The sequence below is a fragment of the Emys orbicularis genome, chromosome 15 (genome assembly GCF_028017835.1).
Source record: "Emys orbicularis isolate rEmyOrb1 chromosome 15, rEmyOrb1.hap1, whole genome shotgun sequence".
Classification (NCBI taxonomy): domain Eukaryota; kingdom Metazoa; phylum Chordata; order Testudines; family Emydidae; genus Emys; species Emys orbicularis.
In genome coordinates, this window is record NC_088697.1 from 2,634,756 (window position 1) to 2,705,319 (window position 70,564).

General features: G+C 53.7%; 2 protein-coding genes across 2 annotated transcripts; one reads left to right on the plus strand and one right to left on the minus strand.

Annotated features, from left to right (window-relative positions):
* Window positions 1-3,095: 3,095 nt before the first annotated feature.
* Window positions 3,096-23,470, plus strand: GUCY2D (guanylate cyclase 2D, retinal). Its single transcript, XM_065417374.1, has 19 exons — window positions 3,096-3,804; window positions 5,131-5,432; window positions 6,015-6,369; window positions 11,068-11,152; window positions 11,697-11,793; window positions 12,293-12,397; window positions 13,564-13,647; window positions 16,835-16,915; window positions 17,081-17,257; window positions 18,987-19,143; window positions 19,292-19,441; window positions 19,758-19,906; window positions 20,431-20,594; window positions 20,932-21,124; window positions 21,639-21,813; window positions 22,397-22,495; window positions 22,684-22,778; window positions 22,991-23,076; window positions 23,389-23,470. The coding sequence occupies exons 1-19, from the start codon at window positions 3,096-3,098 to the stop codon at window positions 23,468-23,470; spliced, it is 3,345 nt and encodes a 1,114-aa protein (XP_065273446.1).
* Window positions 23,471-29,212: 5,742 nt separating this feature from the next.
* LOC135889252 (arachidonate 12-lipoxygenase, 12R-type-like) lies at window positions 29,213-55,555 on the minus strand. Its single transcript, XM_065417077.1, has 14 exons — window positions 55,409-55,555; window positions 47,716-47,920; window positions 46,357-46,441; window positions 38,541-38,663; window positions 38,178-38,281; window positions 37,579-37,751; window positions 36,853-36,996; window positions 36,136-36,339; window positions 35,703-35,789; window positions 33,871-34,040; window positions 31,537-31,658; window positions 30,761-30,861; window positions 30,073-30,243; window positions 29,213-29,392 (listed from the first exon to the last, which is right to left on the minus strand). Exons 1-14 carry the CDS (start codon window positions 55,553-55,555, stop codon window positions 29,213-29,215), a joined length of 2,016 nt encoding a protein of 671 aa, XP_065273149.1.
* Window positions 55,556-70,564: the final 15,009 nt, after the last annotated feature.

Consider the following 70,564-nt stretch of genomic DNA (forward strand, 5'->3'; position numbering starts at 1 on the left):
GGGCACGTGGGGGCCTTTCCTAGGGTAATGGCACCAGAACGAATGGGGCTAAACAGGCCAGGGATTAGTGGAGGCCAGAGAGCAGAAGGTTTCTACCCACCGGAGACGGGAGGGCCTGGACCAGCCTCCCATGAGGTGCTGTGGGGGCCAAATGGCTTAATTCATTTTGCAAAAGAGCTGGACAAATATCTGAGGGGGGTTGAATGAGGGGGTTGCTGGTGAAGATCGGGGGCAGGGCTCGCCAACCTCTGGGACCCCCATTCTCCTCCTGGTTTAGGTCTCATGTTCCTAATGCTCATGCTTCAGGGCCTCAGCCGGTCACCTACAAGGGTCAAGAAGGGTACTCACCCTGGTGTCTCCTGGCGCTGTTCATGCATCTGTATGCTTGCTTCCTCTGAGGCAGCAGCACTTGGACACAGCCCAGATGGGACACGGGGCATGGTTCAGAGAATCCTCATGCCAGCAGCCTGGCTGGTGGGTCTTGCTCATGGGTTCAGGATCCAGCCAATCACCTGATTTGGGCTGGGAAGGAATTTCCCCCCCTGGGTCAGAGTGGCAGGGACCATGTGGGTGTGTGGTTACACCTGCCTCTGTAGCATAGGGCGCTGATCCCCCGTGGGGCTCATCTGGGCATGTCTCACATAGTCAGTTCCCTGCTGTGGCAGGGCCTCGGGCACGGAGGACACCTTGGTCTCACCTGTTCTCGGCCAGTTGAGTCACCTGAGGGCTGGGATACCGCGGTTTAATGTCGGAGGTTGGGTGCGTTAGTTAGTTAGTGCTATGCAGGAGGTTACCCTAGACAATCATATGGTTTCCTCCAGCCTCATACTCACAGTGCCAGGGGAGTGCGCCCCCTGCTGAGCCCTCCACCCTGCTCCCTGCAGCCCAGCACTCCCTAGTGCTGCCCTGGGGCCAGCCCTGTCTGCCAGGGGAGAGTGCCCCACTCCCTGCAGCCCAGCACCTTCTACTGCCCCCGCCCCGCTCCCTGCAACCCAGCACCCCCTGCTGAGCCCCCTGCCCCGCTCCCTGCAGCACAGCACCCCCTAGTGCTGCCCTGGGGCCAGCACTGCCTGCCAGGGGAGAGCACCCCCTGCTGAGCCCCTGCCCTGCTCCCTGGCTCTCTTCCCTGCTTCGCCCAAGAGCTGACTGAGGACCAAGGTCACCACTGACCTCCCCCGGTGACCCATCCATTCCCTCCATCCTTCCCCACCTTGCCCGTGGCTTCTTCCCCCCCCTCAGCCCATCCACGTGGGGCAGGCAACATGCAGGCTGGGGCTGCCAGAGATGAGCTCACACGTGGCTGCCTGGGCCATTGGGCTGCTTCGCACCTAATGTGACCGGGCAGCTGGGGTGAAAGGGTTAATCCCAGTTTAGTTCATCTGGGGGATTAGGATTGGGGGGAGGGGAGTGGGCAGGTTTATGGAAGTGCCGGGCGGCACGTGTCGCCGTCATTTGGCTAATACCAGCCGAGGCTGATGAGATCAGGTGGATTTAGGCCAGGACAGCTGTCCTCGCCCGCCGTGACCCTTCGCCTTGGCCTGCCGTGGAAACGTGCCATGCAAGGCCCCATGCATGTGGGGCGGGAGGGATGGGGGGTATGGGGTTGCCTGCTGTCAAGGCAAGGGATGCCTCTTTGAAGGTCACGGTGGGCTGGTACGGGCTGTGGGACCTGCGCGCTGGAAAGATGGTTGCCATTGTTAGCATTATGGCCACCTCTGGTGGCCATATTGCCGGCAGGTCGGGAATATAGCTGCTGTTATTCACAAATATGGCCGCCGTTGTTAACAGTATGTCTACAGTTCACAATATCGCCGCTGTTGTTAGCAACATGGCCACTGTTAGTGACAATATGGCTAGCATATTGGCAATATGGCCATTGTTAACAATATGTCTACTGTTCACAATCTGGCCGCAGTTCTTAACCATATGGCCACTGCTGTTCGCAATATGGCCACCGTTGTTCGCAATATGGCTGCCATTTGCAATATGGCCACTGTTGTTAACAAAATGGAGGCCGTTGTTGGTGACAGGGTCGTCATTAGCGACCATACTGCTGGCATGGTGACAATATGGCAGTGGTTCTCAAACTTTTGTACTGGTGACCCCTTTCACATAGCAAGCCTCTGAGTGCGACCCCCCTTATAAATTCAAAACACATTTTTATATATTTAACACCATTAGAAATGCTGGAGGAAAAGTGGGTTTTGGGGTGGAGACTGGCAGCTGGCAACCCCCCATGTAATAATCTCATGACCCCCTGAGGAGTCCCGACCCCCAGTTTGAGAACCCCTGAAATATGGCCATCACTGGGGGGAGCAGGGCTGGCCATAAATGACGCAACATGCTTTTCTGGTGATTTTCAAGAGCCACCCACCCCTTGTAATGCTTTGCGATGCTGAAACAAACCCGCAAAAGTCAGGGTTTAGTGCCCACCCACTAAATGTTGTGTCATTTATTCACAGTCCCTTGGGAATTGGCCACCAAAGTTAAGAATATGGCCACCATTGTTAGCAATATGGCTGCCATTCGTGACAATATGGCTGGTGGCCACCGTCGTTAATAATATGGCTGCCGTTGTTGGCAATACAGCTGCTGTGGTCACCGTTGACATCAAGATGGTCTCCATCAGCCGTAAGATGGATGGTCCTAGCTGCAAGAAGTCCACCACTGGAAGTAGGGTGGTTGCCACTGACAACAAGAGGACTGCCCCTGACAGTAAGATGGGTAGCAAGACAGTACAGTACACCTCACTCCCCTCCCAGAGCCAGGGAGAGAACCCAGGCATCCTGGCTCCCAGCCCCACCCCCCTGCTCTAACCACTAGCCCCCACTCCCTTCCCAGAGCTGGGGAAAGAACCCAGGAGTCCTGGCTCCCAGCTCCCCCACTTTCTGTCTCTCATTCTGACACCTGTCTCCTCTCTCTTCCAGGTGCACTGTTCCCCGTAGCTCCGGCGGCAGCGACCTCTCCTCCCGGTGATGTCGGGCGCAGTGGCAGGACCCTTTTCCACCCGAGCCTCCAGGGCCTGGCCCCCAAGGGGCTAAAGAGCCCGGCGCCCTCTCCCCACACTGTGGCCGCCCCCCCGGCTCCCTTGAGCCATGCCTCCCGCCTGGTTTGGCTTCCACAGGTTCCTGCTGCGCCTCTCCAACCACCCCAGGTGGGGACGGTGGCGGCCCCAGGCTCCCCTGCTCTGGCTCCTGCTCCTGGGCTGGCCCGCCTGGGTCCAGCCGGCCACCTTCAAGGTGGGGGTGATGGGGCCCTGGACCTGTGACCCCATCTTCGCTCAGGCCTTGCCCGAGGTGGCTGCCCAGCTGGCCGTTGGGCGGCTCAACAGAGACCCCACCATGAACCAGGGCTACTGGTTTGACTACGTGCTGCTGAACGAGGAGTGCCAGACCAGCCAGGTGTTGGTGGCCTTGGTCAACGCCGAGCGTTACGCCTCGGGCTTCGTGGGGCCACTCAACCCGGGGGCCTGCGGGGCGGCCGGGCCGCTGGGCCGGGCCTGGAACAAGCCTGTCTTCTCCTGGGCCTGCCTGAACGGGGACGCTGAGGTGGAGCGGTGGGGCACCTTTGCCCGGCCCCTGCCCCGGGCCTCGTCCGTCCTCTACGCTGTCCTCAAGTTCTTCCGCTGGGCCCACGTGGCCGTGGTCACCTCCCGGCAGGACCTGTGGGTGGAGGTGGGGCAGGGCCTGGCCAGCTCCCTGCGTGAGTTTGGCTTGCCCGTGGGCGTGGTGACCACCATGGAGCCCGGGGCCGATGGGGCCCGGAATGCCCTGCGGAAGGTGCAGAGGGCCGACAATGTCAGAGGTACGCTGGCAGGGGAGGGGCAGGACTCCTGGGATCTCAACCTGGCTCTGGGAGGGGCGTGGGGTCTAGTGGTTAGAGCAGAGGAGCCAGGATTCCTGGGTCGGGAATGGCTGGGAGCTGAAACTGGACAAATTCAGACAAGAACTAAGGGGGCCACGTTGCCCTGGGAGGGGGATCAGCTGTTGGGAACGGGCCCCCAGGGAGGGAGCCTGCCCCATCACTGGGAGACTTTCAAGGCTATGGGGACACACTGGCTGAGCTGGAAGCTGTGGGTTCAACAGTGGGAGGGCTCAGTGAGGTCTCCTGGGCTCTGGCCAGTCCTGCTGGCCCTGCTGGCCTGGAGATGTGTAAATTTACCAGGGGCTGGGTGCCTAGATAGAGAGAGAAGATGGATGTGGGTGTAGGGGGATGGACGTACAGAGAGATGCAGGGGTGATGGATAGATAAATTCATAAGAACGTTTGTATGGGGATGGGTGGATAGAGAGGCATGGGGAGGGATGGATGGAGAATGGAGTGTGTGGAGATGGATGCACGGACAGACAGAGAGGTGTGTGGGGGGATGGATGGATGGATGGATGGACAGATGGAGAGGTGTGTGGGGTGGATGGATGGATAGATGGAGAGGTGGGGGCGAGGGGGATGGATGGATGGATGGATGGACAGACCGAGAGGCGTGTGTGGGAATGGTTGGATGGGCAGACGGAGAGGTGTGTGTGTTGGGTGGATGGATGGGGCCTGTGGGGGATGGATGGCTACATGGAGAGGTTTGTGGGGGGGGGGGTAGATGGATGGATGAACAGACGGAGAGGCATGTGGGGTGGATGGATGGATGGATGGGGCCTGTGGGGGATGGATGGACACATGGAGAGGTGTGGGGGGAATGTATGAATGGACAGACGGAGAGGTGTGTGGGGGATGGATGGATGGACAGACGGAGAGGCTTGTGGGGGTGGATGGATGGACACATGGAGAGGTGTGGGGGGTGGATGGATGGACAGATGGAGAGGTGTGTGGGGTGGATGGATGCATGGGGCCTGTGGGGCATGGATGGACACATGGAGAGGTGTGTGGGGATGGATGGAGAGACAGAGGCATGGGGGGAATAGAGGAGTGTGCGGGGATGAGTGGTCAGAGGACCCTGTGGGGTGATGGGTGGAACCCCGATGTCCTGGTGCAAGGGGAAGCCTGATCCCAAGCCGAGGAGGGCTGGGGGCCAGCCCCGCCCACCGCTCTCACTTGGGTGCTTTTCAGCCTTCCGTTGTGTCTTCCTCCCCTCCCCTTCTGCCTGATGTCCCCTTGCCCCCCATGCCCTCCTCCCCCACAGTGGTGGTGATGTGCATGCACTCGGTGCTGCTGGGTGGGGAGGAGCAGCGCCTCCTGTTGGAGAAGGCCGAAGACCTGCGCATGACGGACGGCACCTTCGTCTTCATTCCTTACGATGCGCTGATGTACAGCCTGCCCTACCGCCGGACTCCCTACCCTGTACTGGGTAACAACACCAAGCTGCGGCTGGCCTACGACGCCGTGCTCACCGTCACAATCGACTCCCCCGAGCGCGGCTTCCGCGAGGCTTTCCAGGACGCCCAGCAGGCGCACGAGCTGCCGGCTCACCTGGACCCCACGCAGGTGGGCACCAGACACAGAGGGCACAGGCCATAGGGTGCTGGGCGTGACCCTGGGATGGGCAGAGAGGTAGGGGGTGTTGGGACCATGGCCAATGTGGAGGCGGGAGGGTTGAGCCAATTGAGGCACGAGATGGATATGGCCTTGAGTCAATGAGAAGAGGGGAGGATAGGGATACAGTAGGTGCACAGCTGTGGCCAATGGCAAGACAGAAAGAGATGGCTGTGGCCAATGCAGAGTTGGAAGGTGCACACGGGTGGCCAATGGGGAGGTGGGATGGAGGTGCCCAGCCATGGCCATTGGGGAGGTGGGATGGAGGTGCACAGGGGTGGCCAATGGGGAGGTGGAATGGACGTGCACACATGTGACCAATGGGGAAACAGCAGGAAAATGAAAGCAGGAAAGTTGGCTGATGTGCAGCCGTGGCCAATAGGGAGGTAGACAGGAGTGGCGTGGCCAATGCGGAGTCAACTGGCGCCCAGCTGTGGCCAATGAGGATACAGCACTGTTGGGATGCTGGAGGGTGTGTGCCAAGACCCACAACCTGCCCTCGCTCCCCCGACCCCGCTCCCCCTCTGCCCCCAGGTGCACCCACTCTTCGGCACCATCTACAACTCCATCTACTACCTGGCCAAGGCAGTGGAACGCACTCGGCAGGCCAGCCGCTGGGTGATGGGCTCCAGCATCGCCGAGCATGCCCGAGACTTCCAACTGGATGGCTTCTGCCAGCCGCTGGCGGCCGACGAGGACGGCGACCCCATGGTGAGCTACATCATCCTTGACACAGATGGCAAAGGCAACCGCCTCTGGCCCACCTACAGCGTGGCCACGGGGCCCGAGGGGCTGCGCTACGTGGGGCACGCCATCCACTGGCCCCACAGCGCCAGCCCCAGCACCGACTCGAGCTGCTGGTTCGACCCAACGTCCATCTGTTCCGGGGGTGAGCGCTCGCTGTCTGGCCATCTATCTTCCGGCCTCCCGATGTGTCCCTCCCTGTACGCATCTGGTCTGTCTTTCTGTCTAGCCAGATATCCACCCCCGTGCATGCCCACCTATCTGTCTGTCTGTCCAGCCATCTGTCCACACGTGCACCCATCCATCTGTCTGTCCAGCCATCTGTCCTGACGCGCACCCATCCACCCCTCCGTCCATCCCTGCATGCACCTATCAGCCCATCCGTCCATCCCCATGCGCACCCATCCACCCATCCGTTTATCTGTCCATCCCCACGCGCAGCCATCCACCTGTCCATCCAGCCATCTGTCCCCATGTGCATCTATCCCCCGGTCCATCCAGTCATCCTTCCCTACATGCAGCCAGCCATCCATCCATCCATCCAGCAATCCTTCCCTACGTACACCCATCCATCCTTCTGTCCAGCCATCCGTCCCCACGAGCACACATCCGTCCATCCATCCATCCATCTGTCCCCATGCACACCCATCCGTCCATCCATCCCCACGTGCGCCTGTCCACCCGTCCATCCAGCCATCCATCCCCACACGCACCCATCCATCCGTCCATCCGTCCCCATGCACCCCAATTCAACCGTCCATCCAGCTATCCATGTGCACCCATGTGCCTTTTGTCCAGCCATCTGTCCCCACGCACAAGCATCTGCCCGTCCATCCAGCCATTCATCCACGTGCACCCCAATCCAACCGTCCTTCCAGCCATCCATCGCCATGTGCACCCATGCACCTTTCGTCCAGCCATCCGTCCCCATGCACAAGCATCTGCCCGTCCGTCCAGCCATCCATCCCCATGTGCACCCATCCACCCGTCTGTTTATCCATCCCCACCTGCGCCCATCTGCCCGTCCTTCCATCCATCCATCCCCACATGCACCCATCTGCCCGTCCGTCTATCCATCTATCTCTACGTGCACCCATCCGTCCGTCCATCCAGCCATCCATTCCCACGGGCCCCCATCCACCCGTCTGTCCATCCATCCCCATGCGCACCCATCTGCCCGTCCTTCCAGCCATTTGTCCCCACGTGCACCCATCCACCTGTCCGTCTATCCATCCGTCTCCACGTGCACTCGCCCGTCCGTGTATCTATCTGTTCCTACGCATGCCACCCCCTTGTCCATCCAGCCATTCATCACCTCATGCATCTATCTGCCTGTCCGTCCATCCATCCATCCCCACGAGCACCCCTCTGGTCATCCATACAACCATCCATCCCTACGCACCCATCCACCTGTCCGTCTTTCCATCTGTCCCCACACGCACCAGTCTGCCCATCTGCCCTGCCATCCATCCCCACTCGCACCCATCCACCCATCCGTCCAGCTATCTGTCCCCATGCAAACCCATACGCCCGTCCATCCAGCCATCTGTCCACATGTGCACCTGGCCACCCGTCGGTCCAGCCATCTGTCAACACACGCAACTGTCTGCCCGTCCGTCCAGCCATCCGTTCCCACGCGCACCAACTCACCTGTCTGTCCAGCCAATCTTCCCTACACGCACTCTTCCACCTGTGCATCCAGCCATCCGTCCCCATGCGCACCTGTCTGCCTGTCTATCCAGCCATCCGTTCTGAGGCACACCTGCCCGCCCGTCCAGCAATCCGTTCTGATGCACACCCGTCCATCTGTCCAGCCATCCATTCCCACGCGAATCCATCTGCCCGTCTGTCCATCCAGCCATTCATCCCCACGCATGCCCATTTGTCCAGCCATCCATCCCCACGCGCCCCCTTCCACCTGTCTGTCTATCTGTCCATCCCCATGTGCACTCATCTGCCCATCTGTTCAACTATCCATCCCCATGTGCACCCATCCACCTGTCCATCTATCCATCCGTCCCTGTTCGTCTATCTATCAGTTCTTACGTGCACTACCCCCTCATCCATTCAGCCATCCGTATCCACACGCACCAACCTACCTGTCCGTCCAGCCATCTGTCCCCACGCGCCCCCTTCCACCTGTTCGTCCAGCCATCTGTCCCCATGCACCCTGTAATGATGCTCGCTTTGGTGGGACCCAACTGAGAGTACCAATTCAGGACAAATCGCTTAAAGCAGGGCAGTTACAGTCCAAGCAATTCCCTTAGACACTCCAGTTTCCCAGTATCACCACCAGTGCCACTCGTTATGGGAATGAATGGTTATGAAAACCAATACCCCAGTAAAAGAAAAAGATTCTCCTGATCCCAAAGGACCAAGCCCCAGGTCAATATACAAGTCAGATCTTACCCACAAATCACACTGTTGCCAGTCCTTTAGAATCTAAAATCTAAAGGTTTATTCATAAAAGGAAAAAGATATAGATGAGAGCTAGAATTGGTTAAATGAAATCAATTACATACAGTAATGGCAAAGTTCTTGGTTCAGGCTTGTAGCAGTGATGGAATAAGCTGCAGGTTCAAATCAAGTCTCTGGAGTCCATCCACAGCTGGGATGGGTCATTCAGTCCTTTGTTCAGAGCTTCAGTTTGTAGCAAAGTCCCTCCAGAGGTAAGAAGCAGGATTGGAGAGAAGATGGAGGAGACACAGCAGCCTTTTATATCCTCTGTCCTGTGGACGATCACAGCAGCAAGATGGAGCCCGGAGTCACATGGGCAAGTCACATGTCCATGCATGACTCAGTTTGCAGGCTGACGCCATTGTTTACATGTTAGTTTGAATGTTCCCAGGAAAGCTCAGATGTGGATTGGCGTCTCCCAAAGTCCATTGTCAGTTAAGTGTTTCTTGATTGGGCACTTACTGAAAATAGTCCCTTCTCAAGAAGCTGACCAAATGTTTCACTGAGGCTACTTAGAATCAAAACACATTGATATACAAGTACATAGCCAATATTCATAACTTTAACTACAAAAATGCTACACACATACAGATAGCATAATCATAATCAGCAAATTATAACCTTTCCATAGACACCTTACACGACAACCTTTGTACAATATTTGCTGCAAATATATAACAGTGGTTGCAACAATGATCTATATGGTCACAGGTTATGTCAATAATGTCACATGCCCCCTTCTGCACGTTCATCCAACCGTCTGTCCCCACATGCACCCGTACACCCATCCATTCCCATGGGCACCCATGAGCCCGTCCGTCCAGCCATCTGTCACCATGCGCCCCCACCCACCTACACATCTGTCCAGCCATCTGTCCATCCCCATGCGCACCCATCTGTCCATCTTTCCAGCCATCTATCTCCAGCCATCTGTCTGTCTGTCCAGCCATCTGTCCCCACGTGCGCCCATCCCCCATCTGTCCAGCCATCTGTCTCCACGTGCACCTTCCCAACCACCTCTGCACCCACCTGTCCTTTTATCCATCCATTCTCAAGTGCATCCACCCATCCGTCTGTCCATCCATCCCTCTGCATGCACACCCATCCACTCATCCATCCGTCTATCTTCACACACATCCAACTGTCCATCCACCCATCCCCACACACAGCCACCCATCCATCCTCACGTATACCCACCCACCCATCTGTCCGTCCATCCACCTGTCTATCCATCTATCCCCATGTGCATTCACCCGACAACCTCCCATCCATCTCCCGTGCACCCACCCGTCCATCCACCTCCCTCCCCACATGCACTCTCCAGTCTGTTTGTCCATCCATCCCTCCATCCATCCCTCTGCATGCACACCCATCCATCCATGCATCCATCTGTCCATCCATCCATCCCCAGGCACCCCCCCATCTGTCTGTCCACCCATCCATCCATCCATCTGTCCCAAGCACATCTACCCATCTGTTCATCCATCCACCCATCCCCACATGCACCCACCTATCTGTCCATCCATTCACTCACTCACTCACCCATCCATCCATCCATCCATCCATCCATCTGTCTGTCCCGCCCTCCCCACACCCACCCATCTGTCTGTCCATCCACCCACCTCTCCGTCCAATCACACATCCCCACGCATTTCCACCCATTTCCATACACGCGTCAAACTGTCTGTCTCTGTCCAATTCCTGTTCATGGCGAAGGACTTTATTGGTGGCAATGTTGGATCCTGGCACTTCCCGCTGTGCACTAAGAATGCAATGGAATGGCTATTTTACTTTGAGCTGACCTTTATTGGCTGGGCACAGAGCCCCCTCCCCTGTGTGTCATAGAGCCTATACTGCTCCTATTCCTGGAGATTTCCTTTGGCTGGAGCCTGTGTTTTTGGAGCAGGTTACTCTGCACCAACCGGGAATTCCTCAGCTGGTCATGGATTTGCCCAGTTTGATTCTTGACAGTTGCCCTGGGACGTCCTTGCTTGGGTCTGGAGCTTTAATTATCCCATGACCACTTGAGCATGTGGCCAATAGTCAGAGAATCCCCTTCCCCTGCCCTCCTTCCATCCGTGGGGTGGTGGGGAGTGACGGGGTGTCCTTTTGGGACATAGGAGGGGAAAGAAGAGGAGTTCTGCTGAGGGGAAAGGGGGAAAGAGGGGGGGTCCTATGGGTGAGATTGAAGGAGACGAGGAGAATACTTTTGGGGGTATTGGAACTGGGAAAAAAAGAGGGCTGGGACACAGGAAACCCCTTGTAGGAGATTGCGGGGGGCAGGAGAAATGGGGGCATTCCTGTGTGGGTTTCAGGGGGAGAGGGAGGGCTGATCCTGAGCTGATCCTCCATTGCTAACCCCGCCCCTGCTCTCCCTCCCCTATAGGGGTGGACCCCAGCTTCATCCTGCTCCTGTTCATCCTGGTTTCCAGCTTGATCGTTGGGGGAACGATTCTTGCTTACTACATCAGGTGAGTGCCGGAGACCCCAAGGAGCAGCTCGCCCGGCAGAGCTGGAGTGGGCAACTTCCTGCTATGGACTAATAGTGTCATTGACGGCCATGTTGGACCCTGGCCCATCCCATTGTGGGATCATGGCTGTGCTGGTGGCCATGTTGGATCCAGCCCATCCTGCCATGGTCTGATGACTTAATTGGTAGCCATATTGGATCCTTGTTGCTTATCACTAACTATGGGCTAATGACCGTATTGACAGCTGTGCAGTCTCCTGGCTTTTCTTGGGACTGACAGGCAGAGGTTGCTCGGGGGGAGGCCCCACATTCATGCCTGCTGCCCTACTAGCTCCATAGACTCCCCCTTTTAATTAATCCTGGGGGGGGGGTCATCTGGTGTTTCCATGCCCCAGTGCCCTGCATGGGAGGTAGCCCAAGCGAGGTCCCCCCATTTCCCAAGGTGGGCTCCCCCCATCCTTTCCCAGCAGTCAGGGGGAAGGTGCAATGCCCCCCCCACACTTCAGGGCTTGCTCCCCATGTCTCTGTATTTCCACGCCCTGCAGGCGCCGGATCCTGCATGCCCAGCTGATGAAGGGGCCCAACAAGATCATTCTGACCATGGACGACTTGACCTTCATCCACACCCAGAGCAGCAACAAAGTAAGAGGCAGAGCAGGGGGGCAAAGGATGGCGGGGGGAGCCCCACTGGGGCCAAGGAGGCAGAGGCCATCCAGGGTGATGTGTGGGGCAGAGCTGGGGAAGTGGATCTTAGGAAGGGGTTCAGGATGGTGGGGTGAAGGAGGTTGACGAGGAGGGTTGGATGTCAGGTTGGACAGCCGTGGTGGGGTAGAGGGGCTGGGGGTATTAGACTTGCTTCCTGGGGTCACAGACATGCTTCAGGGGTCAGGGACATTGGACAGTGGTGCCCCCAGGGTCAGAGGGAGAGACTCCCTCAGGACTGGGGGCCTGGGGTCAGAGATGCCAACTGGGGGTCATGCTCCCTGGAGGGGTTCACAGGGGCACACGCTAGAGGTCAGGGGTCAGAGATGCCAATGGGAGTTCATTGGGCGGAAGGGATCTGGGGTCAGAGGTTGGGGGTCAGAGCCCCCCTCCACCCCTAGAGCCAGCCTAATGCTCTGCCCCCTTGTCCCGGCAGAAGATGGACGACAGCTGCACCAGCCTGGCGGGGAAGAGCGTCTCTGACATGAGGAGCTTCAAGAGCCTGGCAGCTGCCCCCGACAACAGCAACGTGGCTGTCGCTGAGGTAACCTTCCCCCAGACCCCCGGCACCCCCTCTCCAGTGCCCCCTCCCTCTGTGCTGGCTCTAGGGTACAGACCCCCCACCGGGCAAATACCCCCTGGGTGCTTCCCCCAGGGCACAGACCCCCCACTGGGTAAATACCCCCTGGGCACTGCCCCCAGGGCACAGATCCCCCACCAGGTAAATACCCCCTGGGCACTGCCCCCAGGGCACAGACCCCCTCCACTGGGTAAATACCCCCTGGGCACTGCCCCCAGGGCACAGACCCCCCCCACCGGGTAAATATCCCCTGGGCACTGCCCCCAGGGCACAGATCCCCCACTGGGTAAATGCCCCCTGGGCACTGCCCCCAGGGCACAGACCCCTCCACCGGGTAAATATCCCCTGGGCACTGCCCCCAGGGCACAGACCCCTCCACTGGGTAAATGCCCCCTGGGCACTGCCCCCAGGGCACAGACCCCTCCACCGGGTAAATATCCCCTGGGCACTGCCCCCAGGGCACAGACCCCTCCACTGGGTAAATACCCCCTGGGCACTGCCCCCAGGGCACAGACCCCTCCACCGGGTAAATATCCCCTGGGCACTGCCCCCAGGGCACAGACCCCCCCACCGGGTAAATATCCCCTGGGCACTGCCCCTGTGTGCCCCCACCAGGTCAATACTCCCTGAGCACTTCCCCCAGGTGTCCCCACCAGGTAAATAACCCTTGGGAACTGCCCCCTGGGTGCCCCTACCAGGTAAATACCCCCAGGCATTGTCCCCCACTGGGTAAATACCCCAGGACACCCAGGTAAATACCCCTTCCTGGGTAAATACCCCCTGGGTAAGTATCTGCCTGGGCTTCACTCCCTCCATGCCTCTTGGGGATGGCTCTGCCCACTGCCCCTGGCCATGCAAGCCCCTCTGGCACATCTGTGCTTCCCACCCCCCAGCTGCCATACTCTGAGCGCATCTCCACTGCCTCCCGGTGCCCTGCTGGCATGCGAACCCTCCTCCCCCGGTGCCAGCCACCCCCTCCTTTGCCTGGCCCAACGGGATCCCCCCTTGCTCCTCCACCTCCACCCCCTTCCCCTGCCCCACCAGCATTCGGGGCACCCCCTGCCCGTGCTTCTCTCTCCCCCACACCCTGCCAGGCCACGTGATTGACAGCTGCTTCCTGCCATCCCTAGGGAGATGAGAAGCAAAAATGCAACAGCCACGTCCCCTTCCTCCTCCTTTTGTTTAACAACCAAGGGCTAGTGGCAGCCGTGCAGGTAAGCGTCCAAAGGCTCCAGGTGCTGCCTTTGGGCTCCCGCGTCCTCCCCCTCGGCTTCTTCCCTTCCTCCCCCCCGGGTTTCGCTCCTCTCCCAAGGACAGGAGGGAAAGCAGCGGCTATGGCACCCGTTAGCCGCCCCCCATTTCCCACCGCCTGGAGTTGAGTTGGTAATGCCACCGCTGGGCCTGGGTCCAATTCCCTCATTGGCCGCATTGCCTGCCCATTGGATCCACCTGTCACAGGGGGGGGGACGACTCCCCCTTCCCAGGGGAGTGTATTTTGATTTTTTTTAATGGCGCAAAAAGTGAGAATTTCTCCCTGTGATGCACACAGCACGCAGTAGAGGACACCATGGGGAAGGGGGAGTGTTTCTTACTATTGGTGTTACGGGGACAGCTACTGCTCACCGGGGTCCTGTCGTGCTGGGCATTGCCCAGACCCCAGTTGAGGTCCGGGCCCTGTCGTGCCAGGTGCTGCCCGGACCCAGACCCAGATCCGGGCCCTGTCATGCCAGGCGCTGCCCGGATCCCAACCGAGATCTGGGCTGTGATCCTCCCATAATGATCTCCACTCCAGGAGCTCATGCCACCAACATTGCAACCCTCATGAGCCCACATTCAGCAGCTATTGACCCATCAGCCAGTGGGGTCTCCTCAATGCTGATTCAATTTCCTCTCGCCAGGCAGCAGCGTTTGGGCAGGGAGTGACAATGTGGAGTTTCTCCCCCCCCCCCCGCACCTCCAGGAGCTGAACTTTTAGCCTCCGGCAAATCTCTCAGAGATTTCCCAGCTCCGAGGTGGGAATAGTGGGATTCCCAGCCACAATTCCCCATGGGGGACTCTCTGAACACTGGGGGTGACTCCTTGCTTCCCACTAGTGGCCAGTCTGGTGATGGCAATGGGTGAATTTCTGACTGCCGCTGTCCAAATTGCCCTGCTCCTTCCATGCCAAGCGCCAGGTTTTTATATCTATTCTTTGACTGGAGGCCTCAAATCAACCCCATGTGGTATCCTTGGCAGAAAAACCCCGTGGGAAGAGGACACCCCATCCTGCTTTGCAGCTCCAGGAGAAAGTTCACAGGGTTGGAGGCTAGATGTGTTCGACTGCCTGCATGTGACACAATTTCTCCCTGTGCTGAGCCCAACGACCCGTTACTTAGCCATAAAGAATGGGAGGGTTTTGAAACCCTGCAATGACACCCCCCCCCCCCACTGGGGCCCATGATCCTTGAACCCTGGCTCTAACACTTTGGGCTTTCTTACCATTGGCATCGAAGTTTGGCACCATCAGCCATTTGAATTTTTTTATGTTTGAATAGGGGGTATGTTGCGTGCTTGTGCTTTGATACAGTTGTTTGTTTAGAGAAAAAGGTTGAAAGAATGGAGTGAGAGAACTTAAAGTTTAAAAAAAGAATCAACTTTTTTTTTCAAAATGGCCGACGGTGCCAAACTTCGACACAGGGGACAGAGAGCAGGATATAAGCCCTAAATGGGACATGGAAACATGTCAAAAATACATGGTGATGAATGCTATTGAGCTGTATACTACTGACTACCCTCCCCTCCCCCCGCCTCCGAAAGCAGCTCTGGTCTTTCAGGTCCTGAGGCCCCGATCCTATCAATGGATCTGCCCCACGCAGGATTGGTGTTTTCTGCTCCGATTCTGGCCACACATCCATCCGAGTGGGACTTTCAGAGTTGAGTCCATGCCAAAGTGCTCTGGTGAATTGGGGAGTTTTGAATCGAGCTGGTCAGAAATTGATTTTCTGTCTTGCAATTTTATTTTTTTGAGACTTTTTTTGGGGGGGGGAAATCCAACAAAATTTATTTTTGGGGAGGGGGGGACATTTTGAACCTTCAAAATTTCAGAATTTCAGGGTCTTTTTGTGCGAAACCCAATTCTTAAATAGATTTTGCTTCCGCTGGAAGTCTCTTATCCCAAGGAATTCCAACATTTTGTTCATCTCAATCTGAATTTTTCCATGGTTGGTTTGAATTCTCTTTGACTATCGAGTAATGAAAAGTCATTTTACAATGGAAAAAACCCACCCAAACGTTGCACTCCCAAATCGGACGTTTGTCACCCTTTTGGAACTCCCTCCCCCCCCACCCCTTCCCCAAATTTTTGAACGAAATTTTGTCAGAATTGATGCCAAAAATTTTGGTGTGGCCCAAACGGCGTCTGCCAATGGGAAACTTTTTTGCTGAGAATTTTCCTACCGCCTCTACCGGGGGGAGATCAACAAAGGCCTGTGAAATGAGCAGATGTGAGAGGGAAACCTTAGCCTGGTGCAAACCTTGGCCCCCCCCATGAATCATAGCCCCTGTAGCAACTGGTGGGACGGTGCCATAGCTGGCTGAGTGGCTGCCTGCTCACACCAGGTTTGTTCTCTTTCTGGCTGGGGTGGGCAATCATGGGCCTGGCTTTCCCCAGCCAAGGACGAAGGCATGAGGCCACAGCTGCAGGATACAGCAATTTTGATGGTGGGTCTTAGCCAGCTGGGAGGGGCAACTAGCAACTCAACCCGCTTCTGCCATCCCCATCTCCAGCCCAAGCCCCCCGGGCCAGGTGCCATCTCTGCTCGGGGGTGGGGGTGAAAAAGGAGGATGCATTTTTTAAAGTTTTGGCACTAAACAATGCGTAGCCTTGTGCCTGGTGGTTAGAAGGGGAATGGCTGGGAGTTATGACTCCTGGGTTCTCTCCCTGGCTCTGGGAGGGGAGTGAGGTCTGGTGGGTTAGAGTGGGGGAGGCTGGGAGCCAGGACTCCTGGATTCTCTCCCCGGCTGTGGGAGGGGAGTGGGGTCTGGTGGTTAGAGTGGGGGGCTGGACATCAGGGACTGACCCCAGAGCCTGATGCAGTGAGGGATAAAGAACCAAAGACCTGGTGCTGAAAATGTAGTGGGCAGCTCCCCTTCCCACCCCCATGCTTGCAGCATCTCTGCTGTCCTCTCCCCACCATTGGGAAGACCAGCTTTCCCTGCCCTCCTCACTGGATGCCCCCGGAGGCCATGCTGGTGCCAGCCGGGTGGCGTGAGATGGGGCGGGGTGTCGCTGGCTTCTAAACCTGCTATTGTTTGTCGCAAATCTGGCTGGTTCTGATCCTTGGCCTGGTGTGGCTGGCTGTGGGAATCCACCACTCACCTGGCTCTGGGGTTACCGGACTGCCCTTCTGTCTCATCCCCTAGGGTGACTGGGTTTGGCTGAAGAAGTTCCCAGGGGAAAAGCACACAGAGATCAAGCCGGCCACCAAAACCAGCTTCTGCAAGGTGAGTGAGAACAGCAGTGGGTGTGTCACTGTAATGGCTGCTCTGAGACACAGGGAGCATTCCCCTGCCTGGCCACTGGGTATCACTGCTGCTCTGGGGGGCTGCGATAGACCCTGTGCATTCCCCTCCCTGGCCATTGGCTTTCCCTGTCTCCCCCGCCTCCAGCTCCGGGACCTCAGGCATGAGAACGTGAACCTGTTCCTGGGGTTCTTCTATGACTGTGGGGTGTTCGCCATTGTCTCGGAGCACTGCTCCCGTGGCAGCCTGGAGGACCTCATCCGCAACGAGGACATGAAGCTCGACTGGATGTTCAAGTCCTCCCTGCTCATCGACCTCATCAAGGTACAGCCAGGAGGAAGGGGGCGGGACAGGGCTGGGATCCTGCCTTGGGGTCTGAGGCGGGAGGTGGGAATCAGGCCTGGTGGTGGAGGATACCGGGGGATCCACTGGTGAGTGAATTTAAGGACATGGAGTATCAGCTAGGAGAGATGCACAAGTGGGGGTGGGGGAAATAGATCCACTTTCAGAGATCACCACCCAGAGGGGATCCTGTTCAGATGACAGATCTGCAGAGAGGCCTGGGAGATCCACTTTCAGGGATCACCAAGCTGGCCAGGATCCACTGATACATGGCAGATCTGATGGGGTGGGCAGGGGAATCCAGCTTCATGAATTGATGGCCAGGATCTGCTGTTCATTGGGCATGGGGGGGATCCACTTGCAAGATGGCTTGCCAGTGGGGATCCTGTGATGCCAAGTATCTGCTGGGAGCTCAGGGTTCCACTGCCAGAGATCAGCTGCCAAAGTGGATCCCGTCACACAGGGAAGGTCTGCTGGTAGGGTGGGGTCCAGCTGTGTTTGGAGGGGATCTATTTTCAGGTGACGCTGGCTGGAAGGTTGCAGGGAGATCCATTTGAAGAGTGAGCCTGCTTCTGCTTCAGGAAGGGATCCCTCTCACACAGAGTGCTAAGCAGAGGGGATCTGCTAGGATCTTGCAGGATCCTGGAAGAGGGGATCCATTCACATTCAGCCCCGGCTTCAGGAAGGGCTCCCGATGCCCAAAGCGCCAGGTGGAGGAGATCTGCTGGAAGGTCCATGGGAATCCATTCACAGCAGGGGAAGGGGATCTACTACAGGGCTGGGAGGCTGGATAGGATTCACTCCCAGACTGTGCTAGTTGGTAGGGCTGGGGGATCCACTGGGCTAACCAACCACTGGCCAGAGAGGTCTACTCAGTGAGAGGATCAAAGGGATCCAGTGGATCGATCTTCTGGCTCGGGATCCACTGGTACAACACACTGACTGGGCAAGGATTCCAATGGATAGTTGAACTGATTGGAGTGGAGGAATCCACTGGATCAAAACAGGGTTAATCTGTGATCCACTGACATAACACACCGGGAAAGATGTTAACTGGATAGATCAATTGGCATGGCCAGAGTGATCCACTGAATCATTCATGCAGCTGATTAGGGAATCCATTGGGATCTATTGGTTAGACACACTCAGGGAACCCAGTCAGTAGATCTGGTGATGACAAGGATCTACTGGATCAGCCAGGTGCTGGTCAGGGACCCACTGGGCTACACTGGCCAAAAAAACTGGTCAGGGGATCCACTGGATAGATCAACTGGTTGGGGCAGATGGATTTATCGGACCAATCTGGGGGCAGATTGGGCATCCAGTTGACCTACTGGTTCAATGCATCGATCAGAGAGGAAACCCACTGGACTAATTAATCGATCGAGCTGGTGGATCCACTGGATCACTTAGGCACCAGAGCCCAGTCACCCACAAAGAACATAAGATCCATTCAATCCTGGGTCAGCCAGAGGGATCCACTCGCTTGACCTGTCATCAGGACCAGAGATTCCCTGGGACCTACTGATCCAAATAAACCAAGGAGGAAACTCCCTGGTTTGGTTGGAGGGATCCACTGGATCTCCCACATGGCCAATTGGGGCTGTCACACAATCAGAGCGGATCCCAGAGCTGTCGGCAGCCCTGGGGACCAGCCGGGGGTGGGGAAAGTTGTACTCATCCCCATCTCTCTCCCTCCTCCCCCCTGCAGGGGATGAAGTACCTCCATCACCGGGACGTGGTCCATGGACGGCTGAAATCACGGAACTGCGTGGTGGATGGGCGCTTTGTGCTGAAGGTGACGGACCACGGCTACAACGAGCTCCTGGAGGCCCAGAAGATCCCACATGACCCCCCCAGGCCTGAAGGTGACACCCTGGGGGAGCGTCTGGGCAGGGGAAGGGGGCAGAGCTGGGGCCCATGTAGGTGGAGGGGGGGCAGGCTGGAGGGGTCGTCATGTCCAGGGGAGGGGGGGCTATAGGTGACTGAGCCAGCCCTTCTTGTTGTTGTCCCCAGAGCGGTTCTGGACGGCGCCGGAGCTGCTGCGGGACCCAATGCTGGAGCGCAAGGGCACCTTCCGTGGGGATGTCTACAGCATTTCTATCATCATGCAGGAGGTGATCTGCCGCAGCACCCCCTACTGCATGCTGGACATGCCGGCCGATGGTACGGGGGGAGGGACTGTGCCCCCATCTCCTCCAGCTCCTGCCTCCCTGCTCTGCCAGTGCCCCTCACTCCCGACCTGCAGCCCCCTGCCAGCATAGCCCTGCAATCCCCAGCTCTGCCGGTGCCCCTCACTCCTGACCCGCAACCCCTGCTAGCCCAGCCCTGCCCCCCAGCTCTGCCGGTTCCCCTCATTCCCGACCTGCATCCCCCTGCTAGCCAAGCTCCGGGCTGCCCCCAAGCTCCAGCTGGGCAGTAGGTGGAGGCAGAGCAGGGCAGCAGGCGCCTGTGGTGACCATGGGTCTCCTCTCATGGGCAGAGATCATCCGGAAGGTGGAGAAGCCGCCCCCGCTGTGCCGTCCCTCGGTCTCGGTGGACCAGGCCCCGCTGGAGTGCATCCAGCTGATGAAGCAGTGCTGGAGCGAGCAGCCCGAGCGGCGGCCGACCATCGACCAGATCTTTGACCAGGTAGCGGGGTGGGTGGCCTGGCCCCATGGGGGATGGGGCACAGGGGATGAGCCAGTCCAGTAGGTTAGGGGCAGAAAGGAGGGTACCATAGTTGGCCTTGCCCACCAGGAGCAGAGCTGATTGGGGCAGGGGGGAGGGTAGATACTTGAGCCAACAGGGAGCTAGGACGCTGGAAACAGGTGACATTTGGGTGCCAGCAATGTTGGAGCCAGTGCCCATGGGGAGCAGGGATGCTGGAACCAGAGTTGATAGGGAATGGGGATGCCGGAGCAGGTGCCTGGAGAGGAAGCAGAGATGCCGGAGCCAATAGGGGGCGCCGGAGCCAGTGGTGATGGGGGAGCAGGGGCGCTGGAGCCGGTGGGGATGTTGGAGCCAGTGCCCATGAGGAGCAGGGATGTTGGAGCTAGAGTTGATAGGGAGCAGAGATGCTGGAGCCAATGGGGGGCGCCGGAGCCAGCAGTGATGGGGGAGCAGGGGCACTGGTGCCAGGTGGGAGCCGTCCCTCTCATGCCTCCCCCCCGCAGTTCAAGAACATCAACAAAGGCCGGAAGACCAACATCATCGACTCCATGCTGCGCATGCTGGAGCAGTACTCCAGCAACCTGGAGGACCTGATCCGGGAGCGGACGGAGGAACTGGAGATCGAGAAGCAGAAGACGGACAAGCTGCTCACCCAGATGCTGCCACCGTGAGTCCCAGCTCGGGGGGGAGGGAGCCTGGAGCCAGCCAGGCAGGGGGGTGGGGAACCCGGAGCCATACAGGACAGACTCACGAGGCCAGTGCAGCCATGCTTGGGGGGCCTGTACACCAGTCAGCCCCCCAAGTCCTCCCAGAGGCCGGCCCTCACCCAACTGGACACTCCCTGAATCCCCAGGCTGGCGGTACCCAGAGAAACAATGCGGGACGCGGCCACCGGGTTCTACCTGAGACTGGGGGCTGGGTGCGCAGGCTCTGGGGAGGTGGTGGGTGACCAGTGGGGGGGTCGGGGTCCATCCCAGCCCCGCTGATGCCCCCTGGTGATGCAGGTCGGTGGCACAGGCGCTGAAGATGGGGACTCCGGTGGAGCCTGAGTACTTCGAGGAGGTGACACTCTACTTCAGCGACATCGTGGGCTTCACCACCATCTCGGCCATGAGTGAGCCCATCGAGGTGGTGGACCTGCTCAATGACCTCTACACCCTCTTTGATGCCATCATCGGCTCCCACGATGTCTACAAGGTGCCCCCCCCTGGCCTGCGGGGCAGGGCCTGGCCTCGGGGGGAGGCAGGGAATTGACACAGGGGAAGATCTTGACATAGGGGAATGGGGGCCCCCAAGATGGGGGGCAGTGGTTGGGGGGGCAGGGGCCCTGACTTGGAGGTGGCCAAGATGGGGGGGCAGCCTGAGGGAGGTGGCGGTTGTGGGGGAGCAGGGATCCAGAGTCCAGTCATAGAAGGGGAGATCAGGAGGCCCCAGCATGGGGGTGGTAATTGGGGGCACCAGGGATTGGGGGCCCCCAAAATGGGGGGCAGTGGCTGGTAGCACAGGGGAGCAGGATCAGAGGGGCAAGGCTGGGGGGCCCAGCCAGGGGCAGGTGGGGGTTGGGGGTGGGTTTGGGGGAGCCCAACACTGGGGGGGGGTGGGAGCAGAGATTTGGGGGGCAGGGACTCCATGCGGGAGGTGGTGGTGCTCCAGGGTGGAGTGCCCCACAGGGTGAGGACAGGGCTCCCCCTCTGACCTCGCCCCCCGGCAGGTGGAGACCATCGGAGATGCCTACATGGTGGCCTCAGGGCTGCCCCATCGGAACGGGAACCGGCACGCGGGTGAAATTGCCAACATGTCGCTGGACATCCTGAGCGCCGTCGGCTCCTTCCGCATGCGCCACATGCCCGACGTGCCCGTCCGCATCCGCATCGGCCTGCACTCTGGTATGGCACGGGCAGGAGGGACACAGTGCCATGGCCATGCTCCCTCCCTGTGCCCCCTCCTCCATGGCCCTGCCCCCTCTGCGTGCCTCCTCCCCAAGCCATGGCCACGCCCCCTCTGGGTGCCTCCGCCACTTCATGATGGCTGTGCCCCTTATTCCTCTGCTCCCCCGTGCCCCGGCTTGCCCCCATCTGGAGTTGTAGCATAATGGGGTCCTTCATTCCCGCCCAGGAACCCCTCCCTTCCCCCACCCATGGAGAGGTTTTGGTGTTAGCAGTGGGATCCCAGTACTTCCTCCGGGGTTTACTTGACTGAGTGGTGGTGGGGAATCAGGGCTGCGGAGCTGCGGTGCCCCCCACAATCTCCCTGTTGGATTGGGACTGGCTGGGCCCCCCTAGAGCAATGGGGTTCAGAGATAACTCCCCACTGGAATGCAGGGGGCACCTCCCCTCATCAGAGCAATGGGTTCAGGCTCTCTGCAATCTCAGGCAGCATTGCTGGGTCAGTCACGCCCAGGCCAGCACCCTGTAGCCTGTCCATCCATCCATCCCACCATAACCCATCTCCCGGCCTGTCTCCCCACAGGGCCCTGCGTGGCTGGTGTGGTAGGGCTCACCATGCCCCGGTACTGCCTCTTTGGGGACACCGTCAACACCGCCTCCCGCATGGAGTCCACCGGCCTGCGTGAGTCCCCCCCTCGTCCTCCGGCAGGGCCCGGGGCAGTGCTAGGGAGGGCGGGAGACAATCTCCTGGGGTGGCATCCAGGGGTGTTTGTACGAGGGGGGCAGGGGATGTGTGGACAGAGCAGAGGGTGGGGATTTTGTTTGGGGATTAGGGATGCTCACCACACATGTCCCGGGTGCTTCCCCCAGCTTACCGGATCCACGTGAACATCCGCACGGTCACCATCCTGCATTCGCTGAAGGAGGGATTCAAACTGGACGTTCGGGGCAAGACGGAGCTCAAGGTAACGGTGCCCCTCACTCCTGATCCGCAGCCCCTGCTAGCCCAGCCCTGGGCTCCCCCCAGCTCTGCTGGTGCCCCTCACTCCTGACCTGCAGCCCCTGGCAGCCCAACCCTGTGCCCCCCAGCTCTGTCAGTGCCCCACACTCCGGACTCACAGCCCCCGCCACTCCAGCTCTGGGCTCACAGTCTCTCTCTCTCTTTGCTTTGCTGTAGGGCAAAGGCATAGAAGACACGTACTGGCTGGTGGGACGAGACGGATTCAACAAACCCATCCCCACGCCCCCCGACCTGCAGCCGGGGTAAGAGCCTCATGGGCCTGGAGCCCCCTCTGACCTCCACAGGGGGATGGGGGGAAAGGACAGGATGGGGTGGCTGGCCACCATCCATGCCCGGGCCCTGAGGCCACCCTGAGAGGGGACCTGAGGGTAGAGGAGTGGGGCAGCCAGGGCCTTGAGGGAGATGGGAGAGGATGGCTGGAAAGAAATGAAGTGAGAGGGGGCTGGGAGCCAGGACTCCTGGGTTCTCTCCCTGGCTCTGGGAGGGGAGTGGGGGCTGGTGGGTTAGAGCAGGGGGGGCTGGGAGCCAGGACTCACTGTGCCCCCCTCCTTCAGGGCGAGTAACCATGGTATCAGCCTGGATGAGATCCCCGCGGACCGGCGGAAGAAGCTGGAGAAAGCCCGGCAGAACAAGTAGCGAGGGAGGCCAGCGAATGGGAGGCCGGGCTGGGTGGAGGTAAGGCCAGGGCTGGGGGACAGGGGAGCTGCAATAAGGCTCTGAACTGCCCTGCCCATGGATAAAGTCACCCCCAGAAGCACCTCGGCAAGGCCAAGCCATGCTGGGAGCCAGAGGCACCTGCCATGTGCCTCCTGGCCCCACCTCCAGGAAGACTGGGCTACCCTGGGCTCCTCCCCCTTAGACACTCCATCTGTGGCAGCCGGCAGCTCTTAGCATCTCCTCTTTCCCCGGGAGCAAATCCCTAACCCCCGACCCCCATCTCAGCCAGGTCTGGAAACCACAGGCCTATGCAAATGAGCACGGCTCATGTAAATGACATATTGATTAATATTCAACAGATCATTTGCATAACGCCACCATATTGTTCCTCTTCACCCTCCCTCCAAATTTCCCCTCCAACAACCCCCCACCCCACCCTGATCACAGAGCCCCCACCGGGAGCCCGGTTCTGTCCCCCATCCCATGGACCATAGAGACGGGGCTAGAATGCCTGAGACGGTAGCACGGCTCTCTCTGTGAGCTGCTCTGCTCTATGGTTGTGGGTGGCCTACAGGTTGCCCCCACCAAGGTCACCCCAATGCTCTATTCCAGTTAGAGTCCTCCTACTCTCCTTAACCATAGAGACGGGGCCCAGAGCAGCCACCTACATAGAGCTACTCTGCCCACCCTACTGCCCATTGCCCTGGCCCAAGCTCTATGGCCGTGGGCGGGCCCAATGGTTACCCTAGGGCTCTATTGCATTTAGAGTCCTCCAGCTCTCCCTCGCCATAGAGATGTGGCCTAGATTGCCTCCCCAATAAAAGCAGGATGGGGGGTGGGGAGCTGGAGGAGACCAAGTGGCTCTGATGTGACTAATTCTTCCACCCCTCCCCCCCATCCAGATCTGTGGCCAACACCACCTGACGCTTCCCGGCCAGTCCCTGTGGGCCTTTCTGCCATGGGGCAGACTCAAATTGCTCCCCCTATTGCCCCCATCATGCCCTGTGGAAGGAAGATGGGCCGGGCTGGGTGGGCAACTCGTGCCGGTCACCAGAAATGGACTCATCTTTTTGTGCGCTGGTCCCACCTCCCCAGGTGCATTGTGGGACTCTGGCCCTGACCTAGGAATTGCTGTTCGCTTTGTAGCTGAAGATCCAGGTGCATTATGAGACTTCGGCCAACCTGGAATTTCCATGCACCTCCTACTACAAAGCCAGGTGCATTATGAGACTTTGGCCAACCTGGGATCTGCCGTTCACCTCCAACCAAGGACCCCAGGTGCATCATGGGACATCAGCCGACCTGGGAATTCACGTTCATTCCTGTAATGGGCAGCGTCCCCTGGGACCTGCTGTTCTCCCCACTTTCTTCAGGGGTTCAGACTGTACCACTGTGAGGAGATGGGGATGGGTGGGTGATTTGTTCAGACCCTAATTGCTTTCTGCAGAGAACCCCAGACTGACAAGATGGGGGAATGGAGCGATGCCCCCATGGGGTTACCGCAGTTTGCCGGCTGAGTGCTGGGGGATTAGCTCCCTCTAGGGGCAGCGAGGGGAGCTCCCTCCCCGCTAACAGATGTTTGGGGGGGCTGGAGGTCCTGGGTTCAGTTCCCGCCCATGGCTGTGTGGGCTGAATATGTATCCAGCACTGTAATATTTGGTCTCCCATCTGGCCCCAGGGAGCAGGGAATGGGGCAGAGGCCTGTCCCCTCTAGGGGGCACCGGCTCCCATCCGGCCCCAGGTCAGGGACTGGCTGGCTCAGGGGGCAGGGAATGGGGCAGGGACCTCTCCCCTCTAGGGGGCGCTGGCTCCCATCTGGCCCCAGGGCAGGGACTGGCTGGCTCAGGGGGATGGGGAATGGGGCATGGGGCCTCTACCCTCTAGGGGGTGCCAGCTCCCATCCAGCCCCAGGGCAGGGACTGGTTGGCTCAGGATGGGGAAGGCGATTGAGTCAAGTGGGCTGGGAGTGAATCCGTCTGGAGCCAGGGCTGGATCCACCCGGTAACACTGAAATCTACCGTCTCCTTGTGGATTGAGTTTTGGTCACCAGGTTGGGTCTGGGCAGCGCTCCTCCCCCTGCAGGGGGTTAAAACCACAGACCTTGCTCCCGGACGTGCCCATCGGACCCACCCAGGATTGTCTCCTCATGCAACATGCAAACGGTGCCCAAGAGGAAAGTGGGGGATCACGGCTGAGCGGCTCCCCTGGGGGACGTGGTCCCAGGTCCAACTGGACTTTTCTTTACCCATCTGGCTTTTCACGGGTTAAAAAATAAAATAAAAATCTCACGCACACCCACATCATCATAGAATTGAATCATAGAAGATTAGGGTTGGAAGAGACCTCAGGCGGTATCTAGTACAATCCCCTGCTCAAAGCAGGACCAACACCAACTAAAGCATCCCAGCCAGGGCTTTGTCAAGCCGGGCCTTAAAAACCTCTAAGGATGGAGATTCCACCACCTCCCTAGGTAACCCATTCCAGTGCTTCACCACCCTCCTAGTGAAATAGTTTTTCCTAATATCCAACCTAGACCTCCCGCACTGCAACTTGAGACTGTTGCTCCTTGTTCTGTCATCTGTCACCACTGAGAACAGCTGAGCTACATCCTCTTTGGATCCCCCCTTCAGGTAGTTGAAGTCTGTTATCAAATCCCCCCTCATTCTTCTCTTCTGCAGACTAAAGAAGCCCAGTTCCCTCAGCCTCTCCTCATAAGTCATGTGCTCCAGCCCCCTAATCATTTTAATTACCCTCCGCTGGACTCTCTCCAATTTGTCCACATCCCCTCTGTAGTGGGGGGCCCAAAACTGGACACAGTACTCCAGGTGTGGCCTCACCAGTGCCAAATAGAGGGGAATAATCACTTCCCTTGATCTGCTGGCAATGCTCCTACTAATACAACCCAATATGCCGTTGGCCTTCTTGGCAAAAGGGTGGCCGCCAATTAGCAAAGGGCACACTGCTGACTTATATCCAGCTTCTCCTCCATGGTAATCCCCAGATGCAGAAAAGGACCATACCATTGATCTTAAAGGTGTTGGTGTGAATTTAAAGGGGACAAACTGTTGGGACAAGTTACTGAGTGTCGTGGGGGGAATACTCCATCCTGGGCAAGTTTTCAGTCAAAAGATTGGGTGTGTTTTTTGTTTTTAAAGAGCTTACCTAGCACAAAAAGGGATTATTTTGGGGCAGGTCTTTGGCCTGTGTTCTCCTGGAGGTCAAACTACCTGAGCAAAATGACCCAGCTGGCCTTGGAATCTATGAACAAATATTTTTTTGCTCTTTTTTTGCTTCTTTGGGATGGGTAAAGAGGGCCTTCAAGGTTTGTTTTCTTATATATATATATATATTAATCTGGGTGTCGGGGGATGAGCTCCCTCTAGGGGCTGAGATAGGAACAATATTCCGCTCACTCCCTGCTATCACAGCTGCTTTGTGGGGCTGGAGGTCCTGCATTTGGTTCTTGCCCCTGGCCATGGGAGCTACACGCATGTGGGCCCTCCGCAGTTGTTTTTTGCTTGGAATAGCAAGTCTTCGGCGTTCTTAGCTGTGCCGAATCTTTAGCCGGGATGACTTTTCTCCCTGCTGTTTGTTGGTTGCTTGAGTGAAATAGCCGGCCACCACAGTAATGCCCTCGCAGTTGTTATGAAATGGTTGGAAATGCCAACATCTTGTGATCAGGTTTCCCCTTGGCAGGGTCATAACCTGCCCAGATCATTAGTCAGCCACAATGTTGTGTGAAAAACTGGCCCCAGAATAATCATAATATGCCCGACCTTGAGGTCCAAGGATCCAGTGACCTGTCTGGAAAATTATAGCAATGCCAGCCCAGGTGCGCTTGGTTAATATTTGTCTGTGGACAAAAAATATAGTTATAAAGGGCTAGAGGCTGATTGGCTAGGTTCTTCCACATGGGTTTTTGTCATTGCTCGACAGACTTGGTCAATATTGATCTGCAGACAAACCCCCCCCCCCTCCCAACCCAACAACAAACTCCCCTCCCGTAAAACTCATACAGAGGTGGAGGCCAAGCGGCCATTGTACTCGGTCAATATTTACTTGCAGTGGGAACTATTTCTTAAAAGGGTGGCCGCCAATCAGCCATAGGTAATGGTCAATATTTGTCTGCAGACAGTAAAAACTCTTAAAGGGATGGCCTTTTGACCAGCTGTCCGACCTGTGTTTCAGGTGGTCCTTGATAGACTTGGTGAATCTGCAGACAAAATAAAATCTTAAAGGGATGGCCTCTGATGGGCCATAGTATCAGAACTAGTGGTGCCTCATGTACCTGGTCAGGATGTGTCTGCGGGGGGGAAAATATTTCTTAAAGAGATGGTCATTTTTTAATCTGTAGAGTTGTTTTTCCTTAAAGGGGTGGCTTGAGACTAGCCACATTTGTCTATGCTACATTTTTTGTGATGGTTTGATTTACTTGGAAGATACACCACTACCTCAATATAACGTGACCCAATATAACACGAATTCGGATATAACGCGGTAAAGCAGTGCTCCGGGGGGGGCGGGGCTGCACACTCCGGTGGATCAAAGCAAGTTCAATATAACGCGGTTTCACCTATAACGCAGTAAGATTTTTTGGCTCCCAAGGACAGCGTTATATCGAGGTAGAGGTGTATTTGTCTGCAGACCAAACATTTTTTTCCTTGGGGAGAGGGGGAGCTGTGAGCGGCCATCTCTTAAAAGGATGGCCTGTGAATGGCCACCTTTCTCTAACTTGCATTTCTGATGACACTTGATGTACTTGGTAAATATTTGTCTGTAGACCAAAAAATAAGTTTCTTAAAAGGATGGCATGTGATCATCCATCTCTTAAAGGGGTGGCCTGTGAGAGGTCATCGTTCTCTAACCTGTATTTCTGATGACACTCAATGTGCTTGGTAAATATTTGTCTGTAGACCAAAAAACATGTTCTTAAAGGGATGGCCCATGATCAGCTGTGTCTTAAAGGCCCAGGATGCTCATAGCTGTGAGGGAGGAGCCGGCCACCCAGTCTGGGAATCTGATTGTCTATCATTTTTCATAGACTTGTGTACAAATTGTACTTTTTTTTTTGCAATAACTTTTGGGTGTATCTTGGGGGGAGGGAAGCGGCCGGGGTGGCGGGGGAAGGGCAGGGGAATATATATATATATATATATATATATATATATATATATATATATATATATATATATAATGTGTCATGGGGAGGAGATGAACAAGACACCTCACAACTGGAGTCATTAAAAACTGTATGTGACCATGTAAATAAAGGGTCAGGCTAGAGACTTCAAGGCGTGTCCTTCCCTGGGGTGATCTGTTCTCGCCACTTGGGGCTGACCCCGAGTCTGACCCAGGTTAGAACTTGGCCCTGCCCCAGGCTAATCTTAGCTCCCCCTGCGGAGGAGCTTGGGGATATCATCTCCTTTTGATGAGGGGTAAACTGAGGCACAGTGAGCACAGGAGACTTATCCCTGTTGCTTATGGACAATAGAACTCAGGAGTCCTGGCTCCCCACCCACCCTGCTCTAACCCACTGCCCTCCCAGAGCCAGGGAGAGAACCCAGGAGTCCTGGCTCCCAGCCCCCTGTGTTGTACCCCACTAGACAGAATCAGGCATTCAGAGTGGAACCAGTCTGTGGTTTATTGCTCCCGGGACAGGATCTCAGGGACAGCGTTGCCAGCAGCCGCAGGGGGCCTGTCCCTGGGGCTCGCTGGTCGGGCTCAGATGGACGTGCTGTTCTCGATTTGGTGGGGATCCAGGTAGCGGTAGGGAATGGGGAGTGATTTGTTCCTCTCTTGGATCTCCTGGGAGATCTGGGCCAGGCGCCCCTGGAAGGCTGCGATCAGCCGCTTGGGCTCCTCCTCCACGAAGTGCTCGTCGGGATACGTGCCCAGGGATCTCTGCAAGGGAATGGGAGAGTGGTGAGGGACAGCACGGAAGGGCTCCCTTGCCCGGTACTGAGATGCGGCCACCTCTGGGGCGGGGTGGCTGGTTACACAGGGACCCCTCACCCAGCGCTGAGATGCGGCCACCTCTAGGGCGGGGTGGCTGGTTACCCAGGGACCCCTCACCTTGCGCTGAGATGCAGCCACCTCTGGGGTGGGGCAGCCGGTTACACAAGGATCCCTCATGTGCCCTAGAGCGCAGGGCAGGTGTTTAACAGAACTGTAGCAAAACTGGGAAGAGTTCAGGCCAGGGAGGGAAGGAGAATCCTGCAGCCGGTTGAAACAACAGGGCATCCCCCAAAGTGCAACTGGGCCAGGACACCCCGGTTCATCCCCCGGCTCATGTGAAATGTCAGCGGGTCCTTTATTGCTACCACAAAGGAGGGGATGGAGAAATCAGCGGAACGGCTCATTCAACAGACACCCGCAGCCCATTGCCCCCTAGCGCCGCATTGGGGCCAGCCCTGCCTGCCAGGGGAGAGCGCCCCCTGCTGAGCCCCCTTCCTCACTCCCTGCCCCACAGTGCCGCCTAGTGCCGCCCTGGGGCCAGCCCTGCCTGCCAGGGGAGAGCGCCCCCTGCTGAGCCCGTGCCCTGCTCCCTGCCCCATAGTGACTCCTAGTGCCCATGTTCTCACCGAGTCTCCCGGCTCGCAGCAGATGACCCAGAGGGTGAAGATAGCGAGGCTGGTGCTGTTGACCTCCGGGATGGTGTCTAGGTAGCTCTCCAGGGAGGTGGTGCCCTTGGCCTGGGGCGGGGGGTTCCTCATGGAGGACGGGAAGTTGGGCATCCAGGCACCAAGGTCATACTGCGGCCCAGAGAGACCCCCCGCAGTCAGAGCAGCCAGAGACCCCCCACCAGCTCAGCCGGGGACCCCCCCCAGCCCAGCCCAGGGGACACCAGCACAGGGAAGGTCTGGCTCAGCCAAGGGATCTGGGCATCCAGGGCTTGGTCACAGTCTCACCCATGGGCAATGGTTAGGAAAGTCAAAGTGGGGGTCGGGGGTCCTGAGCGCGGCAGTGGGGAGTCCTGGGGGGCTGGGACAGGGTCCAGAAGTGTCCAGGGTCTCACTGGGGTTGGGTGCTGGGTGGGGGATTGGCTGCTAGAGCAGGGTCCTGGGGATTGAGGTGTCAGTGGGGTGGGAGACAGGGTGGGTGTGTCAGTGGCTGGACCCCAGGGACCCGTGTTGGGTGCAGGGTGGGGGTGTCAGTGGCTGGACCCCAGGCTGCTGTGCAGGGCAGGGTGGGGGTGTCGGTGGTGGGACCCCAGGGCCCTGTGGGGGGCAGGGAATGGGGCCCCGAGCGCCCAGGCTGACCTCTCCCTACCTGACCGTTACTGAGGGCAGCGTGCCGGGCCGAGCAGCAGTAGATCCACATGGTCAGGTACTTGATGAGCTCGGGGATGCTCTGCAGGGACGAGGGGAAGCCTGCGGGATGGAGAATGGGCATCACTGACCTGGCCCGGCCCGGCCCTGCCCTGCCTCACTCCGCTGCTCCGGGCCTCAGCTTGGCCACGTGCCATCTCCCCCCCTTGCCCGTTCCCACAGTGGGGCCATTCCCAGTCACCCCACGGCCCCGTCCAACCACCGTGACCCAGGCCACCCTGTTCCTGCAGGGTCAGACACCTTGCTCCCCGTCCAGGGGTCATGACCCCTGCCTGCAGGGCCACTTGATATGAGCTGGGGTCTGGCCCCATTGACTCCAATGGAGAGACGCCCATTGACACCAGCTGGGATCTGGCCCCATTGACTCCAATGGAGAGATGCCCATTGACACCAGCTGGGGTCTGGTTCCCATTGACTCCAATGTAGAGATTCTCATTGACACCAGCTGGGATCTGGCCCTGTTGACTCCAATGGAGAGACACCCATTGACACCAGCTGGGATCTGGCCCCATTGACACCAATGGAGAGACGCCCATTGACATCAGTCGGAATTTGGCCCCTTGACTCCAATGGGGAGATGCCCATTAAAACTAGCCAGGGTCTAGCTGACAGTCGTTCAGCCTCCTGAATCATGCAGTCCAGAGATGCCCCCCAGTGGCCCCCGTATGGAGCCCGGTGACCAGCGGCTACAGAGCTCTGGTTTCACATGGCCCCTACCAGATGCCTCGTTCCCCAGGAAGCCTTCACGGAAGATCTCATCTGCCCAGGCCTGCAGCTCGCAGTCGGCCAGGACGTGGGCATCGTTGTGGTAATGGTGTCTGACGATGCCGGAGACGAAGCTGGAAAGAGCAGAGATGTGTCAGCCTGGATGGGGCAATGCAGGCCTCATCGCTCCCCAATGCACCAGCGTCATTCAGCCAGTGACTGCAAACAGCCCAATGCTACCATGCACCCTTGCCGTTACCAAGTGTTCCCTCCACTTCGCCCTTTCCTAGCTGTGGGAGCATGGCCTGGTGGCTAAGCCTCTGGCCTGACCTTCAGGTGATCCTGGATCTCGTTTACGGCAGAGTTGAACTTTTCATTTCAAATTGGACTTGCTCTTGTGGAAGTTAACATGTTAAACAAGAGTTGCCACTGGCACAAAACGTCTTGGCTTGTCTGAAATCAAGTGTTTCCATTCACCCCCAATGTGATCTTTCCCCGGAAATTGGGTTGGGGCAAAATTGCTAAAAATTTGGCTTTTCCACTCAATTTTTGTGTATTTACAAATTTTCATTTATTTTTCCAATGCCAACCAATCTACCACACAAAGTAAGTAACGGGGGTTCAGATAAAGGCAGGGAAGGGGATGACACATATCTATCTTCAGGGTCTACATTGATCATAGACCTCTAATAAGTCAGCCCAAATTGCTTTGAATTTTTCGGGCATTCCCTTTCTCCGGAATGCCAGCCATTCGTTAGCTGTGTGATCAGCCAGATCACCAAGCCAGGCATCAATGTTTGATGGGGGTTGACTTTTCCATTGTGGTAGGATTAATTTTGTAGTGCCCAAAGCTGCCTGTTGGGATCATGCTGCCTTGTTACCAGGGAACCTCCAGGTATCAGGAATAGAATCTGTGACACACTGTACCTCAAAATAGCTCCCTATAAAACCCATATGCATCATTCATATATAGTTGTCATATTTCATACAAAGCATGCCATGTACGATATCATATGAAAGGTCATGATCTGCTGAAACCCCTTGTTCTTTCCAAATATGTATATCGTTAGTGTGTATGAAGTTATGATATTTTGCTGTGTGGTTGTTATTGAAATATGCTTTAAATTTGCTAGTGACATACAAAGAACTTCTCCCTACCCCACCCAGGAGGGTGTTCAATGATCATTAATAAACAGGGGAGTTGTAATCAAGGGATTTACACTTCAATGAGGGCTGCCCAAGCATCACACAATGGGGACTGCTCCACTCTCTGACTCAGTTGCACAAGACCACCAGAGGGATTGCTTAACCCAGTGACTCAGCAAAGCCCAACAGGGCATGTCCAGGCCAGTGTCTTCTAGGCACATGGACTGAGGGTATAAAATAAGGGACATTGGCATCATTCCTTGGCCTTTCTCCTCCCTCACCTACGCTGGAAGCAACAAGAATGCTGGGAAGATGAAAACTTTAACTGAGGAGACTGGTCCCAGGCTTCAGGGAGAAGCCTGTGTATTAAGAACTGTAACATCCAGGGGGATGAGAAAATTGCTTGATATAAATGCTGCCTAGTGCAATAAGATTTAGACTGTGCGCTTACCTTTTATTTTCTTTGGTAACTATCTCTAACCTCCTATGCCTACCATGTATAATCACTAAAAAAATCTATCTTTCTGTAAAAAGCAACAGAGGGTCCTGTGGCACCTTTAAGACTAACAGAAGTATTGGGAGCATAAGCTTTCGTGGGTAAGAACCTCACTTCTTCAGATGCAAGTGAAGAAGTGAGGTTCTTACCCACGAAAGCTTATGCTCCCAATACTTCTGTTAGTCTTAAAGGTGCCACAGGACCCTCTGTTGCTTTTTACAGATTCAGACTAACACGGCTACCCCTCTGATACTATCTTTCTGTAGTTAATAAACCTGTTTTATATTTTACCTAAAACAATTTGGTTTGGTTGAAGTGCTCAGGAAATCTCAGCTCAGGTACAAAGACTGGTGCATGTCCTCTCCACATTGAGGGAGGGGCGGACTGGGTAATAAACTGAAACTGGCCAGGCTTCTGACCAGGGCAAGATGGTATCATTCTGGTGTGCAAGGCTGGAGAGAATTGGCTGGTGCCCTTCTCTGTGTGATTCATGAGTGGCTCAAGGAGCATTCATGCAATCTAGCTGGGTGTGAGTGGGGGGGCGGTGTCTTTGAAAAAGTGCCTTTTGGGGAATTCCAGTTTTTTTAACTCAGAATTCTTTACGTGGCAGGAAAGCCGTGTTTCTAAGCAACTCTGAGCTGGTGGGAATTTTCCACATGCCATCTGCTTCATCGCCACCCTCTGCCCCGGCTCCTGCTCCTTACCTCTCAATGGCCGACCAGATCTTCAGCCCATCATCCCTGTAGTAGTAATTGGGGATGCAGTCAACCCCGCGCTCTTGGATGTCATCAGGGAAGCAGAGGGAGGTGTAGGTCAGGCAGGACATGCCCTTGGCCATCAGCACCTTGGTCCCCTCGAGCCCCGAGCCCATGGCCTGGGAAGGGACCAGAGACAGAGCCTTCAACCTCTGAGCCACTGGACCAGGAGGTGGGTTAGAATGAAATACCGCCACGATCTATTTCAGCACAACACGGCGACGGACAATATACCCCATGACAAATGTGCCTCCCCGATGTTTCGCTTTGCATTGTACCTCAAAATGACCGATCACTCATAACACCCATGTTTTCACAGAAACGTAGAATCGTGGGGCTGGAAGGGACCTTGAGAGGTCACCGAGTCCAGCCCCACCGCGCCAAGGTAGGACCAAGTCAACCTAGAGCACGCCTGAATGGTGTTTGTCCAATCAGTTCTTAGAAACCTCCAAGGACGGAGATATTACACCCTCCCTTGCATGCCTGCCCTTTAGAGAGAGAAAGCTTTTCCTAATATTTAACCGAAATCTCTCTTGTTGCAGATTAAGCCCATTACTTGATTTAGCCCATTAGAATCATAGAATCATAGAAGATTAGGGTTGGAAGAGACCTCAGGAGGTCATCTAGTGCAAGCCCCTGCTCAAAGCAGGATCAACCCCAACTAAATCATCCCAGCCAGGGCTTTGTCAAGCTGGGCCTTAAAAACCTCTAAGGATGGAGATTCCACCACCTCCCTAGGGAACCCATTCCAGTGGTTCACCACCCTCCTAGTGAAATAGTGTTTCCTAATATCCACCCTACACCTCCCCCACTGCAACTTGAGACCATTGCTCCTTGTTCTGTCATCTGCCACCACTGAGAACAGTCTAGATCCATCCTCTTTGGAACCCCCCTTCAGGTAGTTGAAGGCAGCTATCAAATCCCCCCTCACTCTTCTCTTCTGCAGACTAAATAACCCCATTACTTCTTGTCCTGCCTTCAGCAGGACCAGAGAACAATTGATCACCATCCTCAACAGTCCTCAACATATTTGAAGACTATCAGGTCCCCCCTCTTGGTCTTCTCTCAGGACTAAATGTGCCCAGTGTTTTTTTAACCTGGCCTCATGGGTCAGGGTCTCGAAACCTTTTATCATGTTTGTTCCTCTTTCCCAGACTCTCTCCAATTTGGCCACATCTTTCCTAAAGTGTGACCCCCCCACCAGTTCTCCAGCTGAGGTCTCACCAGGGCCAGACAATGACCTCCCAGGTTTTACACACGACACTCCTGTTAATTCAGCCTAGAATTATATTAGTCTTTTTCCCAACTGCATCGCATTGTTCTCTTATATTCCATTTGGGACCCCAATATAACTCCCAGATCCTTTTGAGCAGTACGACCCACCTCCCCCACCCCCGGCAGCCAGTTATGTCCCATTGTGCAGATGGGCATTGACGTTTTCCTTTCACAGTGGTGTACGTTGCACTTCTCTTCATTGAATTGCAGCTTGTCGATTTCAGCCCAATTTTCTGAGCTGTCACAGTCGCTTTGAGTTCTAATTCTGCCCATTCCAGAGGAGGCCAGTACCTCGGGTGACAGGCCAAGTACGTGGCTCTGGGAGGGGAGTGGGGGCTAGCGGTTTGAGAAGGAGCTGGGAGCCAGGACTCCTGGGTTCCCTCCCCGGCTCTGGGAGGGGAGTGGGGGCTGGTGGGTTAGAGCTGGGGGGACTGGGAGCCAGGACTCCTGGGTTCTCTCCCCAGCTCTGCCATAGTCCAATGCCCCTGACTATGGCATCCTCTCACCCTTTCAATGTTCCCTCCGCGTCTGAGTAGCAGGGTCCTGCCCACGACGTTGATGTGAAGCGTGTAGCGGGTGTGGGGCAGCAGCAGCTGGGGGGGAAGAGACACAGGAGTGGGTGAGGACAAGCAGGCAGCCCCCCCACCCCCACCCCTGCACGTATCCAGGGAGGGGCAAGGACCCGGAACCGGCCCCTCCAAGAACCCTTCTCCCCTGACATCCAGGAGGTGGGGGATGTGCTGGACCGCGATGGGTAGAACGCGGCCAGCGTGGGGCAAGCCCAGCCTGGCACGCCGGGCACACACACCCTGCTGGGCACACGCAGGTGCAGCTGGGCACAGCTGGATGCCGGCAGTGGGGCCCCTCTGGCACACTTCCCCTTCTGGGCTCTTCTCTCCCACACATCTGGGCACAGCTGGCCCCCGGCCCCTCTCTCACCTTGAAGAGCGGGTGGCACATGGGCAGCTGGCGCAGGGTGGCCAGGGTGAAGGCCTCGTCGATCAGGTGGGTGAGCAGCAGGTGGCTGACGGCCTCGTGCACCAGGAACTCAGCGTAGCGCACCCAGGTCTTGGCCAGGATCCAGTCCCACTCGGAATCACTGGGCAGGAAGATGGGGCTGTCGGGGCCTGGGCACTGGCTGAGCTGTGGGGGGGGGGGGGCGGGAGAGAGACACAGGAGGATTGGGGGGGCGGGTTGGTACATGCTGGGGGTGTGAATCCTTCTGCTTCCCCAGGGGAGCCCAGGGGCTGGGACCCAGCTGCCAGGATGAGGGGACATGACAGTACAGCAAATCCAGTGTTAGGAAGAGGAGACACACAGCTGGGGTATGTGTACACACACAGAGGCACACACAGAAGGGTATGGGGGGATTAGGGAGCCAGGACTCTTGGGTTCTCTCCCCAGCTCTGGGAGGGCAGTGGAGTCTAGTGGTTATAGCAGGGCAGGGCTGGGAGCCAGGACTCCTGGGTTCTCTCCCTGGATCTGGAAGGGGAGTGGGGGATAGTGGGTTAGAGCAGGGGGGCTGGGAACCAGGACTCCTGGGTTCTCTCCTGGGCCGGTCCCTTAGACGGCAATGCCCAGCCCTGGGACTGTGTAGGGGTGGGGGCTGCGTGGGGGTCCCACTAGGCAGCGTTTGGGGGTGCCAGGGGCTGTTACCTGGATGGCCACGGGGACGAGCTCCCCGGAGGGCTGCAGATGCAGCAGGCAGAGGGGCGCGGCGATGTACTGCTGGTAGCCGTTGATCGTGTTGGCCGGGACGCCCTCCAGGATTTTATAGTCAACGAGGAAGATGTTCCCCTTCTGCAAGGCACAGAGAGAGGAGAGCAGAGTGCGAGGGCCACCGTATCTGGGGGTGCAGAGCGGGGACCCCGGGGCATAGGGGAAAGCTGGGATGCTAGTGCTGTGAGCTTCCCCAGCGCAGTGCCCTCTCCCAGTGCTGTGAGCTTCCCCAGAGCAGTGACTCTCCCAGTGCTGTGAGCTTCCCCACAGCAGTGCCCTCTCCTAGCATTGTGAGCTTCCCCGCAGCAGTGCCTCTCCCAGTGCTGTGAGCCTCCCACAGAAGTGTCCTCTCCTAGCATTGTGAGCTTCCCCGCAGCAGTGCCTCTCCCAGTGCTGTGAGCCTCCCACAGAAGTGCCCTCTCCTAGCACTGTGAGCTTCCCCGCAGCAGTGCCTCTCCCAGTGCTGTGAGCCTCCCACAGAAGTGTCCTGGGACTAGCCCCTGGAGCCGAGTGGCCAGTGTGAGTGCAGCCACTGGCTCTGGAGTAGGGCCCGCTGGACACCTCTGACCTGTGGCTGCTCGTGCCCAGAGTGATGCTGGGGAGGAGCCAAGAGCTCAGACCATGGTGGAGTCCCCCCAGGGGTGTCCCTGGCACCCCACTTACCTCCAGCTCATCCTGCAGGCTGGTGCTCTCCCCCAGGGAGGAGGCCACCATGGCCGGTGTGACAGGGAAGTTGCAGGGAAGCTCCGTGCAGCGCCGGATCACCACCGGGTGGACCCCGTTCAGGAACTGGGACCCGAAGAACGTGTCCTCTCGCCAGTGCGCCCGCACGTACTCTGGGGGGGGGACAGGCAGGGCAGCCGCGGGGGTTAATGTGCCCTGTCGGGGCTCAGGGGAGCCGGGTTCGAGTCCTACCCTGGGTGCCCGGGGCAGCTTTCAGCGTCTCTCGGGGCCATGGCCTCCCTCCGCTGGAGAATGGAGCTAACGGTCCAGCATGAGGGGGGCCCAATCTCAGTGGGGGTCTGGGCAGCACCTGGCACAAGTGGGTCCCTGATCACGATTGGGGGGTCTGGGCAGCCCCCGGCACAAGGGGGTCCCTGAGCGCGGTCGGGGGGGGGGGGGGTCTGGGCAGTGCCCAGCACAAGCAGCACTGGGGTTTCTAGCTGCTTGTGTCACACCCGTCCCAATCACCCTGCTCTGTGCGTGGGGGCTCCCGTGGGCCCAGGTGAGCGGGATTCGGGGGTGGGTCGGGGGTCACCCACCTGTGATCGGGGTCTTGTTGAAGCAGAAAACCTTGTTGATGTCGTCCAGCTTCGCCCAGGAGTTGGTGCAGCTCAGGAAACCCTTCAGCCGCAGCTCCACCTGCCTGGGGGGGGCAGAGCAAGTGTGTGGGAACAGGCCGGGGGTTCGGGCCTGTCCCCGGGAATGGGGCGGAGATGGATGGGGCGCGGGGCAGGGTTAGTGTACAGGGTTGTGTACAGCGTTAGGGTTGTGTACAAGGTTACGGTTACTGTACATGGTTGTGTACAGGGTTACGGTTACTGTACAGGGTTGGGGTTAGTTTCTAAGGACAGGCCTGGGCCAGGCGCTGGGAACGGGTCTGGCCATGGGGAAGCAGCACCTACGCATTTCCCCCACGCAGCAGGAAGTTGGTGCTCTTGGTGAAGGAGTACATGGTGTTACAGTCCAGCTCAATGACGTTCTCCACCGCCAGGCACCGAGGCAGTCCGGGGGCGAACTCCTTCCACCTGGGCAGGGAGAGACCATGAGGGATGTTAGCCCTGGCCTGCCGCTGCCCTGCCAATCCCTCAGCCACAGTCCCAGGCTGACCTGTCCTGCAGTTCCTATCACCCCCTCCATCCCCGGGACCCCTGTGACATTATGAGTGTAATATAATATCTCATTGAAAGATGACAGGGCCAGAAAGAGTTAATTAACTCACAAACTGACCTGGCCTATGGCCAAACTTTAGAGACTGGTTAGGAAGACATGCAAATGAACAGAGCTTTGAAATGCAGCCGGCATTGTTAGAGATAGAAGGGTAGGTGTTTGCTCGGGTCTTGTGATGTAAGCAAACAAGTCTTGTCTATTGCTGTGGCTTTGATTCAAAGATCAAAAAGGAATATTAACATTTAGGAAGACACTTGAATGAAATAGTATTATTGTCTCTTTGAAAGTTGTGGTTGTGGAAGAAACGAACTCCACTCTCAGGTTGGAAGCAACAAAATCAGAGACAGCTTTATTCAGGACATGCAATTGTAAGGGAAGAATACAGCTGACAAAGAGCATCTCTGCCTCAGTTTCTCCAAAGTATAAGCAAAATCACACAAGCATTTATACCTCTTTGTGACATGCATTAATTAAAAACATCTGCATTTGATTGAGGCTATTTGCTATCTAATCCAGTATTTTCTCACTTTCTCTTCTCGAACATCGTTCTCTCAAGGCTGGTCACACGGACTATTCTGCTGTTTCCCACTCGCTTCTGACGTGAGCCCTGCTTCTACAGGTCTCGCGCTATTAGGCTAAGACTTGACAGAACAGTTGCTCTGTCTCTTATATGGCTACACCCTCTCTTTCTTTCCCTGCTTCCACAAGGATAAAGGAGTTTGAGGCGCAAGTGGTGTTCTCGTCCATCCTCCCTGTGCAAGGAAAAGGCCTGGATAGAGACCGTCGAATTGTGGAAGTCAACGAATGGCTACGCAGGTGGTGTCGGAGAGAAGGCTTTGGATTCTTCGACCATGGGATGGTGTTCCAAGAAGGAGGAGTGCTGGGCAGAGACGGGCTCCACCTAACGAAGAGAGGGAAGAGCATCTTCACAAGCAGGCTGGCTAACCTAGTGAGGAGGGCTTTAAACTAGGTTCACCGGGGGAAGGAGACCAAAGCCCTGAGGTAAGTGGGGAAATGGGATCCTGGGACGAAGCACAAGCAGGAGAGCGCAAGAGGGGAGGACTCCTGTCTCATACTGAGAAAGAGGGATGATCGATGAGTTATCTTAAGTGCCTATACACAAATGCAAGAAGCCTGGGAAACAAGCAGGGAGAACTGGAAGTCCTGGCACAGTCAGGGAACTATGATGCGATTGGAATAACAGAGACTTGGTGGGATAACTCACATGACTGGAGTACTGTCGTGGATGGATATAAACTGTTCAGGAAGGACAGGCAGGGCAGAAAAGGTGGGGGAGTTGCATTGTATGTAAGAGAGGAGTATGACTGCTCAGAGCTCCGGTATGAAACTGCAGAAAAACCTGAGAGTCTCTGGATAAAGTTGAGAAGTGTGAGCAACAAGGGTGATGTCGTGGTCGGAGTCTGCTATAGACCACCAGACCAGGGGGATGAGGTGGACGAGGCGTTCTTCTGGCAACTAACAGAAGTTGCTAGATTGCAGGCCCTGGTTCTCATGGGAGACTTTAATCACCCTGATATCTGCTGGGAGAGCAATACAGCGGTGCACAGAAAATCCAGGAAGTTTTTGGAAAGTGTCGGGGACAATTTCCTGGTGCAAGTGCTGGAGGAACCAACTAGGGGCAGAGCTTTTCTTGACCTGCTGCTCACAAACAGGGAAGAATTAGTAGGGGAAGCAAAAGTGGATGGGAACCTGGGAGGCAGTGACCATGAGATGGTCGAGTTCAGGATCCTGACACAAGGAAGAAAGGAGAGCAGCAGAATACGGACCCTGGACTTCAGAAAAGCAGACTTTGACTCCCTCAGGGAACAGATGGGCAGGATCCCCTGGGAGAATAACATGAAGGGCAAAGGGGTCCAGGAGAGCTGGCTGTATTTTAAAGAATCCTTATTGTGGTTGCAGGAACAAACCATCCCGACGTGTAGAAAGAATAGTAAATATGGCAGGCGACCAGCTTGGCTTAACAGTGAAATCCTTGCTGATCTTAAACGCAAAAAAGAAGCTTACAAGAAGTGGAAGATTGGACAAATGAAAAGGAAGGAGTATAAAAATATCCCTCAGGCATGCAAGAGTGAAATCAGGAAGGCCAAATCGCACTTGGAGTTGCAGCTAGCAAGAGATGTTAAGAGTAACCAGAAGGGTTTCTTCAGGTATGTTAGCAACAAGAAGAAAGTTAAGGAAAGTGTGGGCCCCTTATTGAATGAGGGAGGCAACCTAGTGACTGAGGATGTGGAAAAAGCTAAGGTACTCAATGCTTTTTTTGCCTCTGTCTTCACAAACAAGGTCAGCTCCCAGACTGCTGGACTGGGCAGCACAGTATGGGGAGGAGGTGACCAGCCCTCTGTGGAGAAAGAAGTGGTTCGGGACTATTTAGAAAAACTGGATGAGCACAAATCCATGGGGCCGGATGTGCTGCATCCGAGGGTGCTAAAGGAGTTGGCGGATGTGATTGCAGAGCCATTGGCCATCGTCTTTGAAAACTCATGGCGATCGGGGGAGGTCCCGGATGACTGGAAAAAGGCTAATGTAGTGCCCATCTTTAAAAAAGGGAAGAAGGAGGATCCGGGGAACTACAGGCCAGTCAGCCTCACCTCAGTCCCTGGAAAAATCATGGAGCAGGTTCTCAAGGAATCAATTATGAAACACCTAGAGGAGAGGAAAGTGATCAGGAACAGTCAGCATGGATTCACCAAGGGGAAGTCGTGCCTGACTAACCTAATTGCCTTCTATGAGGAGATAACTGGGTCTGTGGATGAGGGGAAAGCAGTGGATGTGTTATTCCTTGACTTTAGCAAAGCTTTTGATACGGTCTCCCACAGTATTCTTGCCGCCAAGTTAAAGAAGTATGGGCTGGATGCATGGACTGTAAGGTGGATAGAAAGCTGGCTAGATCGTCGGGCTCAACAGGTAGTGATCAATGGCTCCATGTCTAGTTGGCAGCCGGTTTCAAGCGGAGTGCCCCAAGGGTCGGTCCTGGGGCCGGTTTTGTTTAATATCTTTATTAATGATCTGGAGGATGGTGTGGACTGCACTCTCAGCAAGTTTGCAGATGACACTAAACTGGGAGGCGTGGTAGATACGCTGGAGGGTAGGGATCAGATACAGAGGGACCTAGACAAATTGGAGGATTGGGCCAAAAGAAACCTGATGAGGTTCAACAAGGACAAGTGCAGAGTCCTGCACTTAGGACGGAAGAATCCTATGCACTGCTACAGACTAGGGACCGAATGGCTAGGTAGCAGTTCTGCAGAAAAGGACCTAGGGGTCACAGTGGACGAGAAGCTGGATATGAGTCAACAGTGTGCTCTTGTTGCCAAGAAGGCTAATGGCATTTTGGGCTGTATAAGTAGGGGCATTGCCAGGAGATCGAGGGACGTGATCGTTCCCCTTTATGCGACATTGGTGAGGCCTCATCTGGAGTACTGTGTCCAGTTTTGGGCCCCACACTACAAGAAGGATGTGGAAATATTGGAAAGAGTCCAGCGGAGGGCAACAAAAATGATTAGGGGTCTGGAGCACATGTCTTATGAGGAGAGGCTGAGGGAACTGGGATTGTTTAGTCTCCAGAAGAGAAGAATAAGGGGGGATTTGATAGCTGCTTTCAACTACCTGAGGTGGAGTTCCAAAGAGGATGGAGCTCGGCTGTTCTCAGTGGTGGCAGATGACAGAACAAGGAGCAATGGTCTCAAGTTGCAGTGGGGGAGGTCTAGGTTGGATATTAGGAAACACTATTTCACTAGGAGCGTGGTGAAGCACTGGAATGCTTTACCTAGGGAGGTGGTGGAATCTCCTTCCTTGGAGGTTTTTAAGGCCCGGCTTGACAAAGCCCTGGCTGGGATGATTTAGATGGGAATTGGTCCTGCTTTGAGCAGGGGGTTGGGCTAGATGACCTCCTGAGGTCCCTTCCAACCCTGATATTCTATGATTCTATGAATGACGGAGGATAAGTGAGTTATAAAGGGAAGGGATCTCAATTTAAACCAGAAATGACTAAAATACATCTTTGACTGGATCTATGAATAAATCTATGACTGGGTTTGGACAGTACTTGCTTTTTAGGCAAAACAATGAATGATGAAATCTGAAGCTGGTATTGCGTCATACATGATATGAATTGCATCATGTTATTCCTAGAAGTCATGGATGATGCAATCATAACGAAGCTTACATCACTCTGCTGAACAAATTGCCCTATATCAGCTCTAGAAATCATACAGTGTCGTGCTCACTTATTTGTCAGTGTTTGATTTTGCAAAGGGACACATTTCTGTTTAGCCAAAGTGAGCAGAGATGCCTCGTACTTGTGTGAACAGTGCAGATAACTTCTGCTATGTTTGTGGTGAAGTGACTTTTGCATCACAAAAGCACGGTATAACCACTATGGTTAAGAAAGCCTATCACCTTTATTTTGGCTGCAAAATTGGAGATCAGGACAAGAGTTGGGCCCCACGGATATGCTGCAACACTTGTGCAACAAATCTTTGCCAGTGGTTGAACAGGAAAAGGAAATCTATGCCTTTTGCAGTGCCAATGATTTGGAGAGAGCCAACAGCTCATACCAGCAATTGTTACTTCTGCATGGTGCCTCCAGTTAGGAAAGGTGTGTCAAAGAAGAAAAAGTGGACTGTGCATTATCCAAACATTCCATCAGCTATACGCCCAGTACCCCACGGAGAAGGACTGCTGGTTCCTGATGCACCAGAATCATTCTCACTTGAGTCAGACGAGGAAGAGGAAGAGGATGAAACTTCTGGTCCTGAACCATCAATGTCACAGGACCCACATTTTCTCCCATCCTCCTCCTCTGAACCACACCTCATAACACAAGGTGAACTGAATGACCTTGTCAGGGATTTGGAACTACCCAAGAGTAAGGCAGAGCTGTTGGGCTCCAGACTACAGCAGTGGAATCTCCTGGCAGGTGATGTTTGGGTTTCCATGTTCCATGACTGTCAGAAGGATCTTGTCCTATTCTTCTTCATGGAAGGTGATCTTATAGCCTGCAACAACATCGATGGTGTGATGGCAGCCCTCAACATCGTTCACGATCCAGATGAGTGGAGACTGTTCATTGATTCATCAAAGAAGAGTCTTAAAGCTGTTTTACTGCATAATGGTAATGTTTTGCCATCAATTCCAGTTGGTCATGCAGTCCATATGAAGGAAACCTATGACAACATGAAACAACTTTTGAGATGCATAAACTATGACCAATATCAGTGGCAGCTTTGTGGCGATTTGAAGGTTGTTGCTCTCTTGCTTGGTCTGCAGACTGGATACACAAAGTACTGCTGTTTTCTCTGCGAATGGGATAGTCGTGCAAGAGATTCCCACTACATCAAGAAAGATTGGCCACTCCGACAGTCATTGGAGCCTGGGAGGAAAAGTGTTCAGCATCCACCACTTGTTGAATCAAGGAAGATTTTGTTACCACCGTTACACATCAAGCTGGGTCTGATGAAGAACTTTGTCAAGGCCATTGACAAAACACAAGCAGCTTTCAAGTACCTCCGTGGAAAATTTCCAAGGTTAAGTGAAGCTAAGATAAAGGAAGGTGTCTTTGTTGGTCCTCAGATTCGTGAACTTCTTCGAGATGATGCATTTGACCATGCACTGCATGGCAAGGAAAAGACGGCATGGAAAGCCTTCCAGTTAGTGGCAATAAATTTTCTCGGAAACAACAAGGCAGACAACTACAGGTTGTTGGTGGAAAACCTCCTCAAGGCATACAAAAGCCTTGGTTGCAACATGTCACTAAAGATACATTTTTTGCACTCTCATCTACATTTTTTTCCACCGAACTGCGGAGCAGTGAGCAACGAGCATGGCGAGCGATTTCACCAGGACATTTCAACAATGGAGAAACGCTATCAGGGCAAATGGAGCCCATCAATGCTTGCAGACTATTGCTGGACAAGAGATGCTCCATTTAATGAATACAAGAGACAAGCCAAGAAGCGCCGAGTAGACACTGAATAGGACTGAACTATGTACAGAATAGTTTTTTGCCTTTTGTTTCATAATAAATTTTATTTCTATAACCCTTTTGCTGATTTTTAAAGTGTTACATAAACAGGACAGGTGAAATATTATCATGTAAAGCAACCATAAACACATGAAAAGACCTAGGTTTACAATTTATGATTAAAACTCTACTATCTACACAATATACATAGACATAAAATGTAAAAACTTAAATATCTTAGAAACAGTAGCCAATCAGTTGTTTTAATTGTCATATTTGAATTCAGCACATCAAAATACATAATAAATAGCACATTTTATCTCTGAAGCAGACGACTTCTCAAAAATTGTAGACCAGTGTTATCCTGTGCTAATTGCCATGATGTTTGGGAGAAGGGAAGTTAAGCCTATTGTTTTCTCAGGCCAAAAGGCTGCTGGAAATGTATACAAACCCTGGGACATGATCCTGCTTCATCTCAGATCTGATTTGGGGTTCAAGAGGGGGAAACCTTAAGCCAGAAGGATTGAGAGCCCTAGTCACTGACTGGAGTCACCCTGAATATGGACATTGGACTATAAGCTATGTGGGGAGGGATAGCTCAGTGGTTTGAGCATTGGCTTGTTTAAATCCAGGGTTAGGAGTTCAATTCTTGAGAGGGCCATTTAGGGCTCTGGGGCAAAAATCTGTTTGGGGATTGGTCCTGCTCTGAGCAGCGGGTTGCACTAGATACCTCCTCAGGTCCCTTCCAACCCTTATCTTCTATTTCTAAAAGGATTCTTGGCAACTACAAACTCATCTCTGCTATGTACCTGAACCTCAAGAATTGAATTCAAGTCTGTATGTATGTTGATCTTTTAACCAATACTCTCTCGCTTTTCTTTTTAAATAAATTTTAGTTTAGTTAACAAGAATTGACTATAGCGTGGATTTTGGGTAAGCTCTAAGTTATAATTGGACCTGGGTGTGTGGCTGATCCTTTGGGATTGGAAGAACCTTTTCTTTATATGATGAAATAAGATTTTCAGTAATCATCACCATATCTGACATGTGTGTCTGGATGGAGGCCTGAGGCTGGGCACTTTAAGGGAACTGCATTGTTTGGACTTCTGAGTAACCAGTGAGGTAATACAGAGGCTGTTTTGGGCTGGCTTGGTAAACCTAAGTATTGGATGGTTTCAGAGTAGCAGCCGTGTTAGTCTGTATCCGCAAAAGAACAGGAGTACTTGTGGCACCTTAGAGACTAACAAATTTATTAGAACATAAGCATTAGAACATAAGCTTTCGTGGGCTACAGCCCACTTCTTCGGATGCATCCGAAGAAGTGGGCTGTAGCCCACGAAAGCTTATGCTCTAATAAATTTGTTAGTCTCTAAGGTGCCACAAGTACTCCTGTTCTTTTTCTAAGTATTGGAATATCCACCAGCTTTTGGGGTTTGTCTGCCCCGTTCTGTTTGCAGTTCACCCTAATTGAGTGACCTCAGCCGGCTCCCACGGGCAGCATCGTCAGAACCCCACACAGGCATGAGCCCCGGGGAGCTTCCCCCAACCCCCTCCGGCATCTCACTCACCCATAGCACTCGCGTCGGTGCTTCAGCTCAGCCTGCCGCTGCTCCAGCAGCAACGGGGAATCGGCATCGTCACAAACTATCTGGCCTGGGGGAGAGAGAGAACGTGAGAGAGAGAGAGGGGGGTGTACATGGGGATAGATAGATAGATAGATAGATAGATAGATAGATAGATAGATAGATAGATAGATAGATAGATAGATAGATGGGGATGGGGATGGGGATGGGGATGGATAGACAGAGGGGTGTGGATGGGGATAGATAGATAGATAGATGAGGATGGGGATGGATAGACAGAGGGGTGTGGATGGGGATAGATGGGGATGGGGATGGATAGACAGAGGGGTGCAAGGGGATGGAATGATAGAGGGTTGTGTATGGGTATGGATAGAAAGAGGGGTGGATGGGGATGGATAGACAGAGGGGTGTGGATGGGGATAGATAGATAGATGGGGATGGGGATGGATAGACAGAGGGGTGCAAGGGGATGGAATGATAGAGGGGTGTACATGGGGATGGATAGAAAGAAGGGTGTGTACGGGGATGGATAGATAGAGGGGTGGATGGGGATGGATAGACAGAGGGGTGTGGATGGGGATAGATAGATAGATGGGGATGGGGATGGATAGACAGAGGGGTGCAAGGGGATGGAATGATAGAGGGGTGTATATGGGGATGGATAGAAAGAAGGGTGTGTACGGGGATGGATAGATAGAGGGGTGGATGGGGATGGATAGACAGAGGGGTGTGGATGGGGATAGATGGGGATGGGGATGGATAGACAGAGGGGTGCAAGGGGATGGAATGATAGAGGGTTGTGTATGGGTATGGATAGAAAGAGGGGTGGATGGGGATGGATAGACAGAGGGGTGTGGATGGGGATAGATAGATAGATGGGGATGGGGATGGATAGACAGAGGGGTGCAAGGGGATGGAATGATAGAGGGGTGTATATGGGGATGGATAGAAAGAAGGGTGTGTACGGGGATGGATAGATAGAGGGGTGGATGGGGATGGATAGACAGAGGGGTGTGGACGGGGATAGATAGATAGATAGATAGATAGATAGATAGATAGATAGATAGATAGATGGGGATGGGGATGGATAGACAGAGGGGTGCAAGGGGATGGAATGATAGAGGGGTGTATATGGGGATGGATAGACAGAGAGGTGTGTACGGGGATGGATGGATAGAGGGTGTGTGTGCGGATGGATGGATAGAGGGTGTGTGTGCGGATGGATAGATAGAGGGGTGGATGGGGATGGACAGATAGAGGTGTGTGTACGGGGATAGCTATCTATGACCCCAAGTGACACCAGGTCATCCCCCATGTGCCTTCCCCCAGCCCGCAGCCCCCTACCTTTGCCCTCCCGCAGCTCCAGGGTGCGGTAGCCCTCAATCCACTGGTAGCAGGGGAAGCGGTAGCGCTGGCCGTGGGGGGAGACGACCTCCACGAAGCTGCAGTACCAGTTGTCGGTGGGGTAGAAGGAGTAGGGCTCCTTGTGGAGCCGCACCAGGACGATGTCCCCCAGCCAGCGCCGGCTGCACAGCTTGAACTCCTCCACCTGCAATGGGGGGGGGGGGGGGGACCGGAGTGTGAGGGTGTGACTCAGGGATTAATCCAGCAACTCAGGGGTGAACCATCAGCATCTGTTTCCTCCCCCCCTCAAAATAAAACACATGTTGGCCTCCTGTGCCCCCATTGTGTGGAAGTCTCCAAGGAAACACAGATCTGTCAGGTCACTGTTGCAACTACTGTTCTACTCAGCACCTATCTTTCATTAGCCTGGAGGTAGAGGCCAAGGTTTACCGGTTTGGCTACAGCTTGAGGTACCTCAGCATAGCCGAGCAGTGTATAGGAGAAGGGCACAATCCCTTTAAAGCCTTTGTGAGCCCTCTAGTGGTGCCCACCATGTTTTAGAAGCTGACACAAATGGGTGAGAGCAGCCGTGTGCATCTAAGCTTGGCCTCAGTTAAAGTAGAGGCCGATGTCCTGCTGTCAGCTAATTTTTGCAGCCACGTCCCCAGCTGCTGCCATTTGGCACTGACGCCTAGGGGAGGAGATCCTCTGCTGGGGATAAACAAATCCGGGTTGCTTCATTGTGCCGGCAGATCCACGGACACCAACGGAGATTACGGCCCCCCATTCGATCGGGCGTTGCACAGACGCCGATGGATCTCAGGGTCCTGGCCGGCCAGGGTTAGGGTTAGGATTAGGGTATGGGACACACAGAGACAGCCCTTGCTCCTGGCCTACTCAGGCATAGCTTGGGAGGAGTCCAATGGCCCAGGGAGGAGACCCCTCCTGTTTCTACCCCAAGCGAGCCTTCTCTGTCACAACCCGAACTCAGAAGGGGTCCTGGCCACTGGACTGTGGCCCCACCCCCTGCTTGACCTCTCCCCCGTGAGGCCCCACCCCCCACTCGCTCCTCTCCACCCATCCCCCCACTCTCTCCTCTCCAACCGTCCCCCACCATCTGCTGCCCGCACCTCTCTGCCCCCTCCCCACCAATCACTTCTCTCTGCCCCTCCCCCACACCCACTCCTCTCCACCCCTCCCCCACACCCGCTCCTTTCTGCACCTCCCCCACCACCCACTGCTCACTCCTCTCCACCCCTCCACACCTCACTGACTGCTCTCTGTCCCTCCCCCCAGGAGTGGGGGGCAGGGCGGGGGGTGGGGCCTCGGGGCACAATGGGGACAGGGCCACAGTCTGGGCGCCAGGGCCCCTGAACGGTTAATCCAGCCCTGGGGCAGACGTTGGTGAGACAGACCCGAAGCAGAGCTTTGTGTCAGCTTGAAAGTGCCTCTCTGTCGCCAGCTAAAGTTGGGCCGATAAAAGATATGACCTGCCCTCCTACTGTGGGCCGGACACGGCTACCCCAGCTTGGCAAACCACACAGGCCGGCCTTGTACGTGGGACCGACAAGGTGGATACCCGTGTCTAGAAGGTAAAAAGACAACAGGATCCTCTGGATTGATTTTGCTCGGACTTGCATTCGGTATTCAAACGATTTTCCGGACTCTCGGACACAACAGGCAACTTCTTGTTAACCTTCGGCCAGGCTGAAGAAGGGGAAACTAGAGGCGTCAACACGCGAGGGTCGAAAGGTTTCGGTCCTAGTGCTGGGGCAGATCGGCGCGGTGTGGAAAGGCGGCAGTTCGAGATCGGCGCGCCGAAGCGGTGCCCCCGTCCTGGATTGGAATGGCTTGGCCTCGTTGTTCCGAATCAGACTGGGGAAGGGTGGGCGTTTCCTCCCAGAGGGGAAGCTGGTGGTTTTAGCGCTGGAGGTCCTGGGTTTGAGACCGGCCGGCGTTGTTACCAGATTCGCCCGTCACTTTGGGGTACGCTCATTGATTAGGGTTACTCTTCTGAGTGTGGGGTGTGTGTGTGTGTGTGTCTGTAATTCTATCAATGTACTGCTTGTGTCACTTGTGTTTTCATAAGGAACTCTACTTCTCCCTTCTGCAAGTCCCCTCCCAATGGAGCTATCCTGCAGGACCTATCCCTAGGGCTGGGTTTCTCCAGCCCAGAACCGGATGCGCGCGCACACACACACACACACACACACACACACTCACACACACACACACACACTCACACACACAGCAAGTCTGAGCGGATTGGGTCAATCAGCACTGTCAAGCTGACCCCTTATATGTCTCTGGACTCACTGGGCTGGATGAAGCAGCACTTCCAAGCTGCCACCCTCGTGTGTCCCAGGTTCAGCACGTCCCTATCCCCACTCTCACATCACAATTGTACTGGTAGTAACCCACCCGATGAGCAAACCCTGGAGTATTTTTGGCACTACAGGGATCTTTAGCTTAGGTAAGAGGAGCGTCAATGGGGGAAGCCAAAACCACAAAAGAGTAAAGTTCAGAGAGAGAAGGAGGGAAGCAGCCAGCTTAACCATAAAAGTTATTTATTGAATAATAGTGATAACCACACAAGGAGAGCCTAAACCAATGTAACAGTTACATTATTAAAGATTGCAAAAGTAAAACTATACCTGATCAAACAAGTCAGGGTTAGAAAGTTATACCTGAGGTAGAAAAGAAAACAGAGAGAGAGAGAGAGTTGGGATCTCACCGCTCCATGAAGCTTGGACTGGTCGAGATTCCAGGTGATGGTGATAGCTCAGGGTCCTGAGGGCAAGAGACAGGCAGAGCCCCCAGCACGAACAGTCAGGAGAAGATGAAATCCCGGTGGAACTGATGCAGAGTTTGGATCCAGGCATCAGAACACTTACTGGAGTGTGGGTACGGGTTTTTTTTGTAGGGAAACAACAATGGTTCAAGGGAGAACACTAGATTTGTTTATGGGTAAGCTGATGACTCAAGGGTTTTCTTTAGGCTAGACAATAGGAGCTGATCACTCTTGGCTATGGGCGGTGTTCCTTCCAGGGAGCTCACAATGCAACTAGGCTGCTTCAGTATTTTGGATACCAATCAAGGATTCATTACTAGAATTGGTCTGATCACTGCTGAGCTGGGTGTGGGCAGGCGTGGGGTCATTAGCATCTGGAGCAGACATCCCCCAGGATGCAGTGCTTCCCTGCCTTTCTGGTCCTAGAGTTCAGTGCGGTTCTTGCCTTGGAATCTCTGTTCTCCATTCTGTATGCTAATAGAGATGCCTCCCTGTCCCATCTTTGATGCAGATGAGGCAATGGGGAGTTGCCTTAATCCTATCACCCTTGTTAGGAGGGGTCTAGGTGTGTCTCCCATCCACTCTTCACTGCTCTATGCAAGTTTTCCCTCTGATCGGTTTTGGTGCAAGCAGAGGCGGGGGGGGGGGTGTCCTTCATGAGTCAGACAGGCTGGATACTGCACCCTGGTTCCCCAAGAACACAGAGCTGACTGGTATCAGTGTCCATCCTGGGGGCTGGAAGACGTGGGTCTCGTCCTGTGTGATGGGTACCGTGGTAGGGAGGGAAGCAGTGGAGCAGCAGTGCTGCGGGCACTTCACAGCCGTGCTCCATCATGGGCAGGCCGGGAACAGGAAGTCTCCTGACACGGTTCCCCCGGGGAGAGGCAGGCAGCCGAACTTGTTCTTCAGTCAGCGCAGCCTCCATGCCCCAGCCGGTGTCAATGGGCGTTTCTCCATTAGAGTCAATGGGGCCAGATCCCAGCTGGTGTCAATGGGTTTCTCTCCGTTGGAGTCAATGGGGCCAGATCCCAGCCGGTGTCAATGGGCGTTTCTCCATTAGAGTCAATGGGGCCAGATCCCAGCCGGTGTCAATGGGCGTTTCTCCATTAGAGTCAATGGGGCCAGATCCCAGCCGGTGTCAATGGGCGTTTCTCCATTAGAGTCAATGGGGCCAGATCCCAGCCGGTGTCAATGGGCATCTCTCCATTGGAGTCAATGGGGCCAGACCCCTACTGGTGTCAATGGGTTTCTCTCCGTTGGAGTCAATGGGGCCAGATCCCAGCCGGTGTCAATGGGCGTTTCTCCATTAGAGTCAATGGGGCCAGATCCCAGCTGGTGTCAATGGGCATCTCTCCATTGGCGTCAATGGGGCCAGACCCCTACTGGTGTCAATGGGTTTCTCTCCGTTGGAGTCAATGGGCCCAGATCCTAGCTGGTGTCAATGAGCGTCTCTCTATTAGACTCAGTGGGGCCAGATACTCAGCTGGTGTAAATCAGCATAGCTCAGTTGACTCCCATGCCGTTTTTAAACAGGCTGCTTTTCCAATGGTCCCCACTAGGGGGAGCTGTTCCCACTGCCCTTCGCTGTGGGGGAATTAATGATCTCTGGGACAGTACTAGGGTTTACCATGCAGGAACCTGTCCCCCCCTCCATGTGGGTGGATCATCCCATCCAGGCCCACTATAGTGCTGAGCTGCCCATTCCAGCCTCCAGCCGCGGAGAGAATCTCCCTCCGGGAGCAATCGCGGGACGTGATCGATGCACGAGACACCTCCGTGGGAAAGCGGCAACTTTGGGTCTGTCTTCAGGAGAACAAGGCTGAGCTGAGGGAAACTACAGGTGGCTGGGAACCAGGACTCCTGGGTTCTAGCCCCAGCTCTGGGAGGGGAGTGGAGCCCAAAGGGACCAAGAGAGAGAGCTGGAGCCAGGACTCCTGGGTTCTGTCCAACAAACTCACTGTGTCACAGTAGGCAAATTTCCTGCCTCTTACAGTGACTCAGGTTCCCTGTCTTTGAAGCAGGTTCTGTAATTTGTACCTGCACCAGGCCAGGCATGTGACCTGCAATTAATATTCCATTTTTCTCCCCACCTTATTTTTCTTGTTTATTTGCTTTGTGGGTTTGTCAGTTCAGGGAGCGACTCACACTCTGTGTTGGTGCAGGGGGGGGGGGTCTGGGCAGCGCTGGGCATGGCGGGGCACCAATCTTGGTCAGGGGGGTCTGGGCAGCGCTTGGCACACTGTGGTCCTGTTGTAATAAATATAAAGACCAGGTGGCCCGTCTCTCTTATCCTGCTGGAGATGGGTTGGTTTTTAGAAGTCAGCCTATGAATCCACAAAGAAATATTGGAACTGCTTCAGTAGATCAGACCTATGGGCCCATCTACCCTGGCCTCCTGCCTGCTCCTTCCTGATCCAGATGAGACCATGGGCCCATCTACCCTGGCCTCCTGCCTTCTCCTTGAACTCCCGGATCATACCATGCATCCATCTACCTTGGCATCCTGCTTGCTCCTTGCTTCCCGGATGAGACCATGGGCCCATTTACCATGGCATCCTGCCTGCTCCTTGCTTCCCGGATGAGACCATGGGCCCATCTACCCTGGCCTTCTGCCTTCTCCTTGAACTCCCAGATCATACCATGCGTCCATCTACCTTGGCATCCTGCCTGCTCCTTGCTGCTCTGTATCATACCATGGGCCCATCTACCCTGGCATCCTGCCTGCTCCTTACTGCCCTCGATCAGCCCCACGGGCCTATCTAACCCAGTGTCCCGTCTCCCACAATGTCCAGTCCCAGCTGCTTGAAAACAAGAAACCCCATCAAGGAGCAAGTTGCAATAACCTGCCCGTAAATGCCGTTTGTCCCTCATCCCCGGGAGCTTAGGGAGTGGAGGGAGAGCAGGGATCTGAGGGTGAACAACCCCGGCCCATGTTTATTGCAGCAGGTGGAAAGCCTGATGCTGTTATGGTTGTTCATAGAAGTATTTAATCCTCTTGCAAAGCCACCTCCTGTATCCTGGACAGGGGTGGGGGAACGTAAAGTCCTTTCATCCGATCAAGTTTTGCCCCTTTTGTTGACTGTCCTGGTTTTTTTTTTGGCCATTATTATGGTTGTTACATTGGGGCAGTAGCGGTTCCGGTTATGGACCGGCAGCCCGTTACGCTAGGGGCTGTACCTCTTGAGGGACTGTAGCCCGGTCGAGGGCAGTGGGGGATTCTCTGTCACTGGTAAATTTGCAATCACCTGGTTCGCTGTAAGTTCCACTAGTTAATTACACTCCCTGTTAACAAACTGTGTCTTATTTGCCCAGTTTCAGCGTCCCGATACTGGCTTTTCTTAGACCTGTCTCTGATAGAGGAAAGGACCCTTTGTGGTCACATTTCTGCTACTTAAGGCGTGGGACCAAGTCACCCCTCGTCCTTTTCTTTGTGAAGCTACACAGGTCAAGCTCTTGGCTTCTGTCCCTCTAAGGCAGGTTTTCCAGGCCCTTGATCATTCTTGTAGCTCTTCTCTGACTTCTCTCCAATTTATCCACATCCCTCTTGAACTGGGGGGAGACCCCAGAACTGGACTCAGGACCCCAGCAGCGGCCTCCCCAGGGCCAAATCCCCCCCCAAAGCTGAGATTCTCACATGACTCCAGGCGCTTTATATTTTCCGTGTGTTGTTGTTTTTTTCTTTTTGAGCCATGTGTAATATTTATCTGCCACCCATCACCACCTCACACTCTGTAATTTATTTAGCCTAACCACACCTTCTAAGGCAGGGCTATGCTATTATCTCCATTGTACAGATGGGGAAACTGAGGCAGAGATGGTCTAAGTAACTTGTTCAGGGTCACGCAGGAAGGCTGTGGCAGGACAGGGCACTGAACCCTCATCAACCACAGTCCAGCTGATTGCTATAACCGCTGGACCAGGGGTAGTCAATAAGCCAATCACAGGCCAAATCTGGACCACCAGATGCTTTTGAACAGACCTCAAAATCTTTTTATTTACTTCTTATCATTATTGGGGTTTTTATTATTAATTTCTCTGGAGGCTGGACCTTAACTAGACCTTGGCCAAGAAATTTGGACCATGACAAAAAATTGACTACCTCTCGCCTGGACCATTCTGCCTAGTACAACTGTGTAAATACTGGATTTCTCCATTTGGGGAATTCTGACGAACAAAAATAAAACAATGCCATTTTTGAGTGAAAGCAAAAAATGAAATCTTCAGGGAATCAAACAGGCAGGGGAAAAATAATGGCGGGACGAAGGGCCTGAAGCGAAAAGTGTTGTTTTGATTTGGGGCATTTGAAAGAAGTTTTTTTTTTCCAACTTTCTTAAAAATAAAATTCAAGGAAAAATCATTTTGAAATAAAAACAAAAGAAAAGACCTGCGGGGGGAGGATTTTTTTAGGGTCCCCCTCCTAACCAAAACAATTTGGTAAAACTGACACGAATTTGCAAAAAAAAAAAAAAAAAAAAAAAGTTTCAGGGACATGGAATCTTCATTTTTCATTAAAAAAAAACAACAAAAAAAGTTTCCATCAAAAAATTTCACATACCAAAAGCAGTTTGGAAGCTTTTCTCCACACTACTGAGGGCTAAAAGTTTATATTGTAAAACTAAAGCTGTGATTCTTCCTAGCATGATCCTTCAATTCTAGGAGCTGGAGCTTTAAGAAAAACATAAAGTATCTCCAGACACTTTCACCTGCTCCACGTTCATGGTTTTAGGCTTTTCTATGCACCCATGAGGGCTAGAGACTGAATGGTTTTTTTTAAACAAAAAAGGGAGTGTCTCCCGTCATGATCCCATGACTCCAGAAGCTGGGGATTGATGATCAAACACCCTGCCATATCGACGGGGTGGATCTGTCCACAGAGCATGGCCCCGTTCTACTAGTACTCACCGCCCCGGGGTTGAAGTCCTTCCCGCAGTTGTCGAGGGGCTTCTTGTCGCTCTCCTCGTGGGTCCCCACCAGGGTGATGGAGATGGAGCTGAATGTCCCAGCTAGCAGGAAGTTCCCAGTGGCGATGCGGACTTTATAGATGCCCATCTTAGTTGGGGAGGCACGGAGGAGCGTATCTGGTGGGATTCCTTGTCCTGCTGTCTGTCTGTCCTGGAGATCCGGCGTTGTTGTCTCCTGCTCCTGGACAGGCTATAGTTTTTATATTCGCTGCTCACCGTCGGTGACGCAGCTGTGGGTTCTTTGATGGCTCAGTCACTCCCCAGCCCTAGGGGAGGACAAGGGCAAGGCAAATGGAGGCTGGCTCAGCTAATTTGCACCTCCAGCAACCTGCCTGCTGAGTTCCCCTCCTGCCGGACAGGACTCTCTCTCCGGGGATGGCATCAGGGTGGGAACAAAAATCAGGGGAAGCCAGGATACCACAGCAAGAAGTGCCTTCAGCTCCCGTCTCTCCCCGGGGCTTGAGCCATGTCTCTTCCAGGCTCAGTGCTCTCCAGATAGGCATCAGTTCTCCAGTCCGGGTTCCCGTTGCCTTCCCAGAACCTCCAATTGGTATGGGTCGGTTTCAGCCTTTCCTGCTCCTGAAAAAAGGCTAGGCTGATTGCCAGTGATGAGTGGCCATTACAGACTGCAGTCTGCCCCAGTGAGCGGGGGCTGGATGATGACTGGCAGTAGCCACTGAGGCGAGGTGGGGATAGAGGGTTGGGGGTTCCCCGGGGAGGGGAGACCCAGAGTGTGGGGTTACTGCTGGGACAGAACCCTGAGGTAAAGGGCACCGGGATCCGGGGGGGACACGGGGCCAGCGGCGGGCGAGACACCTGCCTGCAGAGGGTGCGCTGAGCTGAAGTTGAGCTAATTCCCAGGATCACCAGCAGGAGGTGCTGCACAGTGAGTCATCGGTTCGCTACACTGACCAATTTTTGCCACCCCAGACTCAGGCACTGACTTTCTTCTTTCTGGGTGGGTGCTCAACACCTGCTCCGCCCCAAGGCCCTGCCCCTACTCCGCCCCTTTCCCCAAGGCCCCACCCTCACTCTGCCTCTTCCCGCCCCATCTTGACTTTTCCCACCTTTTCCCGCCCCACCCCCACTCTGCCTCTTCCCACCCCTCCCCGCCTCTTCCCACCCTCCCCCACACCAGGCCACGCCCCCACTCCACCCTTTCCCCCAATCTCCCATCCCCTCTCTGCCTCTTCCCACCCCACCCCGCTTCTTCCTGCCCCCTCCAACACCTCTTCCTGCTCCCACAGGGCTGATCACGGTGAGTGGGAGACACTGGGAGGGCGAGGAGCTGATTGGTGGGGCCCACCAGTGTAGGGAGGCGCTGGTGGGAGGGGAAAGATGGATTTAAGTGAAGACGCTTGCAGAGTGAAGCGGACACAAGGTGGCGTCCGCCGCCATGACTGTGGCATGTAGCCCAGGCCTGATACCCTGGACAAACCCAACGGCATTAAGCTCATTGTTACAGAGTTAAGCAAAACCCTGCTAAATGAGGGTTAACCTCTTGTGTGTGGGGGGTGTGGTATTAAAAAGGTCCACTGGACACAGGTTGCAGTGGCAGAGGATGGGGCTTCTTTAGTTAGGTGGGGCGGGGTGCTCAGAGGCTCGTCCCTCCCACCAGCAGGAGTTGCTCCACTAAAAGAGAATCTCTCACCCCCCCTGGTCTTTCTAGCATCCTGGGACCGATAAGGCTACAGCCAACCTGCATACGCCTCCATGATCAGCCTTCCTAGAACCACCCCGAATCAAACCCAGGCAGGACCAGTCATGCCCAGTTGCACTTCCTCCATCCTTGGTTGAGTTTCCCCCATGCAAAACCGGTCCCCTGGCCTCCACTTCTCTCTCTCTTTGTCATAGCTGGATGGTTTCTTGCAGAGGTTGGGCCCTTCCCTGCCATCAGTTGCTAAGTTACAAAATATCCAGGCAGTGAGAGGGCAATCCCCCCATATCCTTTAGGGAAGGGAGGGTTCTCTGCAATAATCAAACACCCTTGTTCCACCACCTGGTCAATTGTGCAACACATAGTGGGAAACTGAGGCACGCACACACTAGTCATACAAAAACATTTTAAAAAAATCCCCCGCTTTGTCACCCTAGCTCCAACTGTATTCTCCTGAGACCAACAGACTTCTGGGTAAAAGCTTGAGTCTTAAACTCACTCAGTGCCTTGCTCCTCAAACGGACAGGACCCCCAGGTTCCACAGAGGGACCCCATGAGTGGGGAACTGGTAGGCCCCATAAAATTAAGTGCTTGTTCTGAGCTGAAGGTCTGATGAGTTTGTAACCGCAAAGACACCCTTAGGGTGGAGTGATCCCTGGTGCAGCTTGTTAGCAGGCATGTAGGTGCCTGTGTTGTTTGTAATAGGTTTCCTCTGTCACACTTTCATCTAAAGAAGAAAGCAGCTCGCCTCGAAAGAGCCGGGTGGTAACATAAGTGCGGCAAACTCTCCATTGTCAGTCTCCAAAGAGAAAGCAAGTAGGGCTGTCAGGCCAATTGTCTTTGCTGGGAAATGGGATCATTGTATTCAGTAAATCACAGCCTTTCCAATGATACCTCACATGACCTGTCTCGCATAATATACATTATCATAGAATATCAGGGTTGAAAGGGACCTTGGGAGGTCATCTAGTCCACCCCCCTGCTCAAAGCAGGACCAATCCCCAACTAACTCCCCAAATGGCCCCCTTAAGGATTGAACTCATAACCCTGGGGTTAGCAAGCCAATGCTCCAACCACTGTGCAGTGTGGAGACACCCTAGTAAGAAGGGAGTCAGAGGCAGGTCTCCACCCAAGAGAGGCAACAGCTGGGGAGACGAAAGCCAAGCCTGGGTGCCCTTGCTGGATCATCGAGGGGAAGGCCAGGTGCAGTTGCCCTGAACCATGAGACATGGTGGTTGTAGTGGGATCTGCAACCATGTGAATGGCAGCAGTGCAAGGAAAAGCTGAGAGACAAACATCTCAACAGTCTTTTCAGGGAAAGGGAAGAGCCAAAAAGAGAGGCCAGGGCAGGGCGTGGGGGAATGAATTACCAACAGCTGAAGAAAAATCAGCTGGTTGAGCTCTGCAGAGAAAGAGAGATTAGCCCCGAAGACAGAACTCAATCACAGCTGGTTTGTTTGCTGTGTGCTAATTAACAGTCAAGCACTTCCAGCTTGTTTTCTCTCCAGACCAAGCCCATCACAGAGCCTGACTACCAGTGTCTGGGAGCAAGAGAAAGCAAAACAGGGCCAGTGCCAGCATGAGAGAGAAGGAGAGCCAGCGGCCCCTCCGGTGATAACACGCATCCTACATCTCCCATTCTTCGGTCTCGAAATCCTGCCCAACAAACAACATCTCCTGCAAACATGGGTCTCGATGCCAGGAGGGCTGGTTACGCCGTGTTCAATCTTAATCGGCGCGCGTCAGAGGTGGTTAGCGCGTAACCCAGTGGAGCTCACTTTTTGCCATTGGCGCGGAGTCTGCACAAAATTGCCATACAAGTCTCAGCAAATTCAATGCCCAGTCGACCTGTGGAACTCTTTGCCAGAGGATGTTGTGAAGGCCAAGACTACGAGTGAAACAGTGTTCGGCCTCTTTCTTGGGAATTTACTTTCTTTTTTTAACTTTCTTTTTATTGGTTTGTATATCAAATAGAAACACATAATGAAGCGACACATCTAGAAATACACACACAAGATGGAAATAGCATCTAAATAACCAAATTCAATGGTCATTATTTGTAAAATCTGGGGGGGGGGGAACAAAACACAAACAAACAAAACCCACCTCTGCCCCCAAAGCACGCGGAGCATCAATTATTAAAGTGACTATATAGATAAATAAGTGAGACCATAGCCTATGCATATCAGGGACTAATATATACTAAACTCCAAAGGTATGCAATAGTTTCAGCATCATATTTTTCCAAGCGTGCCTATTAGAGTCATTTTTTCCCATGAACTCAGGAGTACAGAGTTCACGAAGCTGGTCTGTGTATGAGGGTGGAATTGCAGATTTCCATTTTCTCAAGCTAACTCTTAGCCACTAAGACATTTCTTAATGGGAACTGGTCATATCAAGCCATCTGGCACCCCTCCAATACACAAGCATGGAGAAGGAAAGATGGCATCATAGAATCATAGAAGATTAGGGTTGGAAGAGACCTCAGGAGGTTATCTAGTCCAATCTCCTGCTCAAAGCAGGATCAACACCAACTAAATCATCCCAGCCAAGGCTTTGTCAAGCCAGGCCTTAAAAAACTCTAAGGATGGAGATTCCACCACCTCCCTAGGGAACCTATTCCATCCCTTATGAGTTGTTGAGAGCGCACTGAATATGGCATCCCAGGCACGCACACATTTTTGGACAGGTACAGAAGAGGTGTGAAACGTTGGCATGTGGTTGTTTACATCTACAACTACTTTCACTGATTTGTTGCCAATCTGGCCTTAAACAACGTTCTGGAGTCCAGTTGTGCCTGTTTAATATCTCGTTCTGGAAGGAACTCAAGGATAAAGACAGCTCTGATACAACCTGTGTCTCAGAAGATGTTGGTGTCAATTCTAATTGCGGTTTCTCTGGTACAGGTACCGCTTGCTAGGGTGATTCTTCCAATTTAGATGTCTGTTGTGTATCTGTGGTTGGCTTCGTACAGTCAGGTCTTAGGTGCCTTCTATTACATCTGTACTTTTCGCTGGTAGGTGTCGCAATGTGATATAATGGTGTCTCCAGACCTGTCACCCTGGCCAGTTATGTTGTTTCCATGGAGGCTGGATCTCGGTGTTGGGATGATAGCTGGTCACTGTCTTTCCTGTTGTTGCTTTAATATGGCATGGTCCCTCCAAGGTATTTTGGGTTGTAGCAGTGAGTGTGAAGATGGAAGAGTGGTTTTCAACATCGTCTCCGTCAGCCACTGGGCGGGACAGTATTCCACATCTCTTGAAGACAAGTTCTGTGTAAGCTTAAAAGCTTGTCTCTTCCACTGACAAAAGTTGGTGCAATAAAATATATTATCTCAGCCACCTTGTCTCTCTCATATCCTGAGACCCACATGGCTACAACAATGCTGCAAACAACGATGGTGTGTGTCTCAGTTTCTCTCTCCTTGGTGCAGCCGTTTGGTGACACATTGATTTGATAGTCTGCCTGGATCTCTCCATGAGATTGTGGCTATCCAGGGCCACTGCAGTGAACGACTTTAACTCCTCAAGATCTTGAGAAGTTACCCATTTCCCTTCTTGCATCAGGGATGCCAGGTCTCTCAGTTTAGCAATAGCAGAATGGACTGACTTGTCTGGTAGAACTTCCAGAAATTTGGAAAAGAAGCCATAAGAACCTAAGTCGCAAAACTGGGTGACCGGGCAACAAAATGGCAGATAAAATTCAATGCTGATAAATGCAAAATAATGCACATTGGAAACCGTAATCCCAACTATACAAATAAAATGATGGGGTCTAAATTAGCTGTTGCCACTCACAAAAGAGATCTTGGAGTCATTGTGGATAGTTCTCTGAAAACCTCCACTCAATGTGCAGCGGCAGTCAAAAAAATGAACAGAATGCTGGGAATCATTAAGAAAGGGATAGATAATAAGACAGAAAATATCCTATTGCCTCTCTATAAATCCATGGTATGCCCACATCTTGAATACTGCGTGCAGATGTGGTTGCCCCATCTCAAAAAAGATATATTGGAACTGGAAAAGGTTCAGAAAAGGGCAACAAAAATGATGAGGGGTATGGAATGGCTTCCGTATGAGGAAAGATTAATAAGACTGGGACTTTTCAGCTTGGAAAAGAGACGACTAAGGGGGGATATGCTAGAGGTCTATAAAATCATGACTGGTGTGGAGAAAGTAAATAAGGAAGTGTTATTTACTCCTTCTCATAACACAAGAACTAGGGGTCACCAAATGAAATTAATAGGCAGCAGATTTAAAACAAACAAAATGAACTATTTCTTCACAGAATGCACAGTCAACCTGTGGAACTCCTTGCCAGGAGATGTTGTGAAGGCCAAGACTATAACAGGGGTCAAAAAAGAACTAGATAAGTTCATGGAGGATAGGTCCATCAATGGCTATTAGCCAGGGTGGGCAGGGATGGTGTCCCTAGCCTCTGTTTGCCAGATGCTGGGAATGGACGACAGGGGATGGATCACTTGATGATTACCTGTTCTGTTCATTCCTTCAGGTCAGATCCGGTCAGGATCTGGGCCCAAGTACCCACCTGGGGAACACAAACAGAGGTGTTTCAGAGTAGGAGATTTTAACAGGATCCCATGGCTGGAAGTCGAAGCTAGACAAAGCCAAACTGGAAAGAAGGAGCCAACTTTTAACAGAGCGGGTGATTAACCATTGGGAAAACTCCCCCAGACCTTAGGGGTGGGGGTGGGGGATTCTCCAACATTGTGTTCATGAGAAAGGCCGAATTTGAAACAAATCTTTATTCCCGACAGTGCTGGTTATTGTCTCTGCAATGCGAGGAAAGACAAAGGGGAACAGGGAACATCGGATGCTGAGGCTGGGGGTTCATATGATGCCCGCAAATCGGGCCCGGTCTGTTACTGAAGAGGTGATATTAACAAGGGGCTGAGAAATTCCATCCCTCCCCCTGTTAGCCACAATCATTAATAGAAAGAGCACTTGATGGTTACCTGTTCTGTTCATTTCCTCTGAAGCACCTGGCATTGGCCATAGTCAGAAGATACTGGGCTAAAGGGATCTTTGGTCTGATCCAGTGTGGCCATTCTTATGTTCTTATGTGTTACAGAGAGAACGGGTTGAAATTGGACCATGTCCGGAGGAGAGCAACAAAAAGGATCAGCAGTTTAGAAAAGCTGGTCTACGAGGAAAGGTTACAAATGGGCATGTTTAGTCTTCAAATATGATAAGAGCTGTTATAAAGATGAATTGTTCCCTGTGTCCACAGAAGACAGGATGAGAAGTAAGGGGCTTAATCTGCAGTGAGGGAGATTTAGGTTAGCTATTGGGAAAAACTTTCTAATGCTAATGATAGTTAAGATCTGGAATAAGTGGTTGGTCCTGCTTTGAGCAGGGGGTTGGACTAGATGATCTCCTGAGATCTCTTCCAACCCTAATCTTCTATGATTCTAGGTATCCAAGAAAGGTTGTGGAATCAGCATCACTGGAGGGTTTTAAGAAGAGGTTGGACAAATACCGGTTAGAGATGGTCTAGGTTTACTTGGTTTTGCCAGTCCGACATGTCTACGATTAATGGCATCCCGTGAGCTACTCAACATGGGCTGGTGTTTCTTTTTTTTTCCCCGATTAACACTTTGTGGAGAGGTGGGTGCCACAAATTTTGGCTCCTCTTCAGCCGTCATCCCAGAGGAGAATGAGGAGGAACTTGGAGCTGATATGAACACGTCAAGTCATGCCGGAACATGTCAAGGTGTCATTGTTGTTCCTTACTTGGATGTTTGTTTTACTACAGAATCTGGAAATACTCAGGACTGAACTAAAGGAGAAAGGTGCATGTGATACTTCAACCATCTTTAAGAGACTAGATTATCACCGAGGTCCCTTTTGGCCTGGGAAATCTCTGAATGCCCCCCCCCCCCCGCCTTATTTTTACAAATGCGTGGGGAAACTAAACCTCTGTCCCATAGCGTTGTAGGGTGGCCCAAGGGCCCGACAGTCAGCTGACCTGTTTTCTATTCCCAGCTCTGGCCTACCGGCTGATCTCAGGTGACTCCCTTCCGCCGTTGCGTGACTCAGTTTCCCCACCTATAAAATGAGGTTAAGGATACTGGCCTCCATTGAGATCTCTGGGTGAAACCTGCCAGGGATTCTCCTGAAAGCCCCATGATACCAGGGGCCACCTAGAAAGGAAAGCTAATCCCAGCCCAGCCCAAGGAGTTTACAATGCGTGAGATGGGGGCGGGCAAGCAGTGAGATCTGACTCAACCGAGTGGGCTAAACAGCATGACAGCTGCTGCTGAGTGTCTGCCAGGTGCCGAGAATCCACTCCAGCCCTTGGTAAATTGTCCCAGCGGTTAATTGCTCTTACCACTAGTTCCAGTCTCAGTTTGCCTAGTTTCTGGATCGTGTTCTACTTTGTCGGCTGGACTGAGGAGCCCATGATCCAGTATTTGTTCCCCATGTCGGTATCTATAGACTGGGATCAAGTCACACCTTAACCTCCCCTTTGTTAAGCTAAATTGATCTAAATAGTCTCTCACTCCAAGGCCGGTTTTCTAACCCTTTCATCATTCTCTGAATTCCCCTGCACTCTTATTTGTATCCACGCCTCCCTCGCAGCCAGTGCTGGGTTTACAATGGCACCAGTGGCTCCATGGAGCTGAGCCCATGCTCAGAAGGGGCCCTGGCCTACTCTGTGCCCTGTGCCCAGCCTGCTCTGTGCCCTGCTCTGTGCCCTGAGACCCCCTCTGGCTTCCCCCATCCAACCCCCTGCTCCTCTCTGCCCCCTGGCTCACCCACTGGCTTCTCTCTGCCTCCTGGCCGGACCCCAGTGCACCTCCGGCTCCGTGCAGTCTCTGCTTCCCACCACCTGTGGGGCCCCACCTGTCTCCCCGGAACTGAGCTGCCTGGGACTGGTGCAGAAGCCTGGCCAGTCTCGGCCAGTTGTGGGGGGGACAGTGTGGGGAGCTTGGCTGGGTCCCTCCAGGCAAGTGGGTCCTGAGGAAGCCCAGATGAGACAGGCCCTGGCCTGGCTGATCGCGCCACTCCCGAGGGGCCAGAGCGATTCCCCACCAGGACCAGCCCTGGCTGTGTCTGGCGGCTCCGCCCTGCAGACACAGTCACCTCCCACAGGGCCGGTGAGTATGGCCAGGAGGCAGGGCTTGGGGAAGTGGGTCTCTGGAGGGTCTGGGGGGGGGGGTTCTGGGCTGTGAGAGGGCGAAGAAGAGGTGTGTGTTGGGGCACTAGGGAGTGGGGGTTCTGTGTGAGTGCTGGGAAGTTGTGGAGCTGTGCAGGGTGCTGTGCATTTGTGGCAGGGACTGGGGAGGCACTGGGCATAGCAGGTCTGGGGGGGCTCTGGCCCTAGGGAATCGGGTGGGTGTTCTGGTTTGCCCCACACTACAAGAAGGATGTGGAAAAATTGGAAAGAGTCCAGCGGAGGGCAACAAAACTGATTAGGGGGCTGGAGCACATGAGTTATGAGGAGAGGCTGAGGCAACTGGGATTGTTTAGTCTCCAGAAGAGAAGAATGAGGGGGGATTTGATAGCTGCTTTCAACTACCTGAAGGGGGGGTTCCAAAGAGGATGGATCTAGACTGTTCTCAGTGGTAGCAGATGACAGAACAAGGAGCAATGGTCTCAAGTTGCAGTGGGGGAGGTTTAGGTTGGATATTAGGAAACACTATTTCCCTAGGAGGGTGGTGAAGCACTGGAATGGGTTCCCTAGGGAGGTGGTGGAATCTCCATCCTTAGAGGTTTTTAAGGCCCGGCTTGACAAAGCCCTGGCTGGGATGATTTAGTTGGAAATTGAATCATAGAATCATAGAATATCAGGGTTGGAAGGGACCTCAAGAGGTCATCTAGTCCAACCCCCTGCTCAAAGCAGGACCAATTCCCAACTAAATCAAGAATTGGCCCTGCTTTGAGCAGGGGGTTGGACTAGATACCTCCTGAGGTCCCTTCCAACCCTGATATTCTATGATTCTATGATTCTATGGGCGGGGGGGCTGTGTGGCATGACATGGGCCCACTCCCGAGGGGAAGGGGCATGCTGGCAGCACAGAGCCAGGAGGGCCATTGTGCTTCTGGCAACTGCCAGTTTGTAAATAGCGCCCTTGCACTGGGCTGGGTGGAGCAGGGCCAACCCTGCCACACTCCATTGCCCCTGGCTGGCCCCTCGCTCTGGGGACCAACCCCCCCGTGCCATGCTCCATTGCCCCCATTGGGGCCCACAAATATGTTTGGCACTGGGCACACAAAAGGTTAATCCAGCCCTGCTCGCAGCCTCCTAACCAGCTGCCCAGACCTGTTCCCCACCTGATGCACTGTGCTGTGGCTGTGTTGATGTCTTGTCTGCAAGCTATTCCAGCCAGGAAGTGCTTGCCTGAATCACGTTGCAAAAGGTCCCAGCCTCATCAGAATGCTCATTAACTTGTGATTTATAGCCGGGATGAATGTTGCCGCTAGATCAAAGAGCATACAGGTCAGGCCACCTGGTTCACACTGATTCCATGACAAGGAGTCCACTGGAGTGGAGGATCCTTTTGTTGCCAGTATATGACTCATGGGCTTGCACGAAGGCGTGGTTAAAGGTGGTTTGGGTTCTTTGGAACGTGACATATGATGAGGGAAAAAATTCAACCAGCACGTTAAGGCTACGTGAGCTTTTGGACTTCAAATATTTCCTGCAGCAGGGAGTTCCACAAGTGAGTATCCATCACCGGAAATGTATTTCCTTTTATATTGGATGTCAACTCATTGCGCTATTGATATCGTTCCCATAGTGCCTAGAGGTCCCAGCTGAGACCACGGCCCCTAGGTGCTACACAGACCCCGATCCAGATCAGGGCCCCTCCCCCATTGTGCCATGCCACTTTGGTTTCATGTTATGAAAAAGGGGTAAATAGCAACTGTCATAACTATAAAGGGAAGGGTAACAGCCCTCCTGTGTACAATACTATAAAATCCCTCCTGGCCAGAGACTCCAAAATCCTTTTACCTGTAAAGGGTTAAGAATCTCAGGTAACCTGGCTGACACCTGACCCAAAGGACCAATAAGGGGACAAGATACTTTCAAATCTTGGTGGGGGGAAGGCTTTTGTTTGTGCTCTTTGTTTTGGGGGTTGTTCGCTCTTGGGACTAAGAGGGACCAGACATCAATCCATGCTCTCCAAATCTTCTGAACCAGTCTCTCATATTTCAAACTTGTAAGTAACAGCCAGGCAAGGCGTGTTAGGTTTATCTTTGTTTTCTCAACTTGTAAATGTACCTTTTGCTAGAGTGTTTATCTCTGTTTGCTGTAACTTTGAACTTAAGGCTAGAGGGGGTTCCTCTGGGCTCTTTGAATCTGATTACCCGGTAAAGTTATTTTCCATCCTGATTTTACAGAGATGATTTTTACCTTTCTTTCTTTAATTAAAAGCCTTCTTTTTAAGAAGCTGGTTGATTTTTCCTTGTTTTAAGATCCAAGGGGGTTGGATCTGGACTCACCAGGATTGGTGGGGGGAAAGGGAAAGGGGGGGGAATGATTAATTCCTCCTTGTTTTAAGATCCAAGGGGTTTTGGATCGGTGTTCACCAGGGAATTGGTGGAGGAGTCTCTCAAGGCTACCCAAGGAAGGGAGTTAGCACTTGGGAGTGGTGGCAGCATAACCAGATCTAAGTTGGTAGTTAAGCTTAGAAGTTTACATGCAGGTCCCCATATCTGTACTCTAAAGTTCAGAGTGGGGAAGGAACCTTGACAGCAACATACTCCAAGTATTAAAAATAACCCCTACCCCACACTGTAACCCTATAACTCATCCTAACCCTAAAAATAAGCACTACCCATAACTGTAACCCTATATCCCATCCCTAACCCTAAAATTAACCACCAACCATAACTGTACAACTATACCCCATCCCTAACCCTAAAACTAATTCCTACCCATAACTGTAACCCTATACCCCAACTTTAACCCTAAAACTGACCTCTACCCATAAATGTAACTGTATACCATATCCCTAACCCTAAAACTAAAACTAACCCCTAACCATAACTGTATCCCTATACCCCATCCCTAAAACTAATCCCTAATCATAAGTATAACCCTATAACGCATCCCTAACCCTGAAACTAACCCCTACCCATAACTGTAATCCTATACCCCATTCCTAACCCTAAATCTAACCCTGACTCATAACTGTAACCCTATACCCCATCCATAAGCCTAAAACTAACCCCCAACCATAACTGTAACCCTATACCCCACCCCTAACTCTAAATCTAACCACTACCCATAATTGTAATCCTATACCCCATCCCTAACCCTAAAACTAACCCCTATCCATAACTTTAACCCTATACCCCATCCATAACCCTAAAACTACCCCCTACCCATAACTGTAACCCTATACCCAATCCCTAACCCTAAAATTAACTGCCAACCATAACTGTAACCCTATACCCCATTCCATAACCCTAAAACTAATCCCTACCCATAACTGTAACCCTATACCCCAACTTTAACCCTAAAACTAACCTCTACCCATAAATGTAACCGTATACCATATCCCTAACCCTAAAACTAACCCCTAGCCATAACTGTAACCCTATACCCCATCCCTAAAACTAATCCCTAATCATAAGTATAACCCTATAACGCACCCCTAACCCTGAAATTAACCCCTACCCATAACTGTAATCCTATACCCCATTCCTAACCCTAAATCTAACCCCGACTCATAACTGTAACATACCCCATCCATAACCCTAAAACTAACCCCCAACCATAACTGTAACCCTATATCCCACCCCTAACTCTAAATCTAACCACTACCCATAACTGTAATCCTATACCCCATCCCTAACCCTAAAACTAACCCCTACCCGTAACTTTAACCCTATACCCCATCCATAACCCTAAAACTAACCCCAAACCATAACTGTAACCGTATACCCCACCCCTAACCCTAAAACTAACCCCTAACCATAACTGTAACCCTATACCCCATTCCATAACCCTAAAACTAACCCCTACCCATAACTGTAACCCTATATCCCCTCTCTAATCCATGAAATGTTATTTGAGGGCTGCAGAAATTACGTGACAGGGAGACATGGTTTATCTTATGAAAGAGAGGATCATTGTGTTGTGTAACAACAAGAAAATCCCGGTTACTAAAGGGCTTTTAAGGTTCATGGCGAAAGTCAGAACAAGAACCAACAGGTGGCAGTTTAAACCAAACAAATTCCAATTTGAAATATGACACTTTAGAGATTATCTAAATTCCTGGAGGATAGGTCTGTCCATCGCCGTTAGCCGAGATTGTCCGGGATGCAACCCGATCATGTTCTGGGTTGCACTAGCCTCTGATTGCCAGACACTGGGACTGGACCACTCAATAATTGCCCTGTTGTGTTCATTTGTCACAATAAAAATCCCTCCCTGGGGTCACCTGGGTAAGCACCAGCATTGTATATTGCTAATGCTTTTATATGCATTGGAAAGGATTTTGGGAAGGGTTGAATGTGTGTGTGTGGAGTGGAAGATTTTTTTGCAGGTTACAAGAGGCCGAAGGGGGAGGAAGGGATAAAGGAAAGTGTTGATGATTTAGCTAGGCCCAAAAATAAGAAATGAAACTGCAGCCCAAGGCCAGTGCACACAAACAGGCTCTTTGCTGCCAAACAGCTAGAAGCCTGTATTTTAACCCTGGCCAGCCGTAAAAAAGAAAAACTAAGCCAGACAGAATTGAAGGGGGTGCAAAACTAGTAAGATTGCAAAGGTCAGCGAGTTGGAACACAACAGTCTTGCGACCCTGAAACCGGTGTGTTTTGGGTAAGCTAAGGGAGACGTGGAAGGCTGGTTCGGACTGGTACCAAGAGCATGAGGAATGAGGGTCCCTGGACAAAAACACCCCCGGAAGAACCCAGGGCTTAAAACCCTCCTGAGAGCTGAAGCAAGTTGGAGATTTACAGTGGACCCTAGACGACCTGTGCACAGGGCAGAACTCTCGTGTACCCTTCCCTCTGTCAGAGAATAACACAGTTCTCACTCTTTGGTTGGGTACAGCAAAGTCAGATACTTTATTCTCTCTCTATCAATTGCATAGAGGGAGAGAGTGCACTAGGACACAGGGTCTCCCCCTCCTAGGCAGGTCTCTCTACAGGTAAACAATTACAGCAAGCATTTATACCTTTTGTTACAGACAATAATAAGTAACAGCTGCATTTTTTTTATACATTGGTCATTCTGATATCTTGTTTTTCTCACTTATGTAGACTCTTAGTCTACATTCCATATTGTCTGCACATTATCTACACAAGGTCACAACAACTTCTCACACAGTTCTTTCCCACTGAACTTTCCCACTCGCCTCACACATTCCTCGCTTCTACAAATCTCGCGTTATTAGGGTTACAGTTAGCCTGACTCTTGCTAACAAACTGTCATGCATTGCAATCCCCTTCCTGTCAGTTCTTTCTCTGCTTCCACACTCTCTTCTTCTTATGTTATACCCATGCTTGGCCAGCCTTGGGTTGTGAGTGTGTAAGCATGAAAGTGGGTTAGGGCTCAGGCACTAATGCTTTCTTCCTCCCTCTGAGTGACGTGGGGTACACCCAGCACTTACCGCTGTTATTTGGTTAATAAAGCTTTAAACTTAGTCACTTGGTGTGCTCCTTCATCACCTGCCCTAAAAATCCTGCGGCCTCAGCATAATCACCTAAAGCCCCAGGCAAATTAGTAACATAAATCTGTCACACATTCCCTCTGGGGCATCTGGCATTGGCCACCGTTGGAAGACAGGACACTGGTCTAGATGGACCTTTGGTCTGACCCAGTGTGGCCGTTCTTATGCTCTATTCTTATTTGAAAGAGCCCCTTCAAGGGCAGAGGTGGCTTAAGTCAACTTGGGCGTCTCTTTCTAGAACAGCATTTTTCAAAATTCTTGCTGCAACCCAGCATGTCAGGCACTGGGTCGCTCTGCTCAGCACCACCGACTGGGCCGTTAAAAGTCCTGTCGGTGCTGCTCAGCTAAGGCAGGCTAGTCTGTACCTGTTCAGATACTGCGCTGCGCCCTGGAAGCAGCCAGCAGTGGGTCCAGCTTCTAGGTGGGGGGTCCAGGGGCTCTGCACACTGCCCCAGCCCAGAACTCTGACCCCCTCCTTCACCCCAACCCTCTGCCCCATCCCTGAGCCCCCCAAACCTGGAACCCCTTCCCGCACCTCAAACCCCTCATCCCCAGCCCCATCCCAGAGCCCTGACCCCCTCCTGCATCCCAACCCCCTGCCTCAGCCCTGAGCCCCCCAAACCGGAACCTCTTCCGGCACCCCAAGCCCCACAACCCCATCCAAGAGCCTGCACCCACAGCCCAGAGCACTGATCCCTTCCCACTCCCCACCCCCCGCCACAGCCCTGAGCCTCTTGCCAAACCCAGAACCCCCTCCTGCAACGCAAACCCCTCATCTCCAGCCCCGCCCC

Coding starts and splice junctions, on each gene's coding strand:
- GUCY2D (XM_065417374.1), top strand. CDS start 3,096: ATGCCTCCCGCCTGGTTTGGCTTCCACAGGTTCCTGCTGCGCCTCTCC. Junction 3,805..5,130: donor GAGGGCCGACAATGTCAGAG/GTACGCTGGCAG, acceptor CCTCCCCCACAG/TGGTGGTGATGTGCATGCAC. Junction 22,496..22,683: donor CATGGAGTCCACCGGCCTGC/GTGAGTCCCCCC, acceptor TGCTTCCCCCAG/CTTACCGGATCCACGTGAAC.
- LOC135889252 (XM_065417077.1), bottom strand. CDS start 55,555: ATGGGCATCTATAAAGTCCGCATCGCCACTGGGAACTTCCTGCTAGCT. Junction 38,282..38,540: donor CTGCTGCGTGGGGGAAATGC/GTAGGTGCTGCT, acceptor TGCCCCCCCCAG/GCAGGTGGAGCTGCGGCTGA. Junction 31,659..33,870: donor ATCTGGTCGGCCATTGAGAG/GTAAGGAGCAGG, acceptor TGCTCTTTCCAG/CTTCGTCTCCGGCATCGTCA.